The sequence below is a fragment of the Centruroides vittatus genome, unplaced genomic scaffold (genome assembly GCF_030686945.1).
Source record: "Centruroides vittatus isolate TY-2023 unplaced genomic scaffold, ASM3068694v2 contig_2156, whole genome shotgun sequence".
Classification (NCBI taxonomy): domain Eukaryota; kingdom Metazoa; phylum Arthropoda; class Arachnida; order Scorpiones; family Buthidae; genus Centruroides; species Centruroides vittatus.
The window spans coordinates 1-66,280 of record NW_027121344.1 but is presented as its reverse complement, the minus strand read 5'-3'; the positions used below and the strand labels follow the sequence as shown (position 1 = coordinate 66,280).

Here is a 66,280-nt window from a genome sequence, read left to right as displayed (position 1 = left end):
GGTGGCATGTATTCTGCACCTGACGAATCTACACGAAGGTTAGCAGGAGTTTGATCAGTAAAACCCAGGAGTCTGTCAGAAGATTTCCTTTAGGAAAGTCCGAAAGGGTAATAACCCACGTTAATGAGAAATGTCTCTGATATAAACAGTTCTAAAAAGCAATTTTTTATCATATTTTAAATTAATTTAATTCAAAATATATGCTCTCCACCTCAAATTAGTAGTGGCTTGCCTCTGTACATCATACTTTTTTAACAATAGAGTTGTGCCGATCATCTATTAGCTGCTTTCAAAGGAAATTATTTAATTGAAATAACGTGACCAAGAATTAATGTTGGTGAAGAGGACTAAGAACAAGGAGTTGGTGACGACCAAGACGACCACGTCACAAGGAAGGAGTAAGTGTACTCTTTGTTGATGTGCACTGACTCCTTTTTTTTTTCACTGTAATGAATCAATATTCTACTAAATACAATACGTCAAACTGTTCTAATAGTTTTTGTTTTTGACAGATAGCCAAATTGACAATCAACGGCAAACTACATTATAAATAGCAAACGAGCAATTATTTATTGTGGCGTCGTCACAATGCTGGGTTTAATTTTTTATCACAATGCTTTTAATTTTAGTAGTTACAGTAGAGCGTCGTTAATCGGAACGTCGGTAATAGGAATGGCCGGTAATCGGAACGATTTTCAGTCGGACTGTGTCGTGCTGAATCGAACATTTTTGATACTAGATTTACTTCTAAAGTATAATTTTCATGTTTTTTATATTCTTCAATATATTTATTTTGTTTGTACAAAATGAAGAAATAATTTTTAACGATACGATAGCCTCGATTATTATTATAAAAATTTTCGTTAGGCTTAAAATCGACGAAAATTCAACACGAAGCGACACGCAACGGAGAAAAATTCAACACGAAGCGACACACAACGGAGAAAAGTTTGAACATCGGACTGGTTAATATATTTTTTCGTACAAAGTCGGTAATCGGAACAAATGACTAATCGGAACAACCTCAGTCCCCAATTGATTCCGATTTTCGACGCTCTACTGTACTTGTCTTTGTACGTTATACTTTTCCTGTTAACATGTGTCAATTGGGCTGCGATTTTAAAAAAAAATTGCAGCCTAATTAACACATGTAAAGAAAATGAATAATGAAAACAACAATACGTAAAACGACGTTACTTTATTTATTTTTTTAATAGAGCAAGAAGCACTACAACAGGAACGAAGGAAATTACTGAATAAGGATTCGTTCAAATTTAGACTTAAGCATTTACAAAAAACATTTATACAGAAAATTTATTTATGGTAATATTTACATATACAAAACCGTATCTATTTAAAATTACTCAATCTAGGCCCGAATTTCGGCTCTATATCTACCAACGATGCGGAAATCGAAAATCTAAAGTTACTCTTCTTTGTTTAAGCAGACAATATTAAATTCGTCAGTATGGTTTCGTTTCTAGGGCCTTTACTGTGGTATTTGTTTGATTATAGATACATATTTACATACTTTACTGGATTACTACTGCACTGGTATACTACTGAAAATGGAAAGAAACTGAATCCAGAGTTGAATTTAGACTTATTGTGGTCGTAAGATATAACTTATATCTTAGGACCACAATTTTCTATCAAATAATGATACATGAGCTGTATGTTTAGCTTATGCACAAATGTATGTCTATAACAGGATTATATTATTGTGCGATCCTGCAAACACTAACAAACGTATAAAATATTATTATTATGTATTATTAATAAGTCGAATGCCTAATTGCAAACAAACTCAGGCACTACAGGCCCCATATTAACTTCATGCCTTTATTATATAGTAGGTATACTTATATGAAGTCTTCTTAAAATTATGTTGTGAAATAAGTATTTTATCAAAGATCATTCAGAGGAATGTAAATGGATATGATTAATCATGCTGTCTTGATGTGTGTTTTTAAGTGGAAAACGAGTAAACAGATAGAATTGATGAAAGGCTTCTCTGATGAATAGGTTTTTACAAGTGGGAAGACGGAAGAGTGTAAATAGATATGCCAATCAAGGAATTTCATGAAAATTAAATGGGCGAGACTAATCATGATAAATTATAATAAATATTAATTAATTTGGAAGGTTGTATAAAAAGGTGTATGAGAAGTTACGTAAAAGGCTTATGAGAGGTTATATAAAAGGCGTATAAAAGGTTACGCGAAAGGTGTGTAAATAGATATGACTAATGAAGGTATTTTTACTTCATAAAGCCTCTGGATTAATAGTATTCGTTTATACTTTTAGTATAAGAAAAAAGTATACTTTTCCTTAAAATCTTATGATAAATAAGTAAAACGTACAGATAAATGGCTGCACTAGAATATTCTAAAATGATACTTACAATAACATACAATGTCTTATCCATTCATTCCTCTTAGTCAGTAATAAATGGTAACTTAACTACAAATATACACAAAAAACTATTCTTATATTTTTAATTTTTAAAATATTTTTTCGTTATTTTTCTTCATATTTATTACTTCTTCTATACAACTTTTTATCTTCCTTTCTAAAAATTTAAAAAGAAAGTAAATCGTGTTATTTTGCTAATCATTCTCAGGGACAGGCGAGGCAACGTGGTAAGATCAAAAGCAAAGATCACAGACCTTATAAAGATCAAAATCATTGATGTAGCAATGGGCTAGGCATGTGGCCAAGAGCACATGAATTCAGGGATTATAAACGTGGTACTGAAGAGACTGATAGCGTTTGAAAGATACACCAAGAGCTAGGTGTAACGATGAAGCTCGAAAATCTTCTAGTACCCAAAGAGAAGTATTGATGAGGGTAGAGATCATAAAATCATGCTAAGCCGTCTTCCAGAGTGATGATGAATGCGTTTCCTTTCATCAATATAAACATACTTTAATTGTGATGAAGGCAACAAATTTGTGACGCACTTCTGTAAGCTTCTTCGTTGATCAGAGAAACCTAAAATTCCTCACATCAATATAAAGTTTTTGGACCAGCTTCATTATGCAAAAGCTACTCAAGTAATGCTTGTATATAAGCTATTTTCTTAATGAATGAATTCTTTGACCTTCACATGTAAACTAACCTAGAAAACTCTATGTGGCCAGCTCATTGGCGAGACTCGAACCCACAACCGACTATCAATATTCAGTAGTTTTACTCATTCTGTCACTGGTGAACACACGAATAGTAAGATTAATGAAAGGATTTCCTGATAAATAGGTACAGTCAAACCTGTTTTTGTGCGGTCTTTTTCTGTGCGATTTTTATTTGTGCGATTTGTTTTGTGTGATTTTTTTTGTGCGGTATATAAAAATTTCAAATTGGAACATAATTGACTCCTGTAAAATTTTTAAAAACTCTATTGGTTGTTTTCTATGACATAAGCAGGTTTTTTTATTTTTTATTCAGTAAAATTTTTTTCTCATACGTTTATTTCGGTCCCCTCTTATTTTAATAGCATAAAAACCATAAATATTATGTTATATTTGAACAGATGCGGTAAGTTAGCTCCCCTCCAGCTTTAGACTGCAGGTGTGAAATTTCACGCCTTGTTAAATGAAATAACACTTCATTCAGCTATATTTATCAAATAAAATCATTATTTAACGATTATTTTTAACTTTTTAATGTTAGATTCGTATTTAAGTAAAAATAATTAATTAATATAAAAATTAAAATTCTTAGAGGATTTTTTCCCCATTAGGTGTTGCAGAAAAAGGCTGAAAGAGTTAAAAAAAGTAATTCCTAGTTATTTCGTACGGTTTCGAGTTATTTTCTACGTGAGACTTTTTTATGCGGTCCCTATTCACCGCATAAAAACAGGTTTGACTGTACTTTATGAAAAGGCACTAATTATAAGCAACATATAATTAATGGCTTTCTAAGGAAATATCTAACCAAGAGAACTCTCAATAAATAGTGTCTTGTTTAAGTATTAGTATATCATCGCATCTCAATATGCGCTTAAGAAAAATCTCTCATGAGATAAATAAATTTAAAAATACATTTTCTAAATAAGAAAATGTCTTAGTTTTATGTGTAAAATTACAACTTTAATATAATAATTTTTATAATTAATAGAAAAAAACATATATTTAATACATACGTTTTTTTAAAATAATCCAGAAACGAGTTGCATGAATTTTCCGGCGGCAAAATTAAAATTGTGTGTGACGCCATCTGTTGAGATTTTATTAAAATAACTTTTATACTATTAATTATAACGAAAAGTTAAAAGACTTAATTTTTAGGGTAGATATGAATTTTATTTGGTAAACTAAAAATGTTTAGGATTAAAAAAATTTCATAACGGGAGCTTCTCGAAATATGGCCGACATTTTTTTTAATATCTCTCGAACCAATTGTCCAATTTTCCTGAAAATTGCTAAAATATTTTGTACCTAATATAGAAACCTCTCTGCACAATTTCAGAAATTTTTGAAGAAAGACACAGGATTTATTAAGTTTTAAATTGCGAGAGCAAAATTATGTCCTTTCCATGCACACACGCTAACATCCGTACATACAGAAAAATCCCTAATTTTTCGCATTTCTCGACTTTTGTTTTCATCTTGAACAATATTACTTGCTGGTTTTTTTTGGTAGGTTAATTTGGTAATTTGTTTTTTTTTCTTTTTTAGATAGCTTCTACTCTTCTACTATAGGAAACAAGATAGTTTCTAACTTATAAGGAGCTTCTTCACTCAGATTATACCACAAAAATTCTCTTGTAGAATCTAAGTAGATGAAAAACACTCTAATAGAATTCCAAAAGGTAGACAACCCAAGTAAATGACAAAAATAAAAAAAATATGATTCAGTTGTTTTGTACTGTTTACGTCAAAAATAATATTGATTTGTGGAAACTCGTTAAAATTACAGAACTTGAAAAGGTATTTCAAGTCTTCAAAATGTCTATAAACTTATGTAATAAATAGCAACTTCTTTCAATCAAACTAAAGAGTTCATTTATATGTAGCATCATATTCTTCAGCACATAAAAAAAAATATGCAATTATAAAGCTTAGTATTACAGAAAAATCTAAGAATATTGACTCTCAATTACGTGTTTTTTTATTGGAAGGTTAAGAACAGATTTTGCTTAGGCAAAAAAGTTTGTTACTTTAAGTAAGAGCATATGAATGTTAATAATACGATTTTTACATTGAGCCAAGGATGCTTGTTACAGAATCTGTGGCCAGTGACCCTTTATCCTACGGGAAAAAAAGAAATTGCTTGGGGACTTCACCAACGGCGACCCTAAACCAATCTTTTATAAAAAAAATATTTTGCTCAAAAAATTCCCTCGAAGAAAAATGGGGACCCCTAATTCAAATTTGTCTGGTTCTCATGAAGCTGTAACGTGCCAATATCTGCGGCTTGGGGTAAATTGGATAACAATTACATTTGCGCAATCGATTTCTACTTGGGATTATTATCTTGATAGAGCTATTACTAGTATGAAATTTTTGCACTGAAAGTCGTAAATTGTTATTCAAAATAACTAAACAAATCTTCGTATGGCCGTCAATAAAGTTCTCAGCTTTATTATACCACACTGCATGTAACATTCTTGGCACAGTACCACTAACTTTTTTCACATTTAACAGTTAATTTAATCTTTTGTATATATGTATACACGCACGCACGCACTTGTCCGGAATGCCTAGTCTCGAGCTATGTGAGCAGCAACACGAATGCGTTGAAAACCTTGCGTAGCATTACGTAATGTTTTCAACGTAATGCTGCTTAGCATGCGGTCTACATTACGTAGACCGTGTCACCATTTGTTTGCTTCTGAAATTGGCACTAAGTCGAATGAAGTGGAGAAAGATTTAGATGGTGCTCCAGAATAGTTTAAACTTCTCTTCTGGTTTTATATTGTTTGTTTAAAAATTAATAATATATAGTTATATATTATTGTTACATTTTCGTCAATTTATATTAAATATCTCACTATTTTATGTTCTACAGTCATGAATGCCGTTCAAATTCCCTGATGCTGCAAGGTTAATTGAAGCGAAATGATTTCTGCTACAAAGATGAGTTTAGCAGTAGGAATTTCTCATTGGGAATTAAATAATATTATCACATGCAAGCTGTTAATAAATAAATTATTTTTTAACCAAGTCACGATCCATCTTTTATAAGTAGAAGAAAGTTGGTTACGTAAATGATTTGGCTCTGAAGTACTCTTACGTTGCTCCATTAAATTTTTTTCGTATAAACATCGTATATGATGCAAAATTGGAAAATATTTGAACATTTTTTCGATATAGGAGAGAAAATAAATTTATATAAACAAATCAATTAAATAAATAAAAAAACTAAGCATAAAAACTTAATAACCTAATAAAACCTAATAAATGGAAGATGTTTACGGTGTCAGTAGATAAACGTTTAAGCAGCTACTGAGCGTCTGGATAAAATGATCGAGATTTATTTGCATGGAACATGCGAAATTACTATGGGAAAAATGCCTGAATTCTCGATTTGAAATTTTAACTGGAGAAGACTAATTTTTATGCTTTAACAGATAATTATATTATGTGCTATTAAAATGAAGCCAAAATACTTAAATTATAATGAGATTACATCATGATTTCTAGAGAAACAAAGTTAATATTTTTGTTACAACTAAAAAAGTTAATGTTTTTTATTATGTAGTCGGTCAATAAATATTTCACGTAAATCAATGACTGTTTTATTCTAAATATGTCTTAATGAACCTGTTATATATATATATATAACCATTATATTGAAATTATCTTTACAAGCCATATAACGTAGTGTTTTATTTTGGGGTCGGTTGGACCCCACCAGGCGCTCGACGGAAATTTCTTCACCAGGCACCCCGAAGGTTAATTGTACTTTGAGTGACTGGCGAAATGCATTTAGGGAAAAATACGATGTAATAAAAAGATTTCTTTCTAAGAAAAATTGGTTTGCTTTTTAACCTTTTATTCTAATTCTATTTCATTTTAGTAAATGTTTTACAGTTCAGAAAGTTTTATGCCTCCGTAAGTCAGAAAAGAAAGGAAATTCGAATTTTCGTGTACTCACTCAAAGTACAATTAAGTAAGATTAGAAAATTCTGACTCCATCGTTTTAAATATTTTTATTTCTTTTTATTTATTTGGGATTTCTTAAAATAAGTAACCAAGGTTAATATTTTTATTTTTATAATACAAACTTAAATTGTAAACTGATAATAAACAATTAACTTTTAAATCGTATCGTTGTAACTCGTCAGTGCTGTATATTTTCAGCGATTTCTATGTGATTTATTATTGAAATATTTATCGTTAATTGCTTAAAGAAAAGGAAACGTGAATGACTTTTTTGATTTTTTACAACTTGCTCCATTAGTTATTATTACAGCAGCCGCTACGACAGGAATGGTCTCTTCTGTTATATCGACGTTTCCTGTATAATAGCTACTTTATATTTAATATCAATTCTCTATTAAAAGAGTCATTTTTTCAAATACCACTTTTAAAGTGTAAATTAGATTAAGACGATAATTATAAATGTGTAAGATCAACAATTTTTCAGTTGAAGACATAATACAAATGAAATAAGTATAGACACACTTTAATTAAAAATGTCTTAATTGTATTATTATTCAACGGGTATTATGAACAAAATGACTTTTTGAAACTATCTAAATATAAATTTTAATCAAGCATATGTACATATATTTTCCAGCTGATTACGATCAACCAAAAATGGGAACGAATTCCCGAATTGGATGAACTACGCAAGATTATTTGGCTTTACAAACCAAAATAATGACATTGAAAGAAATTAGAAATTCGTGAATTTTATTCACATTTGTTCGATTTATTTTGTACAGTTGCTTCGTGAATCTTTAACTGAATAATAAATATGTGACGTTTTAATGTTAAAAAAAGTGTATTTAATAAATTAAATGTTTTGAATGAAAGTTTCTGAATTAATTATTAAATCGGCTTTTTTAAGAATCATTTAAAATGATTCTCTAATAGTGTTATAGTTTTAAATGGTAAATGAAAATTACTATAAAAATTATAAATTATAATTCATTTATAGAGCATAAAACATAATTTAAACATACAAGCTTTAAATATATATAAGATACATTTAAAGAGATCACTTTTTGTCTGCTGTATTGCAATTTAAATATTATATAGATATATAGTACTGTACGTGTTTTAATTGAAAAAAAATATTTAATTTAAAATTAATTTACATTTCAAGTGCTATAAAAAAATTAATTATACCATAATAAATGTTTCTTATGAATTTTTACTTAATGGAAGTTATGAAATCAATAAAAAAGAAAGCAGTTAATTGAGATGATACGTAAGTACAAATGTTTTGTTCTGTGAAAAAATTAATGTAAATTCTGTGATGTATACAGTTACAATACGCTAGTTTAGATCAATTTATTTAATAAGTATTAAAACTAAATGTTTTATTCTTAATTAATGATGAAAAATTCATTAAGACGTTAAATTTTTAATTTAGAATTTAATTGAATTATAGTTGCACCAAAGACTTCGCTTACTTGTTCAAAATTGCATAAAAATGAATGAGAAAGTGTCTTCAGAACTCAATCAATCAATCAACATTTTTTATTAGGTACAAAATAGTACATGCCCGGTACCGCAAAGCATTGCCGGAAGTGGAACAGAAATGTGATATAACACGTGATGGCAAAAGTATAGTTGATTACAGGAGACAGTACAAATTCAATAAGCAATGTTCACATAGGTGAACAGTGATTACAGGATAAGGCTAAATGGTTACAGAATATAATGAGATGATTACAAAATTATATAGTAATAAAATAGCAAATACAAAATGGTTACAAAAATAAAAGAACTGTGCGATTTCACTCTGGCGATTGGTAGATTTGTTTTTTGAACAATATGTAGAAAACGAATTCCACTGTGAGAATCTGATAATCTGCGATTGGTGATTAATAATTTTCTTTTACAAATATGTTTTTGTTTTTATTACTATTAATTATCAGATATTCACTCTGGCAATTGGTATTGGATTATCAGAGTGAATATTATCAGATATTCACTCTGGCAATTGGATTTGTTTCTTGAACATCGATTTCACTCTGGCAATTGGTAGATTTGTTTCTTGAACAATATGTAGAAAACGAATTCCACTGTGAGAATCTGATAATCTCCGATTGGTGATTAATAATTTTCTTTTACAAATATGTTTTTGTTTTTATTACTATTAATTATCAGATATTTTCATTGATCCATTTAATTCTTTTGATTCGTCTATACTCGTATTTATTTTATGAAAAAGTTATTAAATATTATTAAAAAGTTTTATTAAAACTATATGAAAGTATATTTTTCGCAGATATTAATATATTTTTTTTCGTATTTATTATTATTATTATTATTTCCTTACAGAATAATTTATTATATCTTGTGAGCTCAATACTAAAAAATACTCACTTTTTGTTTTTATTTAAATTTAGCACAAATATTTTGAAATGTATAGGATATTTGCACTAGTAAATGACCAGTTAAGCACCTTGATAAAGGGATTTGAATATAATCACTCAACAAACTGATACTTAACAGAAGTGATGATCATTTCCGGTTACCAAGAACTCGCACTACTCATCCAAAGGGTGAATTTTTAATTTTCTGTAATACTTATTAATGACATAATGTTTTTAAAATTTAAAAATTACCAGTGGATGACATATGGCTCTAGTTGTTGACCAGCTGAGGGCTACTGAATGACCGCAAGTGACTAATAATGAATAACTAGAGTTTTAGGATACTATATGCAATTTTATACCATTGTATACTACACATGTGTTGGCAATTTTATGTAATTCAGTCACGTAATTTTTTCAGATTAATCGCCTATATTTAACTGATGACATTTCACATTCGACGAGAGCAGAGCTACAGATCCACAATTACTATACTATACAATATAATAGATCTTACCCCCATAAATGCTTACCTGAAATTTAAAAGCAGCTTATACTATAAGTTTTATAGTATACTTTAAGTAGGTTTTTTTTAAATACTGCATTATTGAGTTGTGTCACTTTTATTGCTGGGGTGCGACATGTTTCAAACCCATGTTGAATTGTTTCCGAATTCAAAGCTTTCTTGTAAGCTTCAAAGAATAGAGATGCAAAGTTAGTTTTAGAAACTGATTTTGATGATTGTTGCTTGTGTTTCTGACAACATTTCTCCACTGATGATTAAGCAATCGAAAAATTCCAACATTATTCAATCAAACACAAAAAGATCATTATCAAAAGTATTTTTGAAGAAACAAATTAAATCTTTATAGAAATAAAACTTTTGAAATTAATTTCTATTTTGAATTGTTTCGAATATAATAAACTACGCCATCCAACACACGTGACAGAATGCAAATAGATAATTAATTTTAATTTTGTTAATATATAAAAAATTTTATTTAACACAAGGGGTTTAACATCAAAACATTCCTTAACAATTGTTAAACAAATTATTCTTCATAATCTCTTTGTAACCTCACATTTATTCAATACTTCCGCTTCTTCACTTAATGCCCATGATGATTGAAACATGACGTCAAACCTCGTTGTAAAACTGACGTTATCTTCAGATGATTCTTGGTCCGTGCCCAATTCATTTTATTCGTAGATTATATCGTTGAACAAAGAACATCATTCTGAATATATAAATGCTTTCTTCAATGGTTTTTTCTAGTGTTTACGTATTCAGCTGGTGGAGATTAAAAATTCTCCCAAGCTTTTGCATTTCGAATGGGTAGATCGACTGTTTGCACCATCATTAATGAAACTTGTCAAGCTATTTGGCACGCGTTGGCAAAGGATTACGTAAAGATTCCAAACAGAAAAGAGTTTGCCAATTTTCCTTTCGAATTTGAAAAAAGACGGAACTTTGGTCATTGTGTTAGTGCAATTAATGTAGTGATGTAAAAATTGCTGTGACACAGCCAGAGTTTTTCAACATAAAATTTCGATTAGACAAATTTACTCTACGCTGATCGGGTTGAAACTTTATCGATGAACTGGACACGTAACGAAAAGCCAAAAGTAAAATTACTTCACATTCTTAATGCTTAGCACGCGCTGCGATTATTGTTCCGTAAGCTCGTTTTTCATTGTTGAGAATAAGTGCGAATTTCGTGTTAAAAGATGAATTTTTCAAGTAAGTTAAACTATATTTTTATTGTATCTTTTATAACGTGTTCGCAATAAAAACAAACACATAAAATTAATAATAATTCTTTACCAGATGTTTCAAAATTTTTATAACAATGTTATACGTTGATTCTGTCCGTTAAATGAGGACGATTCTAGAAAAATCTAATATAAATTAATCACATTAAAGGTAATTAACTTTCCAAAATGTTTTCAAAAATTCAAACGAAATAATAAAAATAACTTTTAAAAATCAAACTAAAATTAAAAATGAACTTATTCGTGTTTTATGATGAACTTAAATTAACCATTAATATATTTAACCATTAATATACTTGAATAATAATTTTAAACTAGTTTGGCCTGACACGCTTACGCCAAACTAGTTTGGCGTAAAATCGGGTTTTGCCGGTAACATTATATATATATATATATATATATTATATATATATATATACAATGTATCAAAATATAATATATGCAATTTTTGAAAATATTTCATAAAATTAAAATATTTTAGCAAAATTTTCTGGATTGCTTTTATTTAACAGCTATTAATACACAGAAATCTACTCTTAAACGGCTGAAATATATAACACATATTGATTAAATAGAAATTATAAGCAGATCATGGGATCTTCACTTATTAAAATGTGTAACTCAGGAGGCCTATGATAAAGAGTCAAACGTAAATGGAAATAAACTGATGAAACACTTCTAATTCTTATTGTAATTTTCTACATAATCATATAATACACGAATATTAAAAATATTCATGCAAAAACTTCATTTTAAACACTAATCATTGTAAAATTTCATAGTGGAGTTATCAGTAAAAGTTCTTTTACAGTCTCCTTTCCCATGAGTAATTGTTCGCAATTTTAACAGTCCAGAAAATACGGAATGCAGAGAACTAAACATCTGAAAATAAAAATATTAATTATAATTAAAAATTTATATCTTGAAATGTATGTTCCAGTAAAAAATTTACCTTAATAGGGAATAATTTAGTTATGTAGAAGAATTCTCCCATCGAAAGTACTAATGGAACTTTGCCGAATCGTTTCATGAAATTCAGAATCTGAAGGATCAAAATAAATATATTATAGATTATAAATGACAATCAGTTATATATGCGGGACGACCCAAAAGTTATATACCAAGTTCAATGTTTTTATATACATGTATATTGCTCTTTATACACCATGTGCACTAAAAGGACTATACGAATCGTGGGTTCAACCAAGCCCACGATGGGGCGTCTGGTTAGTGACAGACGGATGGACAACCCAGAAAACTTCTAGATTCGATTCCGGATCCTCCAGACCGGTAAGTTAACTCCTCACAATCTCATATATTGAAGACGTTCTAAAATAAATGGCTTCAAATATTGATTTAGATTGTATCGCTACAATAAGGCAACGCAACCCATGGGCAATCTGTCAAGGGAAGAGCCTTCTAAATAAAATTTTTATGGAAAATTATACCCAATTTCGGTTTAGACACGCGAATAAAAGCCGCAAACACCATACGGTCAGCCCGTTGTTTAGGTGTGAACCAATGACCAACTTTTTCCAATTGTGGCTATTGATTGGCACAAATTTGAATGATATTTGTTTAAGATTTGTGTGTCTCTTTGTTGTATACCATCAAGCTTAGTAGATATCTCTTAGGCTACCCTACGTCATGATGATATTACTAATTGTTTGTACACACTTTGATCTTTACTTCTACAGAAGTGTCTGACACTGCAAACAGCCGAATATCCTGAAATCCATTTTGCATCTGAAAAAAAAAAAAAAAAAAAATTATATTATAGAAAAGAAACCAAATCTTTATTTAAGAGTGCATTTAATTATTTACCTTAAAGGAGAGAAAACTTAATTTTAAACCATAGATGACGCAAGCAATAGTGGAGATAATACTCCACCCCAAGTTTACATTAGTTATTGAGTCAGCTGCTTCGCTAAAGAAATACATGTAATAGTAATAACTAGTAGAAAATACGATGAACACATAGTTACATAGAAACGGATAGACGAATTTAACTTGAAATTCTTCCACAATTTTCCAAATTTGCTCATGTTGTACCATGAAAGAGTTCAGAGAAGACACCAGAGATGGGCCGTTTCCTCTTATTAGCAATAAATTATCGAAGAGTTGTTCATATTCTTTATCAATAAACGATAAGAATAATAATTGTAATATCATTATAAAAATCAATCCACCAATGGAGTACATTTGACTTACATCCAAATGCACACTACAGAAAAATGCTTCATTTTTATACACATTGTCTTGTTGCCATAGGGAATACAAAATTTTCACGATCAATATATTATACCAGATATTAACGATTAAAACAATTAAACAAGCAAGCAAAGAAATATTATTAGCAAAGCTAATAATGCTCGATATATCTTTCCGTGTGTATGCCACGTTATTCAATTTTATTTTCAAATTTACTTTGTAATTTTTATTCCATTTCAATATTGTTATTATGATAAAGGCGTAAATGATGCGAGACAGCTGATAAGGTATAACATCACCTTTCATTTTATGTACAGTTTGCATACAAGGAGCATAATTATTTACAATAGGAATTGCTCTCCAAACTACAAGACAGAATTCGATCCACATTATGAATTCTATTACTTGAAAATAAAGGCGTTTCAATAATCTTTTCGTGGGACTAGAAAGTAAGGATCTTCTGCTGTGGCAATCACAAGACAAAAATGGTTCCATACCGAACAGTGCAGAAATATTTAAAGCAGGTTTTAAGAAACAACCAAAGCAAACTTCTTGTATATTCGAATACATGTTTCTATACTAAAATTAAAGTCAATTTTTCATTGCGCTATTGCTGAAGATCTTGCATTATATGCATTTAATTTGTACTAGCTCTTTTAGAAGATTACATTACATTAGATACATTAGAAAATGATGTTTACTGTATTAAGTGAGCCGTAAATTTGATATTACTAAAAGTGATTTCAGGCAAAATAATTTTTAATCGATAGACTATGTCCATGTAATACATATGCATTCTTAATGTATATCATTAAACTTTCTTACTAATATTTCATTAAGAAAAGATGATAATCTTCGATTTAGTATATTAAATTAGTTTTATTTATAGCTTATTTTATAGCTAGAGTTATTTTATTTTATATAGCTTATTATAATTTTATATAGCTTATTATTATATTCTATAGCTTGTTTTATAGCTAGAGTTATTTTATTTTATAGCTTGAATTAGAGAAAAGACATTTGTTACTTGAGATAGAAGTATGAAAATTAGATAATTATGTCTGCTTTAATCAGAAAAAAAATAACAGACAGATGTTCGTTTCAAATACAAGATAAAAATGCAAACATTAATTAATTAGAAATGATGTTGAAAATGTGAAAGGCTTTAAAAAAATACAGTAATTTAAATATGTTATACAGTCAAACTTCTGAACAACGGCCAATGACGATACAGTGCATACAAAATGGCCATTGTTTTGAGGTTTTTTTTATATTCAGACATCGTACAGGGATGTGTTTATAGCGCACACTCCTATTGGGGTCTAATTTAACCGAATCCAAAAAGATGAAATTGTATGCTGGAAGAGCACTCTGTTGTATATAATATTAGTGACGAAGGAGCCAATATTATATACAACAGCATGACGTAGGAACCAATTTCTAACTTATCTTAAAACAATATAATCTTAGAATATTATAAAATATTCTAAGATCATATTGTTGGCAGTTATTTCACTTCGCTAAGTATTCCATTTAGCTGTTTAAATAAGACATTATATGGATGTGAAATCACTTTCTAGCTCTGCAGAACTTAGCTCTCCAGTGGAAATCTTGCGTAACTATAATTAATTTTATTGTACAAATAATGGAAATATGTTTAATTCATTAGACTCTAGGTGTAATCGATGAAACACCTTAATGCTCAAGGCATGTTTTGTAAGCAAAACTATAAAAAAAGCTCGAAACTCCTAATATTTCAGGATGGTGTAATAACTAAGAAATTAGATTTGGCATGGTAACTTGTATATAAGGGATATCAATGCTATTAAATTTTGAGAGTTAAAGGTCAAGGGATGGAGAGGTAAAGGGTGATCACGTGTCATATCTCGCGGACTTAATAAAGACTTTACATGTTGTTAGCATTTACAGTTATTTATTATTATTTTTTAAAATAATACTCATCCCTACCTACAAATTAAGCCTTTTTCCATTTTATAACAATTAAAAATATAAAAAATTTTAATAACAAAATCTCATACCAGATGGCACTAAACGCAATTTATTTATTATGATTAATAATATAAAAGTTATTTTTGAAATAAAATGTAATAACAGCAGGGAAACTTACTCAACTCGTTGCTACAATTTCTTTTTAACAATCACAAATTGGGTTGTTTTAAGAATGAGCAACAATTTGGATGAGTAACAATTGTTTAGTGTAAATTCGAGATGTTAATTTACTCATCGAGTGAGGTGTGAGTCAATTGTGACCTATCTGACCCTTTGTACATTAAGTGGAATTACTCATAATTAATTCAAATAATTAATAATCTTCAAATTCTCACATTTGCTTTAAGACAGATGTTTTTTCTTTATAAAGTTGTTGTTTTCTATTTATAACCACATTTATTAAAGTTTTAGAATAATTACTTTTTAATAAACACTTTTATTCACTTCGACTCATTGTGAAATTTTATATGTCTGATTAATTAATATCCAAAAATGTTTTTTTCGAGTGCTAAGTAAGCCTTTTATTATATGCTTAATCAGAGTTTTTGTACAAGTTATGCTTAACTTAAAATGATACTTATTATGCATAATTTTTATGCATTTTAAAGCGTATTTTAAACTTTATTATACATACAAATCTGTTGTCTAGTTATAATATAACTACCCCAGATAAATAATTAGTAATATAATATAATTTATATATACATTATTATATTATATAATGTATAATGTTTAGATGTTGAAGCGTTCAAAAGAAATATTTTTAATCCCCTAGCGGCGATAATATTACGACATTACTTCGATAATATTAAAAAACCGTAATTATTAGTGAATAATATTTAATTTTATAACTTCGGTAAAAATATTTTTTATACTAATATTTATTTTATTTTGAATTGAATAATTTATTTAATGTAATATATTTTTTAATCAGGTGGCGATAGGCATTGTTATTTTTAATCGATTGCGTCATCAGTGTAATTGAGTAGTTTGTAAACTTTGATTCCTCTTGTCCACGTGATCAGACTTATCACATGCTATTTGTGTATATAAAGAAGTTCGATGTCATTTAATATCCAAGCAACCGCCATGAAGGTTTATTTGTTGTTTTTAGCTTTATTTTCCACCGTTCTTGCTGCTGGGGAATGGCTCGAAGTCCCTACTAGTGACTACGTGCAAAGGCTTGCTTTATTTGGTGCCAAACGAATTAATTTAGGTACCAATTCTATCTACCATCATAAATTAATCGAAGTATTACACGCTGAAAGACAGGTAAGTTCAATTAACTAATCTCATCTTTTATTTTAACATAAACATATGCATAAACTCCATGTGATCATCATAAAGCTCATAACTTATTAATCAGACTATTTTAGCCCTTTTCATGTGGATCTGGACCACCTGAAATGGATTAAAATTGAGACAATATGTTCAATTCCATACATTAAACAATACAAATATATATCCACTTACGGATTCACCTATGCTGATGATAACAACTGAAGAATAACACGAAATGAGACTACCATTTATGGAAATTCTGGTGTTATTGACCACGACATGCTAAAACATGTAAAATATTAATAAATTTTGAAATTATATGCTGTAAATAATTACTAGTAATACATCAAATATTTGTTGTATTTTGCAGTATTGAACATAACAACAGCTACCGTATAAAATGGAAATAATAAATCTGGCAATTTAAACCTTTCATTACAGGCAAATGAGGATTAAACTGATTAATGTTTAAAGCACCAATTAAGACTAATAATGATTGTGCGTTATCGTGGTGTGTTAAAGCTGATACTGTGAAAAGATCACTTCAAGGTTCATATTTACCAGAATAATTACTACACTAAAACACATTACAATAAGTGAAGTTTTATGTAAAGAAACCTTATAAAACTTTATCTACTGTAATATATTTATAAAGGAAATAAGTTAGTTCCTTTATGATCATCTTTTGTATTGTATAAAGGTAATCGTAAAAAGGAAAACAGTTCTGCGTAAAAACAAATCACTTTCTCACAAATTACCTTAATTCCAAGAGTATAGACATAAAAGTGTGAATAACTATGTACGATCGTGGAACTATGCTAAACCGTAGGGAAGTCTTTGCAAATCAACAGATTGCCGAGGGATATGACAGGTGTCATTATAGTCAGGCTGTCCAGAGCGGGCGATAGTTTTACTATGTAGGGTCTACTTACTGAACATCAGGGCAACCTATGAAGGAGCAATATGAATAAATTTGTAAAGAATAATAAGCCAGGAACAATCTTAATTAATGCAATCTAACTGGTACATATTTCAGAATCAGTAAAAGTGGGGTCTAAAACTGATTGAACTTTGATTATTTGTAAAAATATATCAATTTATTGATGGTATTATATTGGAGTGTTAATAAAATTGCTCTGTTCAAAGACTGATTCTACAGTAAAATATTAAAAATGGTCAAAACTGGAGACAATCCCTGGAAATTGGAGACTTCTGGTCACCCTATTTTATATAATATCATAGAAGTTGACTGGAAGAATCCCTTAGTTGTTAAGAAATGGTACTTATAGAAATAAGTTTATTCAGGTTATTATACATCATTTATCATGCTCCATTAATAATACCAATGCCCAAGATTTGTTAACTATAATCTAATTGAGACACTAAAATATAAGCTCTTTCTTTGATATACCAATGAGGACAGATGGCCGAGGTGGTCAAGATATTGCACATCACTCTGAAAATCTGTGATCGAATCTGACTAGTTAAAGTAATCCCAAGAAATTTTCATGGGTTGCTTATCCCAGATATGTTGAGCTTCATTCTTCGTCATTCAGCTCTTCCCATTGTGAGCTTAGCTGAGTTCGTGGTATGGAAAAAAGGTCTTCTTTGTGCCTGTATGGTGGAAAAAGTCATAAATGAAAAAAAATACAGCAACATCATAGCTTATAGGGTTTAAATTATTTTGAAATATACATTAAGAGAACATTTTTGTTACAAATTTCTAACATCTACACATTCATTCTTTCTCATATCTAGGGCTGTTGAGAAAGAGTGCAGTGGTTACCACCCCCATAAATTAATGTTATTTTCAGAGGTATATATTTTATGTATCATTTTATTTACCAATAAAAAATAAAATCTTTTTAATACTTCTATTTATTAATAAACATTTTGTGCATATTTCATTTGTTCAAAGAAAGAAAAAAGGCAAGAGGGGGTGGCTTTTTCCTGGTCCCATACCAAGCTTTCAATGGCTCCAGGTTATATCGTAGGACATTAATATAATCACATGGAGTTAACCTTTTATCTGGAGGCTTTTCCCTTTAATATATAAAATTGTTAAAAACCTTTCAATTAATTATATCAGGTTGTGACATATTAACCTAATAATTTTAGTTTTTCCTTAATAAATCCTATTTTATTAAATCTATATTCTTTGTAAACCTTATTTTATATAAATAAAGTTAAATGAAAAAATTTTGGAGACAAAACAGCAAGAGACAAATAATTCACTATAAGAATACCAAAATAACAATGCAATTGCATGGCAATTGTCCAGTCATATGTAAGGTTCTTCATTTTCAAAATATATGTTCTAATTTGTGTTATTTTTTTAGAATGTTTTATTCTAAATGACTGTTAAAAATGGCCAAAAATGTTAGTTAGTTTACTCATTAAGTAAGTATTCATTGCTGGATTTTTGGTGGGTTTTTTGGTCGAATTCATGTATATGTACAACATAAGTCCGCTAACTTAAAAATACAGTAGAGCATCAATTAGCCGACCGTCTTCTAGTCTGCATATATTAAAAATTGCAGCCTGGCATTGTGAGGATGTCACAATAAAGGATTGCTTGTTATTGTTGTAATCTTTCTGATGACAGCTGAAAGTTTGGAAACATTTACAATTGGCTTAATAGTTTAGTTTTTTTATTTAGGTATTAAGCTTAATTTTTTATTTTATCAGTTTACAATTAAACTTATCTGCGAGATGTGGCAATCACATTACAAATAAATAATTTAGGATTTAGAATTATACTTCAGTATCAATTCATGTTTTAGGCACATCATATTTTTGTTATCTGTACAAGATAACTGGCTGTGATGTATTAAAACAGCCAATTTTTAATTATATAAATAAACCCTGTTATCTGGTACAGTTTTGATATATATTTTGTAGCAGTTAAAATAAAATATGACAAAATCCTGAGATATTGTTGCTCTGAATGCATTGTTCTATTGTTTTATTATAGAAAAGGAAAAAATAATCTAACTTTTGGTGCGTTGGTTAATGCAGTAGATACGTCCGTTGAAAGTAGTGCTTTAAATGAAAAGCATTACTATTAAATAAGGGTGTACAGAAACAGGGATCAGGAGGAATGGTTAGGCAATAATATGAGTATTTTCGTAACAGTACATTTATTTTAATAGTCATTATACTAAAGTAAATAATAGAATGGCCACTCTAGTTTTTTAAGATCTATACAGAGACTGTATTTTTTGAAAGATCCACCATTTATAGTGGAGTTGGCACTTTTATTTATTTTTTTATACATGCTTACTATTCACTCTGAAGAAGAGAGATAAAAATAGTTTAAGAATCACAATTTTAATCAATAAATTAGACTGGTACTTGATCTGAATTGTTTGTATTTTGTTTTCTGAGAAAAAGTGCTGTGTATTCCTCTGTTAGAAAAGCTCATTACTGGGTGTAAAGAAGATAGTAATGAGCATCTAGAGCTGAAAAAAATGGTATAGAATGTGAAAACTGTATGTAATGCATACCACATTAAATCAAAAACAACTGAATGTATGTGAACTGAGGATTACTTATACTTAATTCAGTATTATCTTTGAACAAATGTAATAATGTAATAAAATACTTTAAACCATGTTGTTTTTTACAAATATAAACATCTACTGAAAATGGATGCTTAGCAAATAGACACCGATTATTTACATTATTTACTGCAATTGTGGGTGTATATTTTCATGTTGTTTTTAGTTTTAAACCATTCGTTACATAAAGGTAATGTATTGAATAAACTAGATCTATCAAAGCCATCAAATTCCAATCATTTTATATTGTTTTCCGATAAAAAAAACATCTGATTATTATTTGTTAGTCAGATGACTTTTATTTGATATATCTAATCCAAAATTTATCAAATTAAATATCTATCGGATAAAATTAAGTGCCATTTGCTCTAAATATCTGTTGCTAATAATGTATAATTATCTTTAAATCTGTATAATACCATTCCTAAAATTACTAATTTCCTCAAAAGCAGAATACAAAACCCAAATTTGCTTATTGTCACCATACAAACTGATGTAGCAATTATTATTATTATTTATCATCACTCTCATAACCTACCATAGTGTGATTATGGTATCACTTTATACATGTCAGTGTATATCAGTTCATTCAGTCTGTACATGTTGGTATATATCAGTACATCAGTTTACACATATCAGTATATTCTAATTTATTTTATGCACTGATGCATTTGTGAAACATTCTTAGGACTACATTCATTAGTAGAAGCTGATTAACTGTTTGACATTGTAAACATCAAAACAACTTCTCGCACAATTGCTGGAAAGGATAAATCAACAAAATAAAACCTTTTTTATATCCCAGTACAAACAGATAACACTAAGCAAAAGGATACAGGAACACAGGTATGATATCGCCAACCAAAGGCATACCACTGTCCTAGCCGCCTATGCTACAGATCTTGAAATAAGGCCAAATTGGTGAAAATGTCAGGTCGAACACCTTTGCAACCTGGAAGCGTTAGAAATATACAAAGCCGGCCTGGCCGGCAACTGTATTAATGCAAAGGATGACACTAATATTTCGCATGCATGGAGGTGGTGCTATGAATAAAAACGGGAACAACACTAGCAGGTAGCTAACATTTTTACACCAGTAATTACGTCTTATTATTTATTCGTGGTGATGTAAAGACATTTTTATCATTTTAGTAGCACATACGCCGAAAATTATTTTCCATGTTTTAAATATTTTGGAACTTAAAATAATTTTAAACACGTTGTTCGAATTCCAGTTTCGAATTTATACTGGTCAATAGTCTGACGAAGACCACGATAATGTTCAAAAATGTTAGTTTCGTCCAAATCTGTTTGTACTAGGATATAAAAAAAGGTTTTATTTTGTTGACTGTAAACATATAAGCGTGTAAACATTTTTGTATGGAATGTTATTTAATTTCATATATTTTAGTTTTGTGAAGAAGAAAATTGATGGAATTGAATAACATCATATTTCATAAACTTTTATTAGTAGTTACATATATTGTTAAGAACTTATTTATTAATTTTTATCTTGTTTAGGTCGTTGCCGGATATAATTATAAGCTTAATATTAGCATTGTGGAAACAGAATGCAGGAAGACGAAGTATTCTTTTGAACAGGCACAAAAATGCCGTCCGTTGGCTTCCAAGGTAATTATCGTTAACTGATGAATTAAAAAATTAAATTTCAGTGTCGTTGCTTTCTTTTGAACTAAAAGTTTTTAGAAAATTCTAGTTTACCAGCATCCTATTGCTTATCGATAGGCAGAGATACAGTCACTCGGTCTTTAATTCTGCCGTTGGTCAGAATCGAAGACGAGCAAAGATTCGGCTGAGCAATTACTAGTTCATACTTATATTGAGGATAAGGAAGAACTAGCGATTGCTCGGCTGAATTAATCAATGCACCTTCGATAGTGGGTGAAGTTTAAATTACTCTAACGTTTTCAACCCAGCTGTTAACCAGGTCAAAAACATTAGTGTTATTTAAACATCATTCCCTTTTAATGTGTTGATTAATTTAGTTGTATCTTGAGTTCTCTAAGTATTGAAGATGTTCAAATGTGTTAGTTTTCTGAAAATCTGAAATGTAAATCAGACTTAAAAACTGCTTTTACTCTGAAAAAAGCAATTTTCGATCCGATTTACGTTTGAAGGACTTTCTTAACGAAATATGCTGTTAAAAAATCTATATTATTTGTAATTTTTAAACTAATTTTGTTCATTTTTCCATTATTTCAGTCTTTGAAAGTCTGCACGGTTCTTGTTTATGAAAGACCGTGGCTTAACGAAACAAGTGTAACAAGCTTTACTTGCTCGCAAACTGCACAGGTATTAATTACACATTACAATTACGCAGTTTTTTTGTCTATTGCAAAATAATTAATATTAAAATGTTTGTATTATCATTCCAGAGTGTTGAAAGACGCAATCTTGACTCCATGCACAGACGTTTATTTAATAAATTTGTGAAAAAATACAGAAAAAATTACAGCAATGACTATGGTAATTTTTCATTTTTATAATTATATCTTTTTTAATATGTTTAAACTGAATAAATAATAATTTAATATTTATTTGTAACTTGTAATTTATTTGTAATATGTGAAAATGAATTGTTTATGTGGTTTTAAAATGTGACAGGCATTGCTTATAAGAGAGTACCTCCCATATACATACTCTTATTTGTGCTAGCTTGTTTTCACTTATCAGGGCACTCATTCCTGCCTTAATGTAAATTAAATGTACATACATGTATTGATATAATAACTATTCATTGACAAAAATAAGAAAAATACTTTCAATACTAAAAAAGTTTTAAAAAATAGTGAGATTTTTAGGTAGTTTGTGGAATATACTGCCAATTTTTCCCTATCTTATATCCAAGTATAGAGCACGCTCATATACTTGGATATAAGAGCATGCTTGCATTTAAGAACATATTCTTATACTCACAAAAATATGGTATCTACTTTAATATTTAAATAATTTTCCACTCTTACAGTGTTTTTACTAAATTTATTTTGATAAAAATTTTATAAATATGAATTTTTCAGTAAGTGGAGCTTCACATAATGTCAGGCATTGTTGGTAAGTGAATTGGTCTTCAAATACATAGACCTACTGACTTGCTTGTTGATGATTACTTTTTCCAGTTTGTTGACTATTGCAGTGGAATATTTTGATTTAACTGATAGGAAAGACAAGTGTTTGTGCCAACAATGAGTTTCTATCCATCATGTTGGCCAGATGATTGGTTTATTATTATCCGTGACCTTAAGGAGACAAACCTAACGAAAGTGACTCATTGCCTTTAGTTGGTATATCTGTCTGAGACCTGATTAAAGACAATGGCTGCTTATCCTAATATCCCTTGATATTCTACAGTAAACATCACATGCTTACTGTTGTTCAAGATATTGAGTACTAGCTAAACTTTCAGGTGTGAATAATAACTTGGCATCTTCCAGTGAAAAGAACTAAGAAATATCCAAAATATTATAATCATTAAGAAGTACCGTTTCGATTAAATCAAGCAGCAAGTATCTGCCGTCAGTTTTAGCAAAGATTTGTAATTGGAAAAAAGTAGTAATAAGATGGCAAAGTGGTCACAAACAGCATCTGACTGGAAGCCTTAAAAATGGGCAATGTTTCAACTGTTTCTGGCTTGTTGACGAGATAAAAGATTCGTCATATACAGTTAAATGAAAAATAAATTTTCCGAAGACTAAAGGAATTTTATTATACATAGATTAATTGTAGTATTTATGAAACTGTGCCGGTACTTATTCTGCAACTTGAACACTAAGTATATAGTGTATTTACTCGGACACATGGCAAATTTCATCACTAATATTTATTCAGTTGATACGTGAATAAAAATTAGTGATGAAATTTGCCATGTGTCCGAGTAAATACACTATATAGTTAGTGTTCAAGTTGCCATACATAGATTAAGCAATAAATGTTATATACAAATTTAATCGGTCCTTGTAAAAATATATCCTTGCACTTGCTATTATCAGTTGAGTATGCAACTATTCTATATTGTTGTATGTAGCAAGAATTGTTTCTTGCAGAATAGAATTTTGTAAGAAGCAAATTACGAAACTAGTTTTATTATGAAAATTTAGTTTAATAACACTGAAATTATTGCTATTTATTTACAGATGTAATATCTATTATTATTGTTCTTTATACAATATACATATAGAATACTATTCTAATATAGGATGAAGCTCCTGAGTATTTCTGATACATAGTATATGGTTCCTGCTATAACAAGGTTTGGCCATCCTATATTTACACAAAAGTAGAGGAAAAATGTAAACAACACAATATAAAATAAGTGGTTTAAGTAATTGAAAGTTAGGTTATATTGTTTTGTTTTTGGTCTTTCCTCTATGTGGATACTAAGAAGGATTTTTTCAGATATAAGGGTTTTTCAGCTTTAAAGGGATTTGGTGTTTCACTTAGCCAAGTTAGTTTTACTGGAAGGGTCAGTGGCTGCTATACATAAATAATGTAATTAATTGTGTGTCCTGGCAAAGGTGGATGTGAAGTAGCGCTACTGACTCAATAACAGATTAGCTGATTCCAGGGCCACTGAATTCTTAAGAGAGGAAGAAGGGAATCTCTCCCTCTGAATTGACAAGATATACTACCTACCTACCAACTTTAATCACTTAATTTTATGTTCTTTCTGTGTAAATAAAGGACTGAACTTAACAAAACATGGAGTCATAACGTGTTTTTTCTAAATGGGCTGTGATACACAGATACAAATCCCTGATGATGGGAAGGAGAGGTAGTTTGTGAAACTGACTTCTAAATTAAGCCAGTGTGTTTATTTTTGAAGTATTTGTAACGATACAAACTTATTGAGAACACATTATGCAAACTCATATGGTAAGACCATTCAGTTAATGACTTTACACTTCATTACATCATATGTAGGAATAATTATAGATTAAACACCTAAGAAGATATACTACTTATCATGTCATCTAAACGAGTCATAATATTAATGCTGACATAACTGTCAAGATTGAATAACATTGTATACTTATACAGAGTGTCTGAAAAGTTACTATACAGTGGAAAAGGTTTTAATTAAAGGTTTAAAAGTAAAGTTTTAATAAAAATGAAGTGTTACGTACAATACTGCAGTTTCTCTTACGGCAAATGCCAGAAATGTCTCCCCAGAGGCCCAAAATTCAAGGGGTATTTAGGACAGATTTTATGGGAGATTATGCAATCTTCAAAGAAATCTTCCAAAATCCAGAATGTCTGAGTGAGCAGTAATGTTATCTATATACATCCTAAAGCCTGATATTTTTAGTAATATGCCAAATGATTTAATTAAAAATGATAATGGTAAAGTAGCCCGATTTAATCTGGCAATTGTTTGACATATTATGGAAATTTCATCTACTACAAAGTGATAATGTGGGACTACTGCTTATGGGTCTTGTATGCAATGCCGTATGTATAACTTTAATGTCTTTATAAATTTCTCACGGTGCAGTAACTTTTCAGACATCCTGCAAGTAATTGTAAAATCAGTTATATAGTTAGAAAATAGCTTTGTTTAGAATGTTTATATGACAAATAGTAACATACCTTTCTAGATTTGTGGAAGCTGCAAATTTGAATCTGTATTACTTTTATCTAAATGTTTTTAAGTTATTATTTACATATATTTTTTAATATCTGTAAAAAATATATTTATATTTAATGGATTTTTACAGAGAAAGAAAAACGCTTTAGAATCTTCAGAGCAAATTTAAAAAAGATTAAAGAACTCAATTCAAACGAACGAGGAACTGCCACTTATGGAGTTACAAAGTTTGCTGATTTGAATGGTAAGAATTACTTGTAATTAATTCCTGTATACAGATGCTCATGACTTATAAAACTACTAGTTTTTCACTTTTGACTGTTTTTGTCCCATGTGCACTTATGTGATCTGACCCATTATGAATTCGGCTAGGCTCACAGTGGGGCAGTTGGGTACTGAGGAATGGGGTCCAACGTATCCGGAACAGACTTCTCACAAAAGTTTATTGTTGTTCACCTGTCTGGATTTAATTTGAGCAGAGCAGAGTATCATACCTTTTACTGTTTTGGCCATTTGCTGGATTACAGAATAGTTTGTAAGCATTGATTTTGACTGCCATTCATACCCTGTAATGGTCCATAATGCTGTTGCACATGTCTGTCCTAATATTTGTCATGTATATCTCGATCAATCCCCGTAATTGTGCAACGGAAAAATAACTGCTTAGAAAGCAACTAAGACACTCAACCTTATTAAGCAGGAAAAAACTGTTTTATAATTGATATTTAAAAGACCATCTTATGATTTACAAAAATTCTGTCAAATGCTGTAAATTTAATGGTTAAGAACACAAGAAGTAGAGTGAGTTTTGGGAATGCTGAACATTTCAAATTGACACAAAAATGAAATACAATGAAAGAAAGTTAATAAATAATAAACATAATAAGTTACAGAATATATGCCACTTACAAGGGCAAAGAGAAAAGTAAATTACAGAGTGTCTATCTCAAGCAAAGTCCTCCAAATGGTCAATAGTGAGTTGTCTTTACAGCTAATGGATTGGCCTTTACATGCTTATTTATATATTTCCAAGGCTTTTGTATGTCAAATGAGATGTTTGTTCTTGACTCTCTTTATGTTCTTGGCCTGTTTACATTGAATATTAACTAAATCATCCAGTGCTTAAGCTGACAGCACCATATTAGTTAGAGATTTTAGTATATTACATTTATGTTCCTTCAAGTGTATTCTGACAGATCTCGAAGTAGCACCAATATATATTTAGTAATAATAATAAGTAGGGAATAATAGAGTATACTGTTGGGACACTCAAGAGTATTTTATAAATGGTGGGAGATCTTTTATAAACATTTCTCTTATCAGTAGCTTTTACTATCTCTAAAGATGTTATGCAGTGGTTGGAAGTATTCAATTATGGTGTAAAGGTCCTTAGAGGAATCTCTTATATCCTGCTGTTTAGAAGAATGAAAGTTATCAATGAGGGACTGTGTACAAAAGATCTCCCACTATTTACAAAATACTATGTAACGATAAAAATCTGGACCTCTTGATTTTCCCTGAAGTATATGCCATTCACATTATCAATTAAAGAACATCTCGTGACTTACCTGCACACCTATCCACCCATATCTGCATTATGTAATTTACAACATAAGATGCATGTATATGTTAATTAATAAACATGGACATAAACAGTTAGTTGAGATATGTTCAGTAGGTAATTGGTTAATGAACAAAATCCATTTCAAGACTTTGTTCGCTATCCAAATTGTTTATTAACTGATTATTGATTTACCATAGGTTTTTATGAGAATTTGATTAATTCATTCTGGAGCCCCTAAAAAATAAAAAAAATTATACTTTCTTACTACATTTATTTATATGTAATAATAAAAATACATATATATGCAGTCTTAAATTTTTATTAGTCATGTTCTTTCCATTTGTGGGGGTTAAAGAATCTGTCTAATGTCAATTGCATTTCTCTCTTTTATAGGATTTTTCAGAAGTAATTAATAGCATTGTAATTGTAGAGATCCCTAAGTCTATTAACCTCAACCTGGTTTAGATGCGATTCTAAGACCATTGTTCTGACATCCTCCCACTTCTTCAAAAGATTTTTAATAGCAGATGTCAATATTAATCCTCTTTTTCAGAAGAAAACATATCTCGCCGAATTTCTTGGTGTTTTTCATTCAAGAGTTCTTGGCATTCTTCTGTTGTCAGATCAGTTTCAGGTTCTATTATGAGCCCTTCAATGTTCTTTATTTCTCCAATATGAGTTTTTTTACTCCTTAAGCTGCTTGAGTCATCTTGATAATACAGTATCTTTCTTAGATAAGATTGAACTGCAGTCTACTGTAGACCTGTTCAAGCCATACTGCCCAGCAACATCAGATATCTTCTGCCACTCTCTATCTTTGCTATTATACTCTTGCTTTTAGAATATAAAAACCGACGCAACACTTAACGAGTACCTGCTTGACAGTCTCGCGAATACTATGAAAGAATTGTTTCTGTCAGAAAAATAAAAGGCTGGAATTACAAGGGAGAATTTCAAAGTTTGGAGGAATACTATCTGGTCAGTATATACTGGGTTGAGCATTGATGTTGACGTCTCCTGTGCTCCAAAAAGTTTTGAATTGTTGCCTGAAGATAAGGGAAGACCAGTCGGTATTCATTATTTTACGTCACTTGTTCTTGTGTTTGTTCTGTGATGTGTTTGTTGTTCGAACATTAAAATCTTTCGCGAAAGTGTTCGTTATCCAATTTGTTCACTAACTTAACTGTTCATTAACTGATCACCCACTGTATATGCCATTAAATACACACATTTACACTTGAAAATAAAAGCTTATATATAGACATTCAAGTAAAAAACCCAGGAACTGATACTACATACAACATGACTACTGTACACACATGCACATCAGTGCGTACTGTACGTGAGTACACAAATGTAAACATACAGTAAAAGAATGGCAGACACATGACCTAAAGACCTGAATGTCTTAAGAAATACTAGAATTTCTATATGCGTCTCTGAAGAGTTTAGCTGCATTAAATGTTAAAAAGCTTACTGAAATTATTGTGTAATACATAAAACTAATTAATAAAATAATATAGCAAACACATGAAAGATGCTTTAAAACTTATGGAGTTATAAATATGACTGTTTGGTGCATTATTTATTATTTATGTAGTTTAAATTTTGAGTAAGTAAATACAAAATTTTATTATATTTTAACATTAAAATAATGAATTTCTGTCATTTCAGAGAACGAATTTCGTAAGTACTTAGGATTTCGTCCAGATTTAGCCCGTGCCGATTCCGTTCCTCCTCCTGCGGAGATCCCCTCTTTTGACATCCCGAAATCTTTTGACTGGAGACATTACAATGTCGTTACTGAAGTGAAAAATCAGGTAAATGTTTTTTAATTATAAATAATTTAAATATTTATAGACGTTTTTGATGACAAAGAAAAATTGTAGCAACAATGTGGTTCGTGTTGGGCCTTTTCCACTACTGGAAACATAGAAGGTCAGTGGGCTCTTAAGAAGAAGAAGTTGATCTCTCTTTCCGAACAAGGTAATTGTTAATATGTTTCATTTTCCCATAAATATACAACTATAACAAGATTTAAGAATGGAATTATTTCAAAATATGAATAATTAACAATAAAAACTACACATAGAAATCATTGATTAGCAAGGATTAGATGAGTTTTCAGATCCATGTGTCTCATTGTTGGATTGAACATCCACTTTAAAAGTAATGAATGTAAATTCGGTTTTAACCCAGAAAGACGTAGAATATTGTTTTGTACAACTCTATATAACACTTATGCATGTACATTCATTCACTGTAAAATTATCGCAGATTATATCAAACATTGGTTTGAAATCAAAACTTTATTCCGCTATTATAATGAACTAATATACTTTATTCACTTCATATCGAACCAGATTATATATTTTTGTAATAAACATATGATTACCAGTAGTAATACATGTAACATTTGCTGATATTTTAGATTAAAATAAAAAATATATAAAATGTCAGAACTGAAGGTCGGAACTTGAATATATATAACACGTCGACTTATTATAGCATGAATGAACTTACTATAGTGATATAATTGCATGAATATGCTAAAAATGAAATAAAAAATTATCAAGAAAAAATAAATTAAGAATAAAAAGCATTAATTACAATTTTTTAAGTTAACAAAACACCACCCGGACAAAAATACATGAAACAGACGATAGACAAGATGCTGCTGTCAAGTGCTGACATCTGTTGTTGATAAATTTTAAAAAAATCGATTTTTACTAGGGTGCCTATGAAATCGGTACTGCCCTTGAGGTTTTGCTTAACAATGGGGGGTACCGACTGATTGGTACTCTCATGAAGAAAGGGGTTAAAGTATGGGCGGATGGCAGAGATAGTTAGTCATTGGCCTATATTTGGGGAACCCAGGGTCAGTTGTGGGAAGTGAAACCATCCGGTCATCCCCATTGTGGGCCTAGCCGAACTGTCAACAAATATGATTAACTACATTCACCAACCTTTAATATGCAGTTAGACCGAAAATGTTAGATTACGTTAGTAAAATTGTCTGCATATTAAAGGTTGGTGAATTTAGTTATTTTTGTAAGTGCAGTTTGAGAAGAGAATATGATTAAAAGGCCATTCTTACGAGGAGAGTTTGAAGTTTTCCTCGGGGATTTCAATAGTACTGTTTGTGTTAAGCTTTGATATGAACTTTATTGAGCAAAGAGAGAGAGTGTGCTTTTCAAATGTTTTCAAGGAAATTGAAGTTAAAATATCCCTAGCCACTTAAGAGTAAATTTTCCAGAACTTTCATCAAAGACCACACAATTTGGTGTCTGTGTTCCTTACTCGTGTTTGCGAGATCACTAGTTCATGTCTCAATGAGTGAACTTATCTTTTTTGAAGTTAATGCACATTTCTAATAGAAAACTAATAGAAAAATGTATAAAGCTATACAATCCTTTTATGTAAAAATTGCATTGATTCGAACTCATTGAGACTTGACTTGGCAATCCTGTAAATACAAATAAGTCACACTTCCACCAAACCACATGATCTTTGATGAAAAGTCTTGCAATTACTCAAAAGTCACTTGGAGTTTCTTTAACTTTGATTTTCTTGAGGATCATACCAAGGCTTATCCACATAAGTGGTATTATTGAAATCTGCAATAATACCACATATTAGTTACCACTAATAATAAAGGTTACCACAGTATGGTAATCTTTATTGTTAATGCTCCCAGGGAGGGAGGAAGGCATAATGGATTAAAATAAGGAATACTTTTTTAACATTTCAAACCAAATTCCAATTATCTATTTTAGTTATTTTAAACAAAAATAAGAATTAAAGAACAGAACACTAATTTATATCTACATTGTAATAGATGTTACTCTGTTAAGAAACTCTAAAAAATTGTGACAATTTTATTAATATTAATATTTCAGAGTTAGTGGACTGTGATAAAGTGGATCAAGGTTGTGAAGGTGGTCTTCCAAGCAATGCCTATAAAGAAATAATTCGTCTAGGTAAATTTTACTTATTCTTACTACATTGTTGTGACAGTATTAAATTATATTTATTACTATACTATATACTAAATTATATCAAATCTTATATTACTACTACAATAATCGATTACTTAATTATTAACTTCAAGTTTAATTTGTTCCAAGAACTTGAAGTCGAAACTCTGAATTCCTTGAAGTCTGAATCAGTTTTTTCAATTAGAAATAACGGAAAGTGAATTAATCTGTTTCCAGACTCTAAATAATATCCATTTCGATAAACATGAAACAGCAAATATACTCAATTTTTAAGGTAAAAATAACACAATTAAAAGAAGCATATTAGGTATATTGAGTTTTTGAAAGGATATAATGCTATATAAACAATAAAAGAATTTATAATGGGTATAGGGAAGATGCTCCTGAACTTTCAAATGCAGTTTAAAAAGTTCCATTTGGAAAATTTTGAACTAAAGGATACAAAACATACGGAGTTCCAAAAGACGTCGAAGAAAAACTGTAAGAAGGAATTGTTAAAAATCAACAAATGACACAAACTTCAAAAATAAAGTGAAAAGAGCAATGAAAACATATGAGCATAACATGAGAGAGAGACAGTTTAGGTGCATATCAGATTGTATTTATGTTTTTCACAGTGTTTTCTTCTACTATGGCTTATGTTTTGAACTTTCAAGTATTGTTTGAACTCCAAAGCAAATTCTTATTGAATTTAGTGTTACAACTTTGAAACATTCAAAGTTAGAATCATTCGAAGTATGAGGTACCACTGTATAGTAAATTGAAACTTCTCTGCTAAGAATTACACATACAAATTTGTTGTAGTGTTAATTTGTGTTGTGTTGTATTTTTGTGAGGATTATATTCACTCTAAAGTCAATTGAAAAATAGTTTCTTTTGTACATTTCTCACTTATGATAGTTTGGAATTTTTATGAAAAAGATATGAATGGGGTTGACTGTACTTTTGTATTTTTAGAATGCATGTAACAGATCTGAGAATTCAATGTCACTCACTCTCGAAGATTTACGTAACAAGCTTGCAAGATTCATTTTAATATACAGTAGACCCCCCTATAACACAGTAGATACGTTTCGTGATGTACGAGTCACTTAGATTTTACAAATACATGAGCCGTTCACAGCTTGGTACTTGTGCAGTTTAGGGGGTACGGCTGTTTGAAAGGTTTTCTTCCATAAAATTAATCGATTCTAGACTAATTTGACTCAAACATTTTCAAAACACGTATAATTTTTTGGGAATAATTCTTATAAACTATGCTATAAACAAAAAATTGTAGGGATATTTACCGAGTGTGCACCGTTCGACGACGCCATTGCTTAAACTTGTTTTCGTCTCAGAACGGCTCATCGAACGGCAGATGCGTTTCCTGATAAGTTATTCTTTCTGCAAAAAATTCGCTGAACTTTGGAGACATCATTAATAAAAATATAATTTTTATGGTCGTTGAATAATAAATGTTTTTTAGTAGGTCCGCTGCTCATTTCAACTTTACAGTTTGTGCAATGTCCACTGTTGGTCCAGATTCGACCAATCTTGTCGAGACACGAGTCGACCACGACAATCTGTCTCATTGTTTTACCGTGTTTTACGAGCCTCTTTTAGCGTGTTATACGAACACAATCGCAATTTTTCTGCCATGTTATATGAATCTGTCTTATATGAATTCGTCTTATATGAACCCGTGTTATAGGGGGGTATACCGTACTTTGTTCTGGGAGGAATGATACTAAAAACATGCAACCAATTGGGACAGGTTTTATAAATTTTGAATTTATATGACTTAAAATATCAAATATTATTGATTTTAGTGAAGTCAGAATGTTTCTTTTAAGTTTCTTGTTGATATTTTATATATTTAAATCATAATTAAATGCTACGAGTTCATTTTCGTAATGTACAGTTATTTTTATAATTACTGTTAATTTTTTATTTTCATAATCAAACATACTTTAAGGATATTTTGTGTCATTCAGTATATTAGAAAATAAGTCATTAATCAGTAGAGGACATTTGGCAGAAAAGTACTCAACTGTTGAGTCTGCTGAATGAAGCTGTTGCGATTCATAGTTGAAGTAATTGTTTCATGTTACAATTTATTTATATTAGGAGGACTGGAGACTGAAAAGGAATATCCATATGAAGCAGATGACGAAAAGTGCCATTTTAAGAAGTCCGAAGCTCGAGCATACATTAATGGTTCTGTTTCCATTTCTCAGAATGAAACAAGTAAGTAAAATGATTATAAATGATGACTTTGTAATATTCATAGACCTGATTTTATAGAACGCGTTTCAACTATAAAATTGAGACCGAGTTGCACCAATAATATCTTTTATTTGAGTTGGAATTTTTCTATATAATCCGAATCAATTCTTTTTTATATGTAAAGTCTTCTCTTCCATCTTTTGCAGCGTTGCTACAGTCAGTTGTTAGCGCAGTTATCGTATAAGCAAACCTTTGTGTATCAACTACTATACAGAAGTTTAAAATAGGTTTTACTTTTAAATTATCATGTGTGAACATTATACAAAATATATATTTATTAGTTTTATCAACCATATCACTAAAATTATACAGGGTGCGTAGTAATGTCCTTATACACCCACCTTACTGATGAATGTAGAAAGCTACAGTTATCAATGGGTTGTATCCGCAAGTTTCCAGAATGTGTTTTTGACTTATGCCACTAAAGGGAATATGACTTCACAGCCATTAAGTTACTGCTAGTTGTTAGCATAGGCCTGTAATTTTTAGTTTTATATTGACAACATGCTGTAAACAGTTCAAGTAGATATGTCAGTCAACCACTGCATAATAATAGCCAGAGACTTCTTTATAAATGGTTTGAAGCTGTATACGATGAACTCAAAAACACAATGTGTCAAGATTGTCATTGTATTCAACCATTTCCAGTTATTTAACCATTTCCACGTGATGAAAATTTGTACGACACAATTCTCTTATGTCATTATTCCATGATTTTATAGTACTAATTAGTGAAAATGACTGTCCATCTGGAAATAAATTAGAAAATACAAGTTTGTAGCAGAAAAGTCTGAAAATTTTCCATTAGATTTGATTCTACGATAGGCTGTGAATATTTTGGATTAATTTATGAATTAAATGGTGGTTGATTCAAATGATTGAAAATACTTTCCTTATGATTGAAAATATAAACCCCTTACCTATTACTAATAATAAAGTGGGCATTTAAATGAATTTCTATTAGTCATTTCAAAATCAATTATATTTTCTAGTTCTGCAGTTCCATAGTTCTCCAGCACTTTAATGGCAGTTCAGCAGTGGTGCTACAGTACAGGCAATTACATGAACCTTCTCTGGAAACTTGTGGATAGTTATAGTAAATAACTGTGCTAGAAGACTACTTACTAGCAGTAAAAGTTGGAAAAACGTCAATTAAAAAGTTCTAGGGCATGACTGATTTAGTACGAAAGGACACCCTGCATACACGAATAGAATTTCTTGCTTTCTATTCATGCCAAAGCACAGAGAGTAAAATGTGTTTTTCTTACATGTTTGTTAATGTGTTCTCATTCATCTTATATGTTTATTTATAATATATGCACTTTTATTTTCCTATTCTTGACGTTGCATTTCTTAGCATTTGTCGTACATTGTGTGTTACTCACACGTCAGTATATTAGGACTTTATTGTGCACCCTGTATAAATTATTCAAAAATTGATGAGTACTTTATATTTTTATTCAGAGTTTCTTCAGATTATATGCCACATAAAGATCAAACATAAAATTTGAAGTGGCAATATTTTAAATCATTGTACATTATACATTTACATCATTATATGCCCTCATTAGCCAAAGTACAGTTCTTCTAGACCCTCATTGTGGCTCCCATATCAGTTTGCTATCTTTAAAGTTGATCCCTATTCATAATACATATATAAACATAATGATTACACTGAAATTCTAGTAATTTTAGAGTACAATTGAATTTAACGAGAATTTTCAGTTACATTATTGCTTCGATCTATCTGATATATAATTAGTCTTTTTTTACTGGTGATGTCAATTAGACAATGGTTGCGAAGATCCAGTAAAATGAATAAAAAATGCAATAAAACAAAAATAAAAGAATAAAACATAATAGTAAATAAAACAATTAAGCACTTTCTTGCAAACAGCCTTAAACTTTATATAGAATTCACTAAATTTATCTTCAATTTTGCTGGTAGCTTTCTGGTAACAGTAAGAAAAATATTTAATGATAACGTCTACAATATGGAGAGTATAAACATGTAGTATTTCTTGTATTGATAGAGAGAATGCAATGGTAAATATATTGGAATGGAAGTACTGTTAAAATACTTGAAAGTATATATGCAATCAAAATATTAAAGGTTGGAAAGTTTAAGTAATAAAACAAAAATTTGTATGATTTTCTTAATTTAATTTATTTACAGTATTATGATTGATACATGGCAGATCTAAGCACTCTGGACTAATGTCTGATAAGTTTAATTAAGAAGTTTTACTGCTAATCCAAGATAATCAACTAATAACCTACAGCCAAATTTCAAAAATAAAGCGAAGAAAGCACTGAAAACATATGAACATAATGAAAGAAAGAGAGAGAGCAAGAGACAACGTCAGATTGTATTCATATTTCTCACTGTGTTTTTTTCCACTATGGCTGTAGTTCAAGCAGTAAATGACTGTGCTACAGGACAAGATTGCTTACTAGCAATAAAACTTGGAAGAGGTTTGATTCCACCGCACTTATCTAAAGTTAGTTTGGTGTGGATTCACAGCTACATTTGTTCCTGTTCTATTTTTCTTTTAATAAGATAATCCATGTGGGCTGTTCTTATTTGTTATGTTACACTGGTAGTTTTAGAACATTCTCAAACAAATTGCTATTAAAATTTGAAAATAACAAACATCCACACTAGATTAAGAGATGCCAATAATGTCATTCACAAGTTCATAAGGTTTAAACCCATATACTGACACACTGGAAACAATACTTTTATTGTTTGGCGTTAATAGTAATTTTACTTACCGTGTGGTGGCATATAAATAAGTAGTGTGGTGAAAGATATTCATAAAAACAAATTTAGTACTAAATTTACCACTGTGGCACTTTTAGCACTACGAGCAATGAAAAAGCAGTCTCCTTTAGCATAACGACTTATATTGCAGTCAATTTCTGAGTTTAAAAATGATCATAACTGTCAAATGTCATTCTTATTACTTATAATGATTATCACTTTTCTAGAGTAGGCATTTCTTGTAAAGCAGTTTTATGAAAACAACAGCACTATTGTGGATGCATTCAAAAATTATGCAGTCGTAAGAATTTATGCCAAGGACTATTGACTGTACAAGTTGTCAGGAGAATAATCAATTTGAAGAAACTGGATGTCTGTGAGTCTAAAGCATAAACCTCTTTTTTTTTACAAGTTGAAGATGTTATCACAGCTATTTCTGAACAGTCATATAATGTGAATAGTTTGATAAAATTGCCAGGACTATAATTGTAAAATTAATACAGTTTAAGACTATACAATAACAAGTCTTTCGATGCCCTTTCTCACATCTTGGGAAAATAACAGTCTTATGGCAGAGTCAACCTTTTATTAGAGGCTGCTCATCTGCCTCACAGGACTTCCTACTGGTGATGGCACAAATAAAAAATACAATAACATTTGATAAAATTGCCCGACTCCTACGTAAGACTTATGTTCCTGAGGTGTGAGAAAGGATATCAAAGACTCCTTATTCTATAGTCTTAAATTGTATTAATGTAAATGGTGTTTATGCAGTATCATGGCAGTTGGATGTATCTTATAGCATAATGTGTATGTAATGATAAAGTTACATTGTTATCCATGTAAGATCAGCAGTGGAGAATTCTCATGTTTTCTTATTGATTCCACTGCACTCATCTAAAGTTATAGTCTAGTGTGGATTCATAGCTACATTTGTTCCTGGTGTATTCTTCTTCGAATAAGTTAGTTCAATTGGGCTGTGACAACCAGTAATACAGAGAAATGTTCGATAGTTTTTTTATATCCACACCAAAACGGTGACAATGCCTTGATTAGTTGTGTATCTTGTTCTCCAGATCTTAATTCACATGATTTTTGGATGTAAGGGTACGTAAAATGTGCAGTTTATTGAGGACATGTTGCAAATTTGGCTGTATGACACTTCATGTAAGAAATATCACATGGAATCAGTTTCAGTTGGCTGTAGAACACACTATTCATTGCATACAAGTTTTACACTTTAAGAGTGGAGACTACATGTATTGCTTCGATTTCCTTATAGCTCCAAAATGTCACCACTCCAAATTTGATTGTACTCAGACTGCCAAAAATCCTCTAGTAAATGTTGAATAGTACCTTTAATTATGATCAACAGGTCATTGTAATTAAAAGTATTTCCTATCAATATATATATGTCATATATGATATCCAATATTTTTTAATATACCGGTATTGAAAGATATGGCTAGTGTTTCAATGAAATTGGTTTGGACTTATTATATGCTTTTCCTACATTATATTTACTTCTAGCTTTCCAATAACCATTGAATTTTTAATTAATTTAATAATTTTACAATATTGCTTCTAAACTACTATTTTGACCAGACTGATCTCCAAGGGTTCAAAATAGTCAATATTGGCCCTGTCGAGAATTTCCTCAGAATTAACAAATAGACCCGAGACTAATTTTAAATAATGCATAGTTACCGAACGTTGATTTGTTTATTCGCTCATAAATCAACATGTTATTTTATTCTATTTTCATGAAATAATTTAAAAATATTTTTAATTCCAGAAATGGCAATTTGGTTAGTAAAGCACGGTCCAATATCAATTGGAATTAATGCGAATGCAATGCAGGTAATTTTATATCGTAACTGTTATTTATTTTTTAATTTGACAAAGTAAAATTTAACGAATTTAATTTTCAGTTTTATTATGGAGGAATTTCACATCCTTGGAAGTTTTTATGCAGTCCGGATAACTTAGATCATGGAGTTTTGATTGTAGGTTATGGTGTTCATAGTAAGTAGAAAATATTCTAAATACATTTCCTAAGTATAATGTAAGAAAGCAAAAATTATGGTAAAATTTTTTTGGTTTTATAAAGTAGTAGTTTGAATATTTAGATTTTCAAATTAAAAATTTGTTAAATATAAAACACTTTTCCTACAAATTTAGATGGAAGTTTTTAATTAAATCTGCTGTTTTTCTTTAATTTCTGCACATTTTAAGTGTTGAGATCACATTAATGATGTGTTGAAATGCAAAACATTTAAATTAACAAATTAATATAGACTATTCATTGTATTGCAGTTTTTATCCAAACTGTAATTAAACTGAAGCAATTTAATGCAATAGATAAGTGACTTCCTATACAATTATTAATTTAGTAAAAAATTTTAATTATATCACTTTAAAAAATCAAAGAAATAAGACTCAGAGTAAAACACAAAAGCTGCAGCTTGTGTATATAGGATATGCACATTGTCACATTATAGTATTTGCATCAGCAATTTCTTGTATAAATAGCAAGTCTATTGGTGTATTCATCAACTTTCATCAAGAATAATGTAAATTACTCTAGGATTTTATGGGTATGTTCGTTAAGTCGAACGAGTTAAACGCGTTAGTAACGAATCGTTCGAAAAGTAGTAGTCTCTCTCAGTGCGCATGCTCCACGGTGATGACGTATCGAACGAAACTCTAACGAAGCTCACGAAGGAAAGAGTTAGTTTACTTCGTTAAGAAAATGGCGCCCGACGATATCGATGTTTCTAGATCTACTCGAGTGTTTAAATTGTGAATTAAAAGGTAAAATGATTGAAATAACTGTCCATCCGAAGCAACCTAAGAAAAATATTTTGGATAAGGCTGCACTAGCAACATTCATATCTTCGATTTTAGAAACAGCCATTTAGTTATAACAAATCGTTCGAAAAGTCTAATGAAACAAGAATAACGATGACGTCATTCTCGTTTAACTCGTTTGACTTCACGAACGTACCCTATGAGAACTAGTTTAGAGTAGTTTATTTATTTATATCTACATTTCGAAACGTCTAAAAGACGATTGATTTCCACCCAAAATAATAAACCCCAATAAAATATTAAACATTAATAAATAAATAATAACAACAATGTAAAAATAACATGAGGAGAAAACAATAACAATTACATTATATATTATAAAGAACAGATTTTCATTTGGTTTTATAAAAATTAAAATTGTGATACAAATACTGTTCGACTGGAGACATATGTGAGGCTATGCGATAAAAACTAGATCTATGGGATAGTGAAAGGCAATTAAAAAAGGGGTGAAAAAACAGGAAGTATTGCGAGTTCTTCTGGTAGGCATGCAATCAAAATATTTTAAACGACCTGTGAGATTGGGTAGACCAAGGCGAACTCTAGCAACATCAGGGCTATCAGTATATGGGAGATTACAGAATTTATATATCAAAGAATAAACCTTACTTAATTCAGATTGAACTTTGTGAAATAAATATGGAGCAGCAATTGCCCAGATAGGTAGACAGTAATTCACAATTGACTGAAAATTCATAAAAAATAATAGTTCTTAAGACTGAATTAGAAGAAATATTTTTACAGAAATATGCCAGAGTGCCTTGTCTAATAGTGAGAGACTTAATGACGTGAGAAATATGATTATGGAAAATTAATTTTTTGTCAGACATGATGCCGAGATCACGACGAGACTTAACATAATTTATTTTAATGAAATCGATATAAATTGAAGGACAATATGGGTTGCGAATTAGAGAGAAGCATGTAATAACAATTTCGTAAATATTGATTTTTAAATTATGGCTGGCAAATGTAGAGAATATGGAATTAATATCAGTTTGTAAGAAGGAAGGATTGTTAAATAAAATTTTATTGTCATCTGCATAGGCAATTATTTCAGAGGATACGTTAATTAATAGTTTATCTTTGTATGCTGAGAAAAAGAGCATACTTAGTATTGACCCTGTGGTATGCTACAAACAGAAGAAAAAGTCATCTAAATCTTACATAATCTAGACAGGAAATAATTATTTAACCAACAGCAGAGATTGGATCTAAGTCAAAATAATCACTGTGTGGTAAGAAATAATTTAGGAAGAACTGAATCAAATATCTGTAAAATGTCAAGATATATTATGTAAGTGAATTTGTTTTTTCTCAAAATTCTGCAAAATTGTGCAAGTTGTTTGAAGAACGTTAGAAAGGTTATCAATGCCACAGTGTTGTTGAGAGGAGATTCTGGAGATTATTAGAACTCATCCTGATGGGTTTTTTAAACTATTATTGCCCTTTGGGCACTAAGAAAGTCTTTTTCTTTCTTTTTTTTTTTTACCATACTTGTAAGTTCAGTCAGTTACACAATGAGGCACTTGAGTGGTGAGAGATGGGGCCCAACACATCCAGGACAGATTATCATAAAAAGTTCCTGGAGATTGTTTGGATTCGATCTTGGGTATCCCAGAGTGGTAGGCTATTGCCTAAATTGTCTCAGCCATCCAAATATGGATAACAATGAATACTTTAAAATTGCCCTTATATAATTTTATAATTTATATTGATTGTATGATGTTACATTAATTGGTTTGTATCATGATTTTCTAGCATTAACTACATTATACAATTATTATTTTTTACAGCTTATCCATTGTTTAAAACTACATTACCATTTTGGATAATTAAGAACAGTTGGGGAGCAGACTGGGGTGAACAAGTGAGTAATTTTATATTTACTTCATCAGATATTAAGAGAATTTTATTCTGTTTCAATTCAGTTTAACTATTCTACACATGTGCACTAAGCAGAGCTCATCTGGAAGGGAACAGAATGGATTCTGTGAGTGTGTTGGTCTTAGCCCTCTTGGGGTTGATTCTCCCCACTTACAGATTAAAGTGTGCTCACACTCACTCACTTTACACTCTCACTATTGATGAAACAAGGCACATTCTATAGGTGATATATCAAGAATACCAATTCATTTATTTTTCCATTTCAGGGATATTATCGAGTATATCGAGGAGACGGAACTTGCGGATTAAACAAAATGGCTACATCATCTATCGTTGATTGAGATATCACTCAACTTTAGAGAAGTTTTAATTACTACTTAAATATTTTCTAATATATAATAATTAGGTGTATTTTGTATAAAATTTAAATAATTACTTTGTTTCTATTACCAATGACTTTAAGTGTTAATTTACATAAATTATAAAATATTCAATTTTTAATTAATAATTTTTTATGGGTATTATTTGTGTACAATGTTTTAACAAATTAAAAAATAAACAAATTTTTATTGCTAATGCATTTGGGGTCATTTTTTGATACACAATCAACATATGGTGGATCCAGAATCACGTAAAGATAACCTGATACACATTTCCATAATCAGCTGCCTTTAACAGGCTCGACTGAGGCTAATTAACTACCTAATGCATTAGAGGACTTTTCATATCAATCATGAATTCATTCAAACTGCAATGGTCAGCCGGACTGGCTGCCCATTGTAGTCTAGTCTAGTGCCCATTCTTGTGTAGTCGTCATAGCCTAGGCTTACAAATTTTATCATAATTGTGCACAAATAAATTTTGAAAGTCTGGTAATTACAATAGAGAAAATCATATTATTCAACCTAATGTATTTGCATATAATATTTAAAATTAAAATATTAGCGAGGTTGCGGCTGAAGTTTTCATCTGTAAAACATGAACATTGTGGTGCCACTTACAAGATAACAGTGCTCGACATTTGATGTTTATGTTTTACAGATGAAAACTTTGGCCGCAACCTCACCATTAATTCTTATAATTCGCATAACGCATGTATGCCAGAAATTGCCAGAATTGAATGAATATGAATTACAACATGACTTATATTACACTTGTAGTTTCATGTAATTATTCGAGTACTTATGAGTATTTATGAATTTTAATGGTAACACATAAACATTGAAACTGTGTGGCAGAATGAAAGGTAAGGCATCTCTCTTTACATCCTGTCACAAAGGCGTATTGAGTTTCAGAACTGAACTATGTTTAGGTGTTATCATCATTACTCCATGAATGTCCTTCCCCTTTCAGTGTATATTATGGAAAGAGTTAAATAAAATTGAAATGCAACAATCCATATATATAGTAACTTATTTATTTAACAGAATGTTTATTCTCATTAAAGCACAATGTTTGATCATTACAAATATTTGTCAGCGTGTTCTTCTTTTCTAATTGAATACCCTAAAGAATTTTCACCATAAAATAAAATTTTCTAATGATATTACTAAATAATAATGAATATAATGAAATAACACAGAGAGACATCAGCATTAAACAGATTCATGTTTCTTAATGAAGGATTAATAAAATTAGAAGTGAAACGACAATAAATTTTATCATGTTTTACTTAATTCTTTATTTTGTAAATCATGGAGAACTGAGAATAGCTATACAACTATCTCTAATTACAACATTAATGAACATGCATTGCTACAGAAACTGTTCAAGAAACAATTTGTGGTAATTGAAGAAATGGATATACTTGTAATTGTGGGATATATGTATTTACATTGTTTCTTAATTGATTTAGCAGGATAAAACTGTGTTATTTGACTTATTCTACAAAACATACATGAATAAACATGAACGTTTCATGTCTTCAGAGTCATATCTCTGAAAACAGACATAAAAGAGCTGAAACTGTGCGATTCTCTATCACAAATTATGAAACTTTCCAATTCCTCAATGGATTTAATACGATCTAGTGATATTCATACTTAAAATTTCTTTACAGTATTTTCGTTTGTAAGAAACTTCTCTGGATTTCAAAAGACCAGAAAATACAGTATGCAACGTGTTTGCAATCTGAAATTAGAGGAAAATATTTAAAAATGTTAAAATAAATAATCTCAGGTAAGTTAGAATGAATGATTACCCTTATAGGAAATCTTTTCGTAACATAAAAGAATCCTCCAATAGAAAGACGTAACGAAATTTTACCGAATCTTTTCATGAAATCTAGAAACTTGAAAATATGCATTAATTAGTTATAACAAGTGTTTTTCACCTTTTTTCTAATAGTGCTGTCTTGGTAACTTTTTCCTATTTTATCAATGCAAAGTTATTGTGCTTTTTATACTTTTAGAAATGTGTTATGGCACTACTCAGCACAATTTTTTTGCACTCCTGAAGTGCCTTCGGGGTACTCTAGTTTGCTATGGCAACCTGGCTGAAAAGCACTGACTTACAACATGAAACAAGAAATTGAAATGGAATGCTACTTACATATAATTTCCGTTCAATTGACAAACTTACTGCTGCAAATCTTCTTATATCTTGGAATGAATTATGCATCTAGTGAAAGAAAAAACTATTGAAGTATTGCTAATTAAAATTTATAGATATTAAATTTATCAGACCTACCGTAAAAGTAAACGAACACAATATAAGCCCATATAAAATACATAAAATGGTGATTATTACAATAGCCATAACCACAACAAGTTTCAGTACATCATTGATGCGTATGAAGAGATACATGTAGTAGAAAAAACTGGTTCCAAATGTAATAATAACATAGTACATTAAAAATGAATAATTTACTTTAGTGTTTATTTGTTCAACGACTTCCCATAATGCAGCTTGCCGATTTATTATACTCCTCAGTTTATCTTCTAGGTTACAATTATTAAATTTTATTAAATATAAATCTTTGGATATATTCAGAAATCCTTTCTTTAAAATCATAAAGAAGAGTTCTGCAATAAAAACAACATTCAAACCTATTCCAAAAAATAAAATCGCCTGAAATCCAGCTTCTACACTGCAAAATAGAGCTTCACCGTTGAACTGTTGTTGTTTTTCCAAATTAGGAAAGAGATACAAAATATTTATTAACTGAAACAACACGCTTAGCATTGAAATTAGGGCAAAAAGTATCACGAACAAGAAATTCGCAAAGGTTTGCATTTGTTGAATTTCATGTTGTTTAAATAACAAGGCACTTCTTAAGTTTATTGTCGGATCAAACTTGTGACGTCTGAAGAAAGTGAAAGTAGAAGCAAGAGTAAACGCAAGAAAGGAATCGGCGAGTTTGAATACATTTTTACCACTTTTCAAAATTTCAAACCAATTTTTGCAAATTGCTACATTGCTTATATATGGAATCAAATTCATCATCTGCAATATGAAATGTCCCCATAACTTAAATTCAATAAAACGAATATACGTAGTTTTCATCCAATTGTACATAAAGTTTGTATCAGTATTTTCTTGGCATTTGCAACATGCAAATAATTCAAGTCCAAAAGTCGATGCACAATCCAACCACGGTTTCAAGAAGCATTTCAAGCAATTTATTGGTATATACGAGTAAGCCATTGATATTTGAAAGTTAAAATTGGACAATATGCAATATACTAAAGCTGTTTTAGTAGCAAGAATGAATTTTCCACAGACAACAACGAAGGTATCACCATAGACAAACAAATGTATATGTAGAATGTTACGTGACCCTTCTGAAGCAGATCGATCGAATCGATAACACGAATTACCAATTAATTTCAGCACATTAAAACTAATCATCAAAATAAAAATGAAATACTTTGCAATAGTATTATTGATATTTTAATGAGGTTACTGTATATTTTATTTATTATTGTATCTGAATGATTGTTTAATATAATCATTCAGATGATTGTATAATAATACAATCATTCAGATACATTATCGATAGACATGGATTGCATAATACGTGCAATTCATGTATACGATATGCAATCATACAAGATTATATAAAATTATTCGTTCAGAATATAAAATTATTACAGCTAAAATAATAGCAAATTTTGATTCTCTCCTATTGAATTTTATTATTTTTCCTACGTGAAATTCGTAAGACATTGAATTTTTTTTAAATGTCAGAATAGTGAAGATAAAACGAAACCCTGAAAAGGGCAACTGACAGAAACGGAAAACTATAGCTATTGTTGGGAGTGACCATTGTTCGGAGGTTATTTTGTATGTACTTTGTTTATCGTTTCTGAAAAAATGGCTGCCGCTGAGAGTGGCAAGTTTAACTGTAATAATATTTTAATTTAAAAATAATAGAAGTAACGTAGAGAAAAACTGTTTAAAAGACAAAAATACGAAATTTATAAACAAAAAAATAGATGATTTTCTGCAAAAATAATGAATTTAGTTTTGTTTCTATTGCATCCCTGGATAATCGATTTTCATCAGTGAAAGTAATCGTTAATATTTTTTTATGAATTAGAAATCGATTATCAAAGCGATAGTGAATTATTTCTTCAATTAAACATCATCAACAGAATATAAAAGGGAATTTAGAGTAAGGTGGTGGTCTGAAAAGAAAGCATAATTAAATCTGCTGAAAATATATTTCACAGTAAAGGGTGATTGTAAAAGACGTTCCTGATTTCAACTATTTATTATGATAGATGTCATAAGTTAGTTATGACGAGACTAGCGTTAACCGACAGAGGAACTCATAAAGTTTATATCTGTGCCACTCGTTCCGTATTACTAGCGCTGGCGTCCACCAGGAGGCGATCCAATCGCATAGCGGCAAATGGCGAATAATAGATATCAAAAAGATTTCTGTGTTTTCGAGTACCACTCGAACAAGTCCGTTATTGTTGTTCAACGGTATTTCCGAACAAAGTTTGGACTGAATCCACCTTCCGGTAAGTCGATTCGAAAATTACGTAAGGGCGATTAGGGCCATTCTAAACCCCCACCCATTCCTGTGTAAGAAACCGTAATATTTTCTTTGATCCCCTCCCCTTCGGCCGCGACTCCACTAGCTGTAAAAGGGCCGTAAAACACCTCACCGTAAAAGCTTTTAATCACGTGACCATGATATTTTACTTTATGAAACCCTAAAAACCTTACGTTCAAAATATATAATTATTAATTAGTTAATTAATATGTACTATTATTTATAAAGAGTTTATGTGAACAAAGTTCAAAATATAAAAATTTAATGAATTCAAATGAACAATTTATTTTAAGAACTTTATTTTTTAACTAGCAGGTAGGCCAGCGTTGCTTGGGCAAAAGTAACGGTAGCGAAGATTAAGATTATTACGTTATAGTTAACCTTACCCGTTTTCACAAAACGCAAGAATTGGGTCCCCCTGTTTCTAGACTACTTAGAGAATTGTTAGATGGGTCTAAAAATATGTTCGATTTCCCGCGAAAACGAAAAAAACTGCATCTGCGTCTTGCACGTCGCTTTCTCTTAACAATTTCATTGTTATGTAAGTCTTCCATTGTTACTTAACACTTCCATTGTTACTTCACACTTCCGTTGTTACTTAACACTTCCATTATTACTTAACACTTCCATTGTTGATGGAAGTGTTAAGACTTAATCCTGTCCCTCTCCCCGTGGGGAGGAATTTCGAAAAATCCCTTTTTAGTGTGCGTTCTCGTGGCGTACCCTAACTGTACCAAATTTCAACTTTCAACTTCTAACCGTTTGGGCTCTGCGCTGATGATGATGATGATTATTATTATTATCATTATCATTATTATTATCAACTCGTCTCGATTATATATATAGATTATTAACAATCTTTTCGTTATTATCATTAATTAATGTCATAATATTCGTTTTTATATTAATTTTAATTTTCACAGAAGGACGCAAAAAACTTTGACGGATCGAGTAGGTAGTGCACGTGTATACCGTTCGAACCGTGGGGATTCGAACCTGGGTCTCTCAGGTTCGAATCCCCACGGTTCGAAAAATTTTTCGTGAGTTTTTCGGGTGATGGTTTGTCTAGTGTCTAAAGATGTCGAGCCCTGTTTTTCGCCACCCGGCCGCCCCATTGGTCTGGCCGAAACCTATAATGGGCTTCCTAAAAGAGGCCCTCTTAGTGCCCACAGGTTGGAAGGAGTTAGAAAAAATGTCCATATAGTCAAAAATTGATATTGTGAGTGGAGTTTTTCCTTTTTATATATTTCGTTATTTTAAATTGTATATACAGTGGAACCTCATTCACTTAACGAGCATAATTCGTTCCAGAGTCTTAATCGTAATGCGAAACACTCGTTAATCGAAACAATTTTTCCCATATAAATTAATGTAAAATACGATAATACGTTCCACGCCGAAAAATGTACACAAATATTTTATGAATAATGTTTATTCAAAGAAAATTATACAATATATATTATTAAGGAGCAAAAAATCATCTTCAGCTTTTCTTCTAGCGAGGAATGAACCAACCTGAAATGCGAATTCGATTTTCAGAAGCCAAAAAAAAAATCAGATAACTTGTCCGATAAACACACCAAACGATATGCCAAATTCTTAGGCTATGCAAAGCTATAATTACAGATTAAAAATCAATTAATTTGGCTAGAGGCGGGTAGTTATGTTTCCATCTCGTATTAAATTTAATAATTATGAATAATTAATTGTTAATTAGATATTTCTGGAATTTAATTTGGAATCGGCCATTAAATTTAATACGAGATGGCAGCATAACTGCCTACCTGTAGTCAAATTAATTAATTTATAATACGAAATCCGGGACTTCCACTCTTCTTGCCACTCGTTAAGAGAAAATTCGTTCGTTAAGCGAGTTATTTTTTCACAATTTATTTTGCTTGTTATGCGAAACACTCGTTATGCGAGATTTTACTGTGTTAGTGTAATTCATTCTTTGGACAACTCAAATAGCTCAATATTTCAAAGAATATTGTATTTTAAATGTTTTCCTAACTGTTCTATACAAAAAAGAACAGTTAGCAACTTTCCATAAGTTTTTAAAACCTGAAAATGGTCTATAGAACAGGCTGAAAACGTTCGTTACTGTTAATAAATAAATCTTAGTGAGATAAGGTGATGTTTAAGTTTAAAGAAACGTTGTACTTCTGCGTATAGATGAATATCGAAAACTTCACGTATTTCGAGATTTCCTCACCACTAATCCTTATTGTTATAAGTTATAAAATCTTATTCATCGTTCAGTTTAAAAACTGTTTTAATAAAATAACGACTCAAGTAATGTACTGTATGTATTAACGTTGCTACACGAAAAGTGTCATAACAGAGTATTTTACTATAAATTTACGAAATACAATTTTTGGGTGAGGCACTCCAAACATGAATTTTTCGATGCTTATCTATGAACAGCGCTGTAGACATGAGAAAGAGACGAAATATCTGTCTAAACCTTTTAAATATCTGTCACGGATAAACGACAATTCTGCAAAAGCAATAAGTGGACATTGTTATCAAGGGGTGATTTCGTCCCATAAAACCGTAATACGTCACGAACGAAAAATACTGTTACGGACGAGTTACTTTACTCGGACACAATATTTGAGATTTTTCTCAATTTCCACATTGACTAACCTTCTGTGTAAGATAAAAATTTCAAGGAAAAATTTTAAAAATTATAATGGATTTTTATCACATTTAAAAACAAATATCGAATTTTGCAAGTAGGACAGAGATTAATGAGTTCAAATAATTTTAAATTATTTCAGAACGATGGAAGTCGGTTTTTCAACACAAAAAGTGTCCTTTACCGATTATATCTTTAATATTTAGATTAAACATAAATGAATGTACGATGCTTTGTAAACCATGTAAACATATTAAAATGACTCTGCAATGTTTGGCATTCATTGATTGGATTTTGAAATATCCACTTTGTACAATATTCGAAGAAATATTTGATGCACGCAGTCTTAAAAGCATCATTTATTTTATTAATTTTACCTAATTGATGGTAAATCGGAAGTCGAAGCAAGAAAGAATTTAAACCCTTACCGTTATAGGGGCATTGGTATGCCCTGTTTTTATACCTATTGTGAGTTTGATCAGGCGGATAACGAAAGAGGCCAGAAGTTGAAGTGGTGCCCATCGTATTTAAGACAGATCAGGATTTTATTAAACATAATTAATTCACAAACGTATTAATTCGTATGGCGTTGTGTCTTTGTTTAATACACTTTATTATATAAATGCCTACTAGGACATATCGTATTATTGGGACTTGTTGTACTGGTGTTCTGTTTCTGCAAACTGATGAAAATCTATTCAGAAAGAACAATCTTTATTGTTTATCTGCTATTTCAGCTAGCATTTTACCAGGTGAAATACCAGGCAATACAATAAGTTCTAATAATACGACATGTCCTAGTAGACATTTATAGAACGGCCGTATAGCCGAGTGGTTAAAGTGACAGCCTACCGCTTTGATGACCCAGGATCGCATCCGAACGGTTCGAAAAAACCCCCAGAATTTTTCGGGAGTGGTCAGTCCGGATGTGTTGGGCCTCCTCCCTCACCACCCGGCCACCCTATTGTAGGCCTGGCAGAACTCATAAAGGTCTTGCTAAAAAAAGCCCTCTTAGTGCTCACAGGGCAGAAAGAGTTTTTAAAAAGTAGATTTTTATATAATAAATTTACAAAAGCGTTCATTTAACAACAAATTATACCTTTATAAAAGGATGTATGAACAAGCATCATTTGTTTCAAAGAATAATCGTGCTACGTGTCTCTGCTTTTAACTTCATACTACACATTTGATTTATTACTTACTTATTTATTTACTTAGGCCAGTGATGGCGAACCTTTTTGAGTCTGCATGCCATATTGTTAGCATAATTAGCTATAAAGATGTTAATGCGTGCCAAAGTCATAGACTTCGAATAATGATATTTAAAGGAATTAAATGAATACGCTTTAATTCGAATAAATGTAAAAAATCTGATTGAAAAAAGGATGGTCAGGTGATAAACAGAAAGGATGATTGAAAAGGACAGAAATCATATGTTACATTACGTGCCAGATAATTTCTCTTACGTGCCACTTTAAGCATGCGTGCCATAGGTTCCTCACCCCTGACTTAAGCAATTAAGATTATTTAGATTTTGTCTGAAAATTCATAATGGATGTGTTTACAACTTTGAAGTATCTTAATGGAACTATGAATTATTAGAATATTATATATTATGGAGCAGTAAAGTGCATACTTACTTACTTAAATATTTTCTTTATGCATAACAACTGCATTAAATGAATTGCACTTTATATAAAACAGGCATGAGCTCGTTTAGACGAAAGGGGATTTGCATGAATTGTTTTCTTAGCCCCTGTACAAAAATCGCCCTTGTCTTTGGCTTGGATCCATTTAATACATGCAACTGCGAAAAAACAAATGGAATATTTGAAAGCGTAAAATTCAAAAATCGATATATTCGACTAATTGAATTGTCTTTATGGGAATTTGCAATAGTAATGACATGCCAAGCTATTCCGGCTTTAGATAAATACTCAATTTGCACGGGGTGGTATGACGCATACAAAAGTGATCCTACATTGTTTAAGATCTTCTATGCACTTTTATATATAATTTATTCTCTCGCTTTTACATTCACGAAAAATACAAAATTCTACCTTATAAACGAATTAAGGGGTGATTATTTGGAGAAAATGATGGTTAACAGAAATAACGCCTTAGGAAATGTTTCTCTGTTACTCTCATTGATGATAATAACGAGTAACTTGTCACTTCAACTTCCTGTCCTTAATTTTGCCTTTTCAAGTATGCAAAGAAAGCAGAAATTTTTGGGAGAAGCCATTCTGTGCAGTGTCCAATTATGCTTGGAGTCCACTTTTCTGGCGGTAGGAATCGGTTTTGGATTATTGTTAGGAGCACTATTGTTGGTTATCGCTCATATAGAACACGTTCTGCTCTCTGACGAACTCGTTCAACTGAAAAGAAGCGATTTGCATTTACCAGTAAAACTAAATAAATTAATGTATTGTCACGATAAACTTTGGACATTTATGAATCAATTGAACACCAAATTCAATTTCTTATTTGGCGTTATATATTTTGGCATTCTTTGGGCAACAAGCTTTTTGTTGTATGCATATTTGTATCAAGAGCTGCAGGAATTCCTGAAGAATTCACTGTTAGGATTGGTGGTTATGAGTACATTCGTTTGTATAATATGTGGCTGCTTGTTGTGTTCTCTGGCATTCGTGGTAATTTTACTTTCCTTACTGAAATTACTAAGTAATTTTTGGACTTTCTTATTTATTTGTTTATTTCTTCTATTTAGATGCAGAATTCCTTTCAAGACATCAGACAATTTGTCAGCTGCTCAATTGAAGTGGAACGAAAAATAAAAGTATATAATCTTGTCTCTATATAATTATGAATTATTACGTTTATGATTTTTTTCATTGTTTTAGATTTTAAATTTCATGAAAAGGTTCGGAAATGTCTCTTTGAGCCTATCGATAGGCGGCATCCTGATCATCGATAAGAAAATCCCTTTCAAGGTTTGATCATTCGTGTGAACATGTGCTCTTTAATTATAAAGAAATGTACATAATAATTAATTAATGATCTTTGATTTTCAGATGGGAAAAACATTACACTCAATCTTCTCGATTCTCTTAAAGTTGAAAAAAATCCTAGATCAGGAGCAATATTGCAACCAGATATTCGCTACCAATTCTACAAAATGAATTTTTAGTATGTGATTTCCGAGCTTTGATAATAATTGTGGTGAGAATTTGAGATTTTATGTTGCTTATGCTCTATTTTTTTATTTTTTGTTGAAAGGAGGTGATGCAAGAGTGACAATTTCTCAAAGATGTATTCCCGAAGAAGATTTTTTACGGGAAACTGGTCTTTATGTAGAAGTTAGACACAAATATTTCCCAAAAACTTTATAAGGCCAACTCTTTATAATGGTGCTAACCCATAATCAACTACCAGTATTTACTATCTATGCCACTACCTGGACAAACAATAGGTGTAAGAGAAGTCATTTGTATTACGAATGATTTGTGACGAAAACTAAAATGCAATTTTCACACAGTTAACAAGAGAAAAATAGAAAACGTTTATTGCTATTCACTTAATTTTACATAATAGTGTTCATCATTTCCATAGATATGTACTTCAATTTTAATATGTTTTTACTATTTCTTAATTTAGAAAACTGATTTCTATAGGTACCACCTGAACCCCAAAAAGTAAAAAAAGGCAAAAAACTTTCTTGGCTATATATGTATAGGTGTGTTCGCATCTATTTCGTTTAATATTGCAGGATGGAGTAAAGATTAAGAAACGAAATTTGGCACAGCAGCTTTTGTTTTAAAGAGCATTTACGCTGATAAATTTTGGTTGTGAAAAGTCGTGAGGGTGGAGCGATAGAAGGGCGTCATTTGTCATATCTCGAGTGGTAAAAAACTAATTGAAGAGTTTATTCCAGAGATGGGGAACCTTTTCTCATTTGGAGGCCACATAAGAGATAAAATCCATTTAAGAAGGCCACATTCTAAACAAATCAAACAAATTTACTACATAATGCAAATAATTTAATACCAACTTAGCTTTTATACAGAATTAACCGTTTCAAATTTATCAATAGGCAGAGTTATCGCAGCCTGATAACGGCTTTTACCAAGAATTATCTCCTAGCGAAATTGCTAAAATTAGTTCACATACGTTAATCAATGTCATATGTATAAGAATATGAGAACTTGTTTAAGAAGGCCACAGTAGGCCGCACAACAAGCTCCAAAAGCCCGCAGGTTCTCTACCTCTGGTTATTGGCGTTTACACTTTTTAAAAAAACTCATTCGTAAAATGATGAAAAGCTTAACTTTTAGGATATCCTCAAAGTTAAGCTTTTTGTTATTTTACACTAATTAAAAATATAAACATTTTAAAAACACAATCTCACAACAGATGGCACTACACACCAATTTCTTTAAAATCACTGAATACTTGTAATTAGTCGTGGGTCCCACCTGGCCAACAGGCTGCTCACATGGAGTTCTCCGTGTTGTCTTCCTTTTGTAACACCTACGTAGGAGTCAGTTTTCTTTAGAAAGTCCTCCTGGAAAGCATCTCCCTCAACAGATTAGCCACATGTTGCTTTGCCGTATACAATTACAACAAACAAAACTACAGAGTTTGATAAATTTGAGTTTTGTCACAACTAAATTTTCAGCAGTTATTTAAGTTAACACTATGTGTTAAAGAACTCTGCAGGTTGTTGTCATTCTTCGTTATATATGAGATCGATTTTAGACTTTAAACTAAGTTCATCATTATTCCTGACGTTTTCCCCATTCTGAATTACAGTAATATAATAACTAATACTGTTAAATTGCACTCTACGATGACTATTTTATATCTAAGCTAATGCCATAATGGTAAGACTAAAAATAGAGTACACGGGTGGCGTTATTAGGCACTTGGTTTTTGCACGTTATTTATTGTTGCTATTGTCTTAAGCATATTTATTATTTGTGGACGTAAATTAGTTTTTGTTTTCGTGTTAAGCAGTTTTTGGCTTATGCAGACGAATTTACTTGTATATTATGTGATACACGACTAGAAAAAAATTCGTAATAAGCAAGCCTGTCTTACTGAGATTCTAATTTAAAGGGTTTTCACTGTATTTAAATAAATTAGAATTACTTTATTTACAGGGGGATTGAAAATACAAAAACATAGAATATAGATATAAAACGAAACCATTAGTAAAGTGCTCTGAAATAAAACTAAGACGACGAGGCCACAGATTGTGGCATCAACAGCGCCTGCAGGCTATAAAATAGGAGCGTACATAAGCTATAAAAATAGGTCTCGTACATTACATAAGAAGCTTCAAACTACAATTTAACGTAAAATAAGAGCTCTTTCAATTTAGCATTAGTTGCAATTAAAAATAACATGGCCTTCAAAACAAAAAGTGTTCTTTTTGTTTAAGGTCAAGTTTTGTTCAACATACGAGAATGTTGCATGAAACTATGGAAAAATATTAATATCCTTTAGCGATTGCTTAATATAATTCGAAGGAAAAAAACTATGGATATAGTTTTATTCGTTCTAGGGTTTAGCCAGGTTGTCTTTACTGTTTAACACCTAAATAAGAACTAGTCCCCCATTAGAAGTCTTTCCAGTAGGCACATTCTTTATTGGTGGATCGCCCATATATTTTGCTCTCTTACTCCATCACTTCAATCTACTGAGTAAAATTGTTTAATAAACTAGAATATTTCAGGTGTAATGCTTTAAAGAAAAATTTATTAATAAATTATAGAACAAAATCATTAATCAATCAATATTGTATTAAACTCAATGGTAGTTGCTATAAATAGTATTAGTAATATCTTGTTATAAGTAATGGCATTATATAAATATCACAGATAATGACTTCACTTAATGCACTTTTCTAATACCAAACGTATTAACCTTCTAACAGTGGAACAGTCAGACGTGGCGCTACCACTTAGTTGTGGAGAAGAAGCGTGGGAAATTTTTTAAGAATTTTCCCACGAGTTTTTCTCCTTTCAGTTTAGGAAAAAAATTTAAACAGTTACGTCTGGTAAAGGAAAAATCGTTCTTTATTGACACATAATTTTTTTATATGTGAATTTTTTTCGCGGTAATTTTTTGCAAAAATCTTTTTTTCAAATGTATATTAAATTCTTTTTGATTTTCCATCCGTTACGATTTTTTCAAAAGTTTTGAATTTATTTTCAATTTTATATAATTTTTTAAAATTTTAGCCATTTAAGTCATGACGATTTTTTTCAACCTGCGAATCAAATTTAAGAAAATGTAATTGACAGTTAACGAATTTCATCCACAACAATAGATGAGGTAAAGGTTGTTACGTTTACAACTACGACGCCTGGCGGCCTTTCCCCAAGACTGAAATGAGGGTGATGGTCGTCTTGTGTTCTACATTCTGCAGAAGTGATGTAATCATTGTAAATAAAAGAAAATTTTAGTCACAAACAACCAAACACCTTAAGTTGCTGAGAAAATTTAATAACTAACAAACGTTTTCAGCCAAATCTGTTGGCCATCATCAGGTTAAACATATTCGAATGCAAACACAAAATGGAACAAAAAATTTAAATACAAATAAATAAAATAACGGATAAAATATACATATAAGAAAGTAAAAATTAAATATAAATAACAAAAATATATAAAAAATATGTATAGGTTAAATAAATAAATATTAATAAACTACACGAAACTCTAATAAATGCAAGAAGTGCATTTATCAATAAATTATACGAAATTCTGACAAATACAAGATATGCAGTGATAACAAAATCAAGGCATTAAATTAAGAGCTATCAAACCTCTTAATTAAATATTTCCATGCCGAAGGCAACCCTTCAGCATCCCTGGCATTAATGCAGGCATTATGTAATCTGCTCTTAAATATTTCAATTTTTTCGGCGCAAAACGCTAAAGTCGGTGAGTGTACAGGTTTAATGATGTCTGCTTCACCCCACTTGACTACCGAGCCTTCAATCTGCGCCATCTGAGATAGAATTGTGGCGTTAGATCTTTTGCTGATGTTGTATTTGTGCTCCCTCAATCTAATCCCTAAGCTTCTATTAGTAACTCCAATGTAGTTTTTATTAATGCCTAGTTCTTGGTTTTCATAAGGAATTTTGTACACTCCAGCCATTCTTTCTTTATCAATACGGTCTTTGTCGTTCCTTAATAATTTGTACAAGTTGGGAGCCCTCTTGAAAATTAACTTGGTATTTTTGCGGGCTGAGATTTCCTTCATGATAGCTTCTTTCTTTCTGTCATACGTGAACTTTGTGAATTTGCGGAAATCCCCTCCTTGAGCTTTTGTTTTGTTATTCTTGTAGTTTTTGATTAGTGTGGTTATCATATCCGCCCTGTACCCTAGAGTTCTAGCGATATGCGATATCCTGTAGATTTCTTTTTGTCTATCAACCACACTACTGCAGTAGAGAAAAGCCCTGCGAACAAGGGCACGGAAAGCAGCCATTTTGTATTGGTAAGGATCATTCGAACGCGATGGAATGTACAAAGGGCTATGCGTTGGTTTTACGTACACTTTAGTGATCAAATGTCCTTCCTTGAATTCGATGTCAATGTCTAAAAAATGTATCCGTGAGGAACACGTCTGTTCAATCTTTAGCATGAGGCCGTCATCGTTGTTGTTGATTCTATTAATAAATTCCTCGATTTTCCGGTCATTTTTCCATATTACAAGGACATCGTCCACGTATCTTTTAAAATACATAATGTCATTCATGAAGCCACAAATAACACTCTTTTCTAACCTTCTCAATACAAGTTCACACAACAATCCTGACATAGGACTTCCCATTGGGACTCCCCTTTTTTGTTTGTATTGACGGCCATTAAAAGCGAAAAAAGATTCATAGCAGACAAGGTTAGCTAGCTCTATCAAATCATTACTGTAATTTGCCAAATCTGGGCTTTTGCTGTGCATGAAATCCAAAAGCGCTACCTTGCATGACTCAATTTTTATAGAGGGGTATAAGCTCTCGTAGTCCATTACGGTTCCAACCTCATTATCCATTAAAATTAGATCTTGTATCTCATTAACCACATCCCTGGGATCCTTTGCCACATATACGTTATTCTCGAGCTGAGAGGTGAGAAACTTATGTAATCTCTTTTCAAGAAAAAAGGTTGGTCCTCTGCATCTTTCAACTATGGGTCTTACTTCCTTGCCCTCTTTATGGGTTTTGGCAAACGCAAATAATCTCGGCATACCTGGCCTAGGATTCCGACAATTTTTGAGAAAAGGTAATAAATTAGTGATTTTAGCTTTTTCAAGTTTCTTAACTCTTCTGTCGACTCTATCGATAATCTTTTCGTCAACACGCTCGCATTCGGTTTTCTTAATATAATCATCCAAAGCGTCATTATACGTTTGCCTTTTCATGATGACTAATGTTTTGCTCTTGTCCGCTCTAGTAGTAACCAAATCGTTTTCTCTAAGCCAGCATTTAGTAAGTTTGATGTATTTCCCGGCATCACATCCTTTCCTCCAAGCCATCCGGGCTTTAATGACAGTTTTCCATTGGAGGTATTCTTTTTCTAAAGGATCTAGCCCAGATATTCCTCTTTCTATTCTTGATTAATTTGTTTTTTTCTGTATTTTCACTCAATTTACGTAAAAATTATTCTATTGTCCTGTTTATAATTAATAGCTTGTCTTTGTTTCTGTTTACTAAATGGAATTTCACAGTAAAATATTCGGAAACTAAATTATAAAAGCCAAACAAATTAAATAGCTTAATTTTTACAATATCCATTTAAAATGGATAAAAGCATTATTGTATATTTATTATTTATTCGTGCATATCGACGTCTTTCGAAGAAATAATCATTTATTGTAGAGTTTTTATAAGCTGAAAATTATTCTGTCTGTCTTTGATGAAATTTGTTACAATTTACTAAATTTTACAGAAACATTAAATTTTAAACGATGACATTAGTTAAAATGTATTAATTTGTACACAAACATTAAATTTAAGGCGTATTTCTTGGTGATCACGTGACCGAAAGCTATTTTTATCTTGGCGGGAATTTTCCAACAGTGATCTTTGTCATATCTAATTTGCATATTAATGATAGTACATTACTAATCTTTATTAAACAGATCTAGACATTTTATATTATTTAAATTTGACTAGATTAGTAAAATAATTATATAAAAATTTTCACTATTTTGCAGAAAACTTCAATCCAGATGACGTAAGAGTCATCCATGGTTCGCGGGAGAATTTGCGCGATGATCTTTTTATATCTAATTTGCATAATTATAATGGAAAATTATTAATCTTTATTAAACAGATCTAGTTATTGTGTATTAATTAAATTCATCGGATTTTATGAAAGAATTTTTAAAAACTTTTAGCTTTTATTCAAAAACTTTTCGTCATGTGATGAAATTATTCACAGGTGCATTAAAATATGAATCAGTTTGTGGCAAAATTTTGTACAGTGCAGTCTGGTGTATCTGTGTTTCTGGTTTTTTTGAAGTTCACTGCGATAATTTTTTATTACGTGGATCCATACATTTTGCGTTGTTTTTAACGGATAAAAGGTGGAAATTTTACGCTGAATATAGAACTTGTTTTTCAGAATATGCTACTTTACAAAAAGAAAAGTTGAAAATAATTTATTTTTCGACAATTTGGGAAAACTGACTTTTGGATATAACATATGGATATAAATGAAAGTATGTATTATTGAGCTACTAATTTATTTGTGTTTATGTGTATTGTTGTACTGCAACTTACTTTGTTTTACTACGTTAGAGAACGTAGGTCACACATTGGATCGCTGACATTTATACAGAAAAATTTATACAGTCAAACCTGTTTTTATGTGGGATAGGGACCGCATTAAAAAAAAACGCATTAAAAAAAATCGCACGAAACTTCACGAGTGGCTATAAAAAATAGTTTTCGCAACACAATTAAAAAAAATGTTTTTTTTATGCGGTCAATAGGGACCGCATAAAAGAAGTCTCACATAGAAAACTCAAAACCGTACGAAATAGAATTTATTGACAACAGATGTCAGCACTTGACTGCATCGTCTGGTCTATCGTCTGTTTTACATATTTTTGTCCAGGTGGTGTTTTGTTGACTTTAAAAGTAAATTATTTTATTTTTCGCATATTCATGCAATAATATTACTATAATAAGTGCATTTATGCTATAATAAGTTTATTTAGCTATAATAAGTCAACGTGAGACATGACGAATCGCACGAGACTAGTCGCCAACTATACCGCACAAATAAAAAATCGCACAAAAAAAACCCGCACAAATTAAAAATTCGCATTAAAAAAATCGCACAAATAAAAATCGCACATAAAAAGAGCGCATAAAAACAGGTTTGACTGTATTTGAAGAATTTTGTTTTGATAATTATTGCCTAGGGTTTATGTCGAAAATATTTTTCATTTATATTTGTAATTACAGTTAATTCGAATAGTAATGGCGCTTAAATATTTATAGGATTAATTGAAGTTTTCGAATGTTGTTTGAGGAAACTGAGGAAGGCAAGAGTATCGACAGTTGTATAATGAACTGAATTTAAGTAAATTAGGTGACTTTGTATGTTTCGATGTAGTTTTTTATAATATTACGATAATACGAACTTTCGATTTTGTAAATTGTATTATACTAAAAAATAAAGTTTTTCGTTATTCTCCTACTTAATGATGTATTTATAATGTTTCTGAATTAAATAATACTTATTAAATTGAAATCCAAGCTTTACAAAGTACTATGAATATTAGAGAAGACCGTTTTACTATAAACTACTACGTTTTACTACAGCTTACTCCAATGTTGATTCTACGAAAAGTAGGTCAGACAAGGACTGTTAGAATAATGACGTAGGCTGTTTACTTTTTCCGGTTGCATCGGTGCTCTCCCGATAGCGTCATTTACAGAAGTCACACCTACTTTTTTCTGACGCGAGCCAATTAGGAATATTAATTTTTTTAACCAATCAGATGACGGCGAGAGATTTAAATTCGATTTATGTCGATAGATGGCCGTCTAAAATTTCATATTTATTTTAATTTTTTCTTTTTTATTGTAATTTCTCGAGAACTAAAGGATATTCCAAAACAAAGTTGGAGAACCCAACTACTCGTGAAAATTCTACGACTTTACGAATTGGTCCAGGTATTTTATAAGAATTTTTTAACGACTATAGTCGTCCTTCACCACTGCACTCGATCGCTTGGACGACATCCGTCCTTCACTGTTAAGAGGTTAAAAAAATAAATATTAAGCCATTACATAATAATAAATTACATGAAATTCTAATAAATGCAAGATATGCAATGATAACAAAATCAAGGCATAAATTAAAAGCTCTCAAATCTTTTAATTAAATATTTCCAGGCTGAAGGCAACCCTTCAGCATCCCTGGCATTAATGCAGGTATAATGCAATCTGCTCTTAAATATTTCAATTTTTTGGCGCTAAACGCTGAAGTCGGTGAATGGACAGGTTTAATAATGCCTGCTTCGCCCCATTTGACTACTGAGCCTTCAACCTGTGCCATCTGAGATAGAATTGTGGCGTTAGATCTTTTGCTGATGTTGTACTTGTGTTCCCTCAATCTAATCCCCAAGTAGCCTAAATAGGAAGGTCTGGTCATCTAAGAAGTTCGTTCTAAAACAAGAATAATAAATGGTGATCGTCTAGGAGAATTTTTTCCGGAACGACTGTGTCATTTTTAACTGTTTTAAAAAGTTTAACATCTGACGGAACTTCAAAATATTATTTTATCTATTATTATACAATTATTCAGATACATTATTGATAGACATGGATTGCATAATACGTGCAATTCATGTATACGATAAGCAATCATACAAGATTATATAAAATTATTACAGCTAAAATAATAATAAAATTAAATAGAAGAGAATCAAAATTTTTCCTATGTGAAATTCGTAAGACATTAAATTTTTTAAAATGTCAGAATAGTGAAGATACAACGAAACCTCTGAAAAGGGCCACTGACAGAAACGGAAAACTATAGCTACTGTTAGGAGTGACCATTGTTTGGAAGTTATTTTGTATGTACTTTTTTGTTCATCGTTTCTGAAAAAATGGCTGCCGTTAAGAGTGGCAGGTTCAACTGTAATAATGTTTTAATTTAAAAATAATAGAAGTAACGTAGAGAAAAACTGTTTTAAAGACAAGAATACGCAATTTATAAACAAAAAAATCGATTATTTTCTGCAAAAATAATGGTTTTATTTTTGTTTCCATTGCATCCCTGGATAATGGATTTTCATCAGTGAAAGTAATCATTAATGCTTTTATGAATTGGAAATCGATTATCAAAGCGATAGTGGATTATTTCTTCGATTACACGTATCAACAGAATATAAAAGGGAATTTAGAGTAAGGTGGTCTTTGGAAAAGAAAGCATAATTAAATCTGCTGAAAATATATATCACAACACAAGGTGATTGTGAAAGATGTTCCTGATTTCAAATATTTATTATGAGATATGTAATAAGTCAGTTATGACGAGACTAACGTTAACCGACAGAGCAACTCAAAAAATTTTATTCTGCGCAACCCGTTCCGTATTAGTTGCGCTGGCGTCCACGAGGAGGCGATACAATCGCATAGCGGCAAATGGTGAGTAACGGACAGCAATTAAAATCATTAAAGAAACGGCCGTTGATGCAACAATCTGTGGCTTAGTCTTCTTGGAAGTTTTACTTCTGAACACTTCACGAATGGTTTCGCTTTATGTCCATATTTTATGTTTTTATAATTTCAACCTCTTGTAAATAAAGTAATGCGGGGACTTCTAATGTATGTAAATACAGTGAAAACCGTTTAAACCAAATCTCAGTAAGACAGAGACTTGCTTATTACGAATTTTTTTCTAGTTCCTTGTCACGTAATATACAAGTTAATTCGTCTGCATAAGCCAAAAACTGCTTAACACGAAAACGAAAACTAATTTACGTCCACAAATAATAAATATGCTTAAGACAAAAGCAACGATAAATAACGTGCAAAAGCCAAACCGTGCCTAATAACGCCACCCGTGTATTCTATTTTTAGTATTACCACTACGGCGTTAGCCTAGATATAAAATAGACATCGTGGAGTGCAATTTAACAGTATTAGTTATTATATTACTATAATTTAGAATGGGGGGACGTCAGGAATAATGATGAACAAACTAAGTTTAAAGTTCAAACTCGAGCTCGTATATAACGAAGAATGACAACAACCTGCAGAGTTCTTTAACACATAGTGTTAACTTAAATAACTGCTGACAATTTAGTTGTGACAAACTCAAAATTTTCAAAAACTCTGTAGTTTTGTTTGTTGTAATTGTATACAGCAAAGCAACACCTGGCCGATCTGCTGAGGAAGATGCTTTCCAGGAGGACTTTCTAAGAAAAACTGACTGTGTAGGTGTTACAAACGTGGAGACAACACGGAGAACTCCATGTGACCAGCTAGTTGGTCAGGTGGGAACCCACGATTAACTACAAGTATTCAGTGATTTTAAAGAAATTTGTGTGTAGCGCCATGTGTTGTGAAATTTTATTTTAAAAACCTTTATAGTTTTAATTAGTATGAAATGACAGAAAGCTTAACTTTGAAAATATTCTCAAAGTTAAGCTTTTCGACATTTTATGGATAAATTTTGTAAAAAAGTGTAAATGCCAATAACCAAAAGAGAGAACGGGCAGTTTTTTTGGAGTTTGTTGTGCTGCCTACTGTGGCCTTCTTAAACAAGTTTTCATATTGTTATCCATACGACATTGATTAACGAATGTGAACTAATTCCAGCAATTTGACGATTCTGCTAAGAGCTAATTCTCGGTAAAAGCCGTTATCAGGTCGCGATAACTCTGCCCTATGGTAGTATGATATAATTGAAAGGGTTAATTCTGTATAACAGCTAAATTAGTAATAAATTATTTGCATTATGCAGTGAATTTGTTTGAGTATTTTAGAATGCGGCCTACTTGCACGGATTTTTTATCTCTCATGTGGCCTCCAAATGAGAAAAGGTTCCCCATCCCTGAAATAAACCCTTTAATAAGTCCTTTACCTCTCGAGATATGACAAATGACGCCCCTCTATCGCTCCTCCCTCGATTTTTTTAGAGAGCAAACGTAGATGGGCCCCAAAATTTAATTTTATAATTTGTTTTAATGTGTTTAATTTAGGAACACATTCAATGTGTGCGTGTATTTTATAGTATGGTGTTTCAAAAATTTTTTTTGAGTTCTGAAATTAGTAAACTCCGGAAAGTTGCCATAAACAGAATTGTAACTCAACTCTGCTTATTGCACATGGCATCAGGGGCGAATTTAGAGGGTAAGCAGGCGCAGGGCATTCCTTTGTAACAGTTATATCCGAGTGAAGCCAAGTATCTCACAGAGTAAAAAGTTTTGTAAGGTACTCCCTAGAAAGATTTCTGGATTCATTATTATATGGCAATAAAAATAGTATTAGTAGAAAAAAAATATAAATTATGTACTTTGCACTTTGATTACCTGCTAAATCTTTAAAACTACAAATGAAACTTTCCATTTTTCCTGTAATATCTGAGGTGTATTACTTTAGCCGTGGGGTTATTTAGTTGTAAGCATCACACATAATTTAAGGAATTTCACTCAAAGTTCATTAAATTTAGATCTATATTTATAAACCACAATTTATATACAGTTTATTCGAAGATAAATTTCTATTACAAAAGATGAACGTTGCCATTCTATTCCTCCTGTTCACAGCCAGCTTTATATGGTAAATATACACTGTTTCACTGTTTAAAAGTAAATAAATTTATTTTAATTCATCACTTTTTACTGTTTACAGTGTTGATTCACTTACATGTTTGCCATGTGGAACGTACGATTGCAATAACAAAACTGAAATAGAATGTCCCGTTGGTATCGTGATTGACGCCTGCTTTTGTTGTGCCGTTTGTGGAAAGGTAATTTGTTTATAACAATATAATATTTAACAAAATATGTTAATATTTATGTTTTTTTTTATTGTTTTAGAACGAAAACGAATCATGTGGAGGATTATCGTATATAAATGGTAGATGTGGAAGAGAACTTTATTGTTATACAGAAAACGGATCACCAGCGACAACTGTTGGAATCTGTAAAAAGATTTTATTTTAAAACTAAATGGCTTTTAATAAATTTTAAGCTGAAAACATAACATTTTGTTTATCTTTTATAAATTCGTATAGTGAAGAGTATATAGAATATTTTGGTACACAATTCGAAAGAGGCAATTCTACTAATCAAACAAAACAACAATTATGGCACAAATTTTCGAATTTTTCTTTAATTAATGCGTGAATCTTGTTCTAAAGTCTTCGTTTAACCATATATGCAGTAAAACCTGTCTAAAACAGAAACCTGCCTAAACGGAAAAACGTACAATTCCGGTTTACACAGGTTTCATTGTCATATACTGTAACTAACGAGCGTCCAAAATGGTTTAATTGGATGTTGCTAAAAAGTTGAATTGTGTGTCTGAGGCAAATTCTTGCACGCAGGCGGCTTGAAATATATCTATGTTCATTGTTAAATGTTACCGAGCTACAAAAAATAATCAGTTTTTTACAGAAATAAGAGCTCAAGTGGATTGAAAAATTCGGATGCAGTATCATTTCTTTCCACAGCAAACGAGACAGCAATCGCAGATATAAGTCACAAGACCAGAAGGACATTCATCATTACTTTTGTTATGGCACACGTACGTTCCGCATGGTCTACATCTAAGTGCATTCACACTTCATAAACATAAAATTACAATTAAATGAAACAGTAACTATAATTAAATAATGTAATTACCATACGAAAACGGTGGCACATAAGTAGACATAGAAGAAAATCCTGTGCTTTTTCCTCAAAAAATGTTCGGTGATGAGAGTTGTGAGACATTTAAGATTGTAGATAAGATTTTATAATTTTATTATTATTATTTAAATTTTAAAATATTTTAAAACGTAAATAATTTATGAAATATATTTTATTGAAATTAATAAAATCCTGTTTTTATTTACCTTATGTCGTTAATGTATGAACATTATATAAATATAAATATATATATATATAAGGTAGTTAAGAAGTCAGATAACCGGAATTTCTTTTATATAAACATATGTATCTATATATTATACTTATACACCCGTACATTCTATTACTATAACACCTATTTTTTAGTGTTGTTAAAAAATGTCGAATTGGACAATGGGTAGGAACCACACCGAGATTGATCAAACGAGGTAACAATTAAATATACAAAAATATAACATAAAAATGTTTATCTGTACTCAAATATAATTAAAAGGATGTATTTAATGCACGAAGACAGTGAAATATAAGCAAACGAGAATTTCGTGATACTATGCACGCCCAGATTATAAGAACGTATATCATATTGTGAGAATTTCAATTTTTTCGATGAAGCTATGAAGCAGAAGTAGTCCAAAATGGCAGTCAATAATCGAAGATCGACTGAAAATTTACGAAAAATAAAGATCTTGATGGTCTTATTGATAATCTGTTTGGGAGGGTTTTTCACAAATACATTATACAATAGAGTATTGTATCAATACAAAAAGAAAGACAATGCTTGGATGTTGAATCATAAAGTTTCAAGCTACCTGCATAATGTACGATGCCGTTTTTATAGGCTGCAGTAGCCACTAGTGTTAACATTATTATTTCATAATACAATGTGTACAGAAGAAATTTTCATGTTTTTTAATTACGTACATATTTTATTAATGAACTGACAAGTTATTTGTTGAATGTTTGGTTTTTTATTTGCATTAGACATTGGAATTTGTATGAGAAACTGATTAATATCAATAATAAAACTTAGAGAAAACCAGATATAGGCAGTACTATAGGGTCTAATATATAGAAATATCGTATAGGATGTAAGTAGAACAGAAGCCAAGTCTTTATTTTGTAATTTTAAGATTTTAATAGCTATAAACGAACGTAACCTGTAGCCATATTCAACAATATGTACTGTACAAGAAATTTTTGTAAGAAAAGATAGTTACAAAAATCACTACCAGAGATCATCTAGAGCTGCCAGTTTAGAGGAAACTGTATTTTATTACAGAGATTGTATATAAAATTTACATATTTGATTGTAGTAGAATAAATAGTCTGCATGAGGTTAAACAAATGTCATTCTTAAAATACATTTTATTTACATTTTATTATTTTTTCAACTCGGTTTGTTTACAGAAAATCAAGTAACATATACATTATGTTTATGTCAGCGTTCTTAAATTTTTCGCAGTCTATATGAAGGAAGACAGAGTTTTTTAACATTAATT

General features: G+C 30.7%; 1 protein-coding gene and 1 long non-coding RNA gene across 2 annotated transcripts; one reads left to right on the top strand and one right to left on the bottom strand.

The window, feature by feature from the left end:
- Nucleotides 1-16,446: 16,446 nt before the first annotated feature.
- On the top strand, nt 16,447-41,865 carry LOC136970743 (cathepsin L-like). Its single transcript, XM_067265194.1, has 13 exons — nt 16,447-16,762; nt 21,853-21,963; nt 22,555-22,644; nt 22,728-22,818; nt 26,064-26,177; nt 29,172-29,317; nt 29,387-29,483; nt 31,397-31,477; nt 33,605-33,724; nt 38,323-38,387; nt 38,459-38,552; nt 41,195-41,268; nt 41,552-41,865. The coding sequence occupies exons 1-13, from the start codon at nt 16,553-16,555 to the stop codon at nt 41,624-41,626; spliced, it is 1,368 nt and encodes a 455-aa protein (XP_067121295.1). The 5' UTR covers nt 16,447-16,552; the 3' UTR covers nt 41,627-41,865.
- A 1,397-nt stretch (nt 41,866-43,262) lies between these two features.
- Nucleotides 43,263-44,431, bottom strand: LOC136970751 (uncharacterized). Its single transcript, XR_010880031.1, has 4 exons — nt 43,974-44,431; nt 43,836-43,904; nt 43,486-43,575; nt 43,263-43,415 (listed from the first exon to the last, which is right to left on the bottom strand). It is a non-coding gene; the product is annotated as an uncharacterized lncRNA (long non-coding RNA).
- Nucleotides 44,432-66,280: the final 21,849 nt, after the last annotated feature.

Bases quoted from the DNA above. Each gene is read 5' to 3' on its own strand.
- LOC136970743 (XM_067265194.1), top strand. From the start codon at position 16,553: ATGTCATTTAATATCCAAGCAACCGCCATGAAGGTTTATTTGTTGTTT. The intron at 22,819-26,063 runs GTAATTTTTCAT...GGATTTTTACAG, and splicing joins AAATTACAGCAATGACTATG to AGAAAGAAAAACGCTTTAGA. The intron at 29,484-31,396 runs GTAATTGTTAAT...TTAATATTTCAG, and splicing joins GATCTCTCTTTCCGAACAAG to AGTTAGTGGACTGTGATAAA.